Source organism: Ceratina calcarata, unplaced genomic scaffold (assembly GCF_001652005.2).
Source record: "Ceratina calcarata isolate Rehan_Ccalc_2016 unplaced genomic scaffold, ASM165200v1 scaffold39.2, whole genome shotgun sequence".
NCBI classification, from domain to species: Eukaryota; Metazoa; Arthropoda; class Insecta; order Hymenoptera; family Apidae; genus Ceratina; species Ceratina calcarata.
Window position 1 is genome coordinate 2,694,808 of NW_017162322.1, and position 60,948 is coordinate 2,755,755.

The 60,948-nt window shown below is 46.7% G+C and overlaps 3 protein-coding genes and 1 non-coding gene across 5 annotated transcripts; 1 reads left to right on the forward strand and 3 right to left on the reverse strand.

The window, feature by feature from the left end:
• Window positions 1-34,346: 34,346 nt before the first annotated feature.
• Window positions 34,347-34,418, reverse strand: TRNAP-CGG (transfer RNA proline (anticodon CGG)). Its single transcript has one exon. It is a non-coding gene; the product is annotated as a tRNA-Pro (tRNA).
• Window positions 34,419-37,311: 2,893 nt separating this feature from the next.
• Window positions 37,312-49,423, forward strand: LOC108626060 (knirps-related protein). The gene is made up of 3 exons (XM_018026467.2): window positions 37,312-38,044; window positions 42,351-42,428; window positions 45,442-49,423. Exons 2-3 carry the CDS (start codon window positions 42,351-42,353, stop codon window positions 46,627-46,629), a joined length of 1,266 nt encoding a protein of 421 aa, XP_017881956.1. The 5' UTR covers window positions 37,312-38,044; the 3' UTR covers window positions 46,630-49,423.
• A 1,517-nt stretch (window positions 49,424-50,940) lies between these two features.
• On the reverse strand, window positions 50,941-59,103 carry LOC108626028 (uncharacterized). Of its 2 annotated transcripts, none has more exons than XM_026814470.1 (9): window positions 58,889-59,103; window positions 54,627-54,747; window positions 54,344-54,509; window positions 52,539-52,732; window positions 52,089-52,258; window positions 51,793-51,975; window positions 51,636-51,714; window positions 51,392-51,570; window positions 50,941-51,317 (listed from the first exon to the last, which is right to left on the reverse strand). In XM_026814470.1, exons 1-9 carry the CDS (start codon window positions 59,083-59,085, stop codon window positions 51,107-51,109), a joined length of 1,500 nt encoding a protein of 499 aa, XP_026670271.1. In that variant the 5' UTR covers window positions 59,086-59,103; the 3' UTR covers window positions 50,941-51,106. The 2 variants fall into 2 exon arrangements, with proteins under 2 accessions (XP_026670271.1, XP_026670270.1); XM_026814469.1 differs by having other exon boundaries at window positions 52,041-52,258.
• LOC113464484 (Small ribonucleoprotein particle protein SmE) lies at window positions 52,891-53,725 on the reverse strand. The gene has a single exon (XM_026814471.1). The coding sequence runs from the start codon at window positions 53,628-53,630 to the stop codon at window positions 53,346-53,348; it is 285 nt and encodes a 94-aa protein (XP_026670272.1). The 5' UTR covers window positions 53,631-53,725; the 3' UTR covers window positions 52,891-53,345.
• Window positions 59,104-60,948: the final 1,845 nt, after the last annotated feature.

Here is a 60,948-nt window from a genome sequence, read left to right on the forward strand (position 1 = left end):
GGTAGGCGTGCCAGGTCAGAAAAAACGTCGGCAATCAATTTACCCAATAAGAAGATAGAAGAGAGAATTACAATGGAAAGAAAGAAAGTGCGATGCCCACAGCGGTTCTAGGTCTTGGGACTCGAGAACGAATTTTGCTTGCACGTCAGGTAAAGGAGGAGCCCACTGCTGCTTATTACTCGAACCACCCCCGGGAAAAAGCTGTTCTCGCGAGACCCGTGGCACCACCCCCACAAGACGAATTAGCAAATCTAACGTAATAATTAAATTATCGCTGCCGCCTCGACCGGTTCAGGTAGTTAAAGACACGCTGTTCACTGTCTGCCCGTACGGTGCTAATGAACCGTCCCGCGTAAATGGCAGCAGGGATACATTTGAAATTCTATTATGTCCAGCTAGCTGTTTGCGAAAACACGGATCTCGTTGATGACCGAGGAACGGAACAAAAAACCGTTTCAGAATCCGTTCGCATACTCTTCGAGTCACGATATTTAAAACGATATTCGTTTCTCCGGCTTGTAACTATAACGAACGTCCGGCACATGAACGCGGTACAAATCTCTGATCTGATTTACATCGTTGCATATTTATTGGCTGTGCATAAACGATTCTGAATATACATAAGCCTCCTCGAGGGAAGCGACGGCGAATTTCATTGACTTCGAACTCGGATCGTGAGCAATTATACGAGATACAGAGAACGTAATGCGACACATCTCTCTATTTACATTTCATTTTCGTCACGGATCGCGCGTTCAATTTCTACGATCGATTAATCACACACACACACGCGTTCTTTTCTCATGTGTACGAGCGTCTACTGCGTGGACCAATCACGCGAAGATGAAAACAGGGAAAAAAGTAGCGACTGAGACGTAACAGCTTTAAGAGAGCAGGAGCGTACCGTGGGAGGAAGCCATTTAGAAATCCAATCCACCTGTTAATCCAGTCGCCACGACTGGCTTGAGAACGTCTTTAATTGAGTGCCACCTATGTCCCTCTCCCGATCTGTGTCCTAGGAGAGGCTTAAATTCGATGAATCGAACGGCGCACAATCCGTTGACAGGGATTAATCAACTTTCGTCGGCTAACCGAGAACGCCTGACGTCTTCATTGCAACATTGATGAAAAAAAGGGGAAAGAACGTCTAGCGAGGGGAAGGATAATAACCAGAGAAGATTGGAACGAGCAGGAGAGAGAGAGAGAGGGGCAAGAGTCCTGAGGCGAGAGGATCCTAAGAACGGCGCGAGAAAGTGCAACACGACGATCACGAACGTATTACCGCCTTATTTTCATTTCTGCGACCGGCGCGACGCGGCGATCGTGTGTCTTCGCGTAAAAGTTCAAGATGCTACGACGTTACGAAATCGTATCCGCGTCGCATCGTGCGTGGCGGAGGTGCCAGGGTCGACGCGCGCCGATATCGAGCCATCGGCTCTCGGTGCTCGCTCCAACGAAGATCGATACATTCGTTAATTAACGAATATTTTTATCGTCCCCTACTGTTCCACGCGCGTACCTACCACGTACGAACGTATGCGTGCGCGCTTTTTTTTTAACCCCGTGCAGCACGGCCGCGCAATTAAATCTCCGCGCGGGAGAGTGACGCATGAACGCGAGGTCGTCGTTCGAACTAATTAGCACATTCCGCGCGGATGATGTTACGAAACGTGAGATAGACGCTCTATAATAGGAGCGGTGATACCCACACGTTGAAATAATCGATAGGTACTCCAGGATTTATTACGCTGCCGCCGCAATCGCCGTGCCGGTTTTCGCGCTCGATTCATTTATAATACGACGCGCGAGAGACAATTTCGTTGCCCCGAAAAAAATGAATATATTCGATTTAATTAACCTCGTGGGATCGTCTCTCTCGAGTTGAACGAGAGATTCTTCTACAGATACTTACTTCAATAAGAGATTATATTACTAATCTTGCGTAACAGAAAATCCTTTCCCGAAGGATTTCAACCAATCTCCTTACGCGGTCTCGTAACTGTTCCAAAACGGCTTATACGAGCACGAATCGCCGTATCAACTTCGACACCTGAACCCGAGTTATTGAGCACGTGTGAATTAAACCGCACACGATCGGCGAGCGAGATGGAACCGATCTAATCCCAATTCACTTTTATGTTTCCGGCCTACGCTCGGGTCTGGCGAACGAGAAAGAGAGAAATCGACGCCGCGGCTGATTGTGAGAGGCCTGGTCGAGGAGCAGCTGACGCGAATTACGGGAACTCGTGGTCTCTACAAAGCTTATTGCCTCGCCGGGTTAAACACGTAGCGTTAGGTTAGGCCAGGTCATTCTTCCGAGTACGTTTAATCATCTCTGACCCGGACGATATCGGATAGATCGATCCTCGTGGGTTACACGATATGTGGAATTTAGAAACGTTCGAGTCAACTGGTCGTCTAATAATTCGGTCGCCGATCACGGTTCGCTTGCTGGGTATTGTCTCATCGTAATGACGACTGGGCTGCCCGTTCATTGACCGCATTATGTTTCCGGAAAATCGCGTGCGATACCATCGCGGCGACGAACGATTTCAGTGAAAGCTTCATTCCAATTTCAGAGAGGAAATGTGTCAAAGGCACAATTTCAAGTGTATTGCATTCGTGTGATAAGATCGAATTCAGAAACACTCAGCTCTTGAGACACAAAAATTTTCCTTCCATTTTCTTTTTGATGAACATTAGTATACCGAACAGGTAATCACGTGGACGGGTAATTTTCACGCGAATCTGAACGGAAACGCGGGAAACCGGTATCAAAAGCCGCGTAGCAGCGTTTCTTTTGCCACATCCCTCTTTTTTTCATGTAAGCACGCTCGTTTCGTATTCCCGTGCGAGCATCGACCACTACGCTATCGTACATTCTAAGAGACTGACTCATCCGAGAGACCAGTGCCTCTTCTTCATCGACACAGGACGCTTCGCGTCTGGTCACGTCCCGTGGCATGGAGAACTGCATTACGCACCCTTCGTACACGCTTCTCTATGCGGTCGCCTCTCTTAAAGCAGGTGTCTCGGATGTATTATCTTTGGCGTGCAATGAGACCTGCGAACGCGGAACACGTCCACCCTCGCATCACAATGAGGGTGCTGATAATCAACGGAAGAGTCAAGATCCTGGGTCATGATGGAAGGTTCCATTCTTTTATCCAGTCCTGGGTCGTTCGCAAACTTTCAAATTGAATATAAAAAATAAGTCAAGTGACTTTCTAGTAATATATATTAACCGAATCTCCTTAACGAAAATCGAGGGGACTGCGTAGCAGTAATACGTTTCGAATGCATGTTCACGGAATTTATTGACCACCAGCCAACTGTTTCGATTGCTCTTTTTCGGATTCGACGGCGGAAACCCGGGAGTGGGTATGTAAGCACGGTAATGTCGTCGAAATACGTGTAAACGCGTGCAACGGCGCGTTGCACACGTAACCGCTCGAGCGCGTACAATTCATGCGAGAGCGCACGAGAGGAGCCCGTCGATGCGTATCCAGCTATCCACGTGCCAGGCGTTGCGTGCGACACGCCCAGTGCGTGGCTCGTACCGCACGCACATACGTGCCGCCGCAAACCGAGATTTACTTGACTTATGCCATTGGCCGCGAACCACACCGCTCGTTCCACGCGCCCGGATCAGATATGTAGACATCTAATCATACCTCACAGTGTGATCCTGTTTTTATGTCTTTTGATGATTACTAGAAACGTTTGCGCGTTTATGAGAATTTTAAATAATTTGAAGGAACACAATATGCAGTAATATGTAAAGAAATAGAAAATACCTAAAGTGAAATGCAATTTATAGTATTGAGAGAAGAAAACGAATATATTATATGCATTTCGTTTGTTAATTTTGCTAGATGAAGAAAGTTTGCAAAAGTACTAACAGTCTTCTTTAAAAATCGAAAATTCAATCAACGCTTGGGTGCAATATTCGTGACCAAGCAAAAGCATCGAAAAGAAAGGACCTTTTCCCCCGTGCATATTAATTATCCTAATCCATTATCCTCTCATGATTACCTCGGGCTACCTCATCTTTTAAACGTATCTACCCGTTATCTCTTTCCGAAAAATTAGCTACGTACGATGTAGGACAAACAGATGCACCAATCCTTTGTCTCTTATTACAAGAAAGCTCATCTATTACTCAGCTTTCAACCAAAGAGTTATCACACTCTTGTTCAGTGAATCTGTCACCCTCGTCCCTGACTGAAGCCCTGAGGACATTATGAAATCGCACTTTTTGAAGAAGAAGAATATGGCTCTACTCAGGGTACAAATATGTATAATGACTCGCATTAATATTCAAACATAATTCAAAATAGAATATCTTTTCTTCGATATTAAAAGGTGAATAATTCAAACTAGCAAGAAGAATCTGCAAAGATATTTTATGTGCAAATGAACGTAAGTCAAGCAGGTGCGGCTAGGAAACGAAGTATCGTCTGGATGCAAAGCAAGGTGCGCAGGGCGCCGCTCTGCTTCGTGCTTGCCGATTCCTTTCAGTCGCGAATGGATAGGTGAGTCAACTGAACGGGCAAACGGACGCGTGACGAGAGAAAGAAGAAAAGAAAAGAGGAGTGGTGGGGTTTCGTTGGTTCGAGTTTCCGAGAGCTGGCCCTCCTCGTCGTCGTCCTGGTACGGGAGGCTTGCCGGATACGCGCTCTCTGCATCTGTAACGAGGGATGCGCGCCACCGACGCTACCGAGACACGTCGCATCGGCGCGGTGGACAGTGTCGCTGCGCACGATGCATAAAAGCGCAACGCTATCGGGGCGGACCAGCGCAACCGTGGCCACTTCTCTCCACTATACGCGCTCCCGGTACTTATCCGCCCGGAGCATTGAAATGCAATCCCTCGCGCGGATGATTTATACCACGCCAATGCCCGCCCGCGGGGCAGGATGTCGCACGTCCCTTCTTTATGTCTCTATCGTTCGCCTTCGAAAATATCCCGCAGCGCCGAGCCGCGTTACGCTTGACACGTACGTACCAGCACGATCGGCGCCACTGTTCGACTTGCGAATCGAATCCGAACGATCCATGCGTGGTTTCGATGATCTCGGTTCAAGATGCAAAAAGGAGGAACATGATTCAAAGGATGAGAGTGGTGAAACTGGTTCGTATACTTGGCCAAAGGAGAGACGTTGAGATTATTATCAAAGGAACAATAAAATATGCCCGATTTCCTTTTTATGAATAAACACTAGTAGCATCCGTCGTTGCGGTTTTGTCCGCATTGATTATCGTACAGAGAACAGTTCGCGGAGCAATTTATTTGATAAGTTCAGCATATCGTCATCGTCCGGGTACCGTTCAGAAATTCGGCTTGCAAACCTTGCGAACGACGATAAACAACGCCACTGCGACGCACGTGGACCGAATATTGACGCCACGTTAATATTGCGATATAAATAGCGAACCGCGAGAACCGTCTTAAAGGAATCTCGTGTCTCGAGGAGAAAGTCTCTGTTAACGCGTCGTAACGAACGATTCCTTTGTCTCCGATTAAGACCGGTACGTCGTAATTATGTGGGAAGCCGGGGTGGTGAATGCTAATGATATTAAATCGAGCGAGGGAACCCGCGAGAATAGAGGCGTCGTCGAGGCTTGCTCGAGGTTCGCGTCGTTACGCTATGCATGTACTCGGTTATCGCCGAGTATCGAACACGATAATAGAACGGCGTGTTTACGGCGTCGCTGCCATAGATAACTCGGGACCGGTACGTTCGCTCTACATCGAAACGCATTTGAAACGGCCGAGCGTGTAATAACCGGGGGACCGAAAAATTAGCATCTGCCGAGCCGGGAGACAATGCCTGATTTGAATAACAATGTTCGCTACCGTGTGGGCTTCTAACTCTTAACTATGGGTTTCTTAGACGCGCGATGCGAGTCTGCATATCGCGAGCTCTCGCATGCTCGCACATGACAATGCGTCTGCCTCCACGATTTCCTCCCGCGGTCGCGTTGCTCCCGCGACTCTAAACTGGTCGGGAAAAATTCGAAATCTTTTTCATTTCATTCGCAGGGACCGTGCCCCGACACTTTTCTCAAGTTTCCTGGTACTGCTTCTGCCGTTTATGCCACGTAACATGCTTGCGAAATTCAATCGACGTATGTATATCCGTTAGAATTCATCAAGCTTACATTTGATGCATTCTTTTGATGATAATTAAAAACACAATTCCTCTGTTTCATATGTGTGCTTTTAGATTACCCGGGACAGGGTCAATTCGAATCGGAGCAACTTCCGCCAGCGGCAATTAATACAGTCGTTTATTGTAAAAATGATCACGGACATACCTGAGTGCCAAAGGAGCGGTAAGCGATGCCGTGTTAAGCGTAACATAAGTATGAGGGCCGGTGCGAGCGGTCGATACGAGGTCCTCATATCGATGCGCAGATGTCTGACCCTGAAGTGTCTTCACCCTCGCCACGGCCGCGGACGGGGTTCGGCTTCGGTGTGCGTGGGTCGCACACGATCTCGTTGTTACGTTACATTGGTCATCACCTCTTCTCTTCACTTTGTGTGCCCCTGCGTGGACAGTGAGACGAATATAGTTTGTGCGTGACCAGGGCGGCAAGTGTCATCTTGCTGATGCACGATCGAATCGCGCACGAATACGGACACGCGGATGTACATATGTACGCGACTACGCACACGCGGATAAGACGTGGGCGAACGCGCGACACGCACGCGAAATTCCATCGTGAATTCTACCGTATGATAACCGATTTGGCGTACGTGACGACGCGACGATTACGAGTCGACGCTGGCAATCGAAGTGATTAGGCCACGAAACGAAATTTCTAATTTGGGAGGCGAATCGGGGCGATACGAAGAAATACTCGGTTTTGATTAGACGTTTCCTCGCGAAGGTTCAACGTACATTAGATTTCATTGAGAAATATTCTCTGTACACTTATTTTTGTCCACGGTTGGATATAACTAGAAAGATCTACAATATGGATGGACAAACGATAACAGTATGTTATTCTCACGGAAAACTTGGCATCCCCTTAACAAGATCACACGATTCAGCGGCGTAACACGCCGAGGTAACGTAAAATTTCAGTTTTACGCCGTCGTAAATAGCTTCTCGTGCACGGTAGCTCGTTACAATTTATGACGAAGCCCCCGGGACAGTTATCGTCGACGTGGAACGAAGTCACGTCGAATAAACGCGTGGGCGGGACGCGGTCGACCATTGTTCGAAGGTGTCAGCTTCATATTCTCATATATACAAATAACGAAGGACTACAGTGTTTCCGATTCTCGATCGTATTTAACGTAATAGTAAAACGGGACGAAGTAAAGCACGGGACCCGGTGTTTGCCGAGGGTAAAATTTTAGCGAAAAGGACCAATAAAACGGTATTAGCGACGGTATGTCGACCACTTAAGACGGATTACGCCGAACGAGAAACAGCTAGGCATTTGCCCGTGTCGGCGGCTGTGATGGTTAAAACGCATCCTAAGCAAACTGCCCACGACAATGGGTCGATGATCACCTTCTGGCCGCACGTATAAACGCAGCATTTATCTGGAAACAGGTGCCCCACAGTGTACGGGTGCCATAAAATTAAAATCTCTGGACAGGTAGCAAGGAACGGGCAGATCGAGCGCTTTGGGGCAGTTCCGTGTTTGCCGTGCGAGCGAACCGTTCGGAGGTTACGTTTTAACGTTTTATTACGATCGGCGTAGCAGGAAATGAAAGGAGGGATCGAAGAAAAAGGGTAAACATTTTTTGTTCCCCAGATTTCACCCGGTCACGTTCGAATAACTGAGAATCTTCCGTACCCTCCTCCGATTCTTTCGCAGGCCGGTCTCTTTCCCCGTCTGTCCGCGGTACATCGTGCTCTACGATGTTCGACTTAACGTTATCGTTAATCGGCGAACACGGCGAATTTACATTGCGGATTCGGCGCTGGCATTTGATTCCTCCTCGCGTAACTAAGGCCTCCGTGCGCGGTTAAATTTCTTGTCACTCTCGATCGGATAAGTTTCTGTTAACCTCCCTCCCTCCCCCCTGGTTTCGCGATACATCTTACCCACGAAGGTCACGTCGTGTTTCGCGAACCTGCCGGATCGAACTCGCTCACGGGAGCGTATCAGCTTACTTATAGTCGTAGATCGTGCCCGCCAGGCCTTGTTGCGGGCATTTATTTTCTTCTTATTGGCTATGTACTGTCGATTTCTGGACTACCTAATCGTAAATCACCGGGGTCCCGACGGCGCTCAAGTTGTGTATACCTGCATTCTTCGGCTGTACACGGCCTGTAACACGGCGATCGGAGCGTCTAACAGCGGCCCGTGTGCACGCCGCGAACCGGCCCCGATTCGATAAGGACGATTAACGCGACCACGATATCAATAAATATGGCCCGAGACCGATCGGACGAGATGCATACTGTTAAATCACACGCTATCGCGGTTCCATGGCTAATTTTCTCTTACCTCCGTCTTCATCCCGGGGGCTACCGCCGATAGCTCACGTCCACTTTCCCGCAGAAACGCGTTCGAAACCCTAAAGCTATCGGGCTCGTTTCCCCCGAAACGAAAAACGATCTTGTCGCACGATTAGAAAGTGTGGGACAGGTCCTCAACGATAAGATTAGGTACGTGTATTTATATTTAACGCAATTTTATTACTGCACTTAAGAAATTAGGGTAGTTGTTGCCTAAATCAAGTCTATCTTTCTTCGGCTATTGCAATCGATCAAATAATGACAAATGCTTGAAAAGTATGATGAAATGAAAAACATCTTCACCTCTAGTGTATAATTTTTTTGGAAAGTACTGAATTTCCACATAGAATGATATAATGACCAAAATTCCTTTTTAATGCAGAAGTCTTGAAGCTGTTTCAGTTTTCTCTCTTGACTGATATAGTAGGTAACTAATTCGGTTGAATCTTATTACCACGCGAACCCAGACCTTGCAACGGGCCACGGTCCGATTACCCACGGATAGCTAGAATATATCGTAGAAGATGATCACCGCGATAAACTCGTTCTTGTGAACAAAGCCAACCTTAATTACCTCTCCTGTTTTTCAATAAGAATTTCGATATGAAACTACTATAAGCTGTTGGAGATCGTAAATCGTCGATCAATCTTCTGAAACGTAACTAAAGAAGGATGATCTCGCGGCGCGCAATAAATTTCAAGAAGGCACGAACGAACGCGGTCGAAAATCGTGCGCACGAGGCCGCGTCTGAAAGGCCGCGCGCGCGCCCGTTCCCCAAGAATGGTGCGGGTTTTCGCTCCGGCGATCAACAAGAGAGCGGTGGCAGGTCGATCTCGATGGTTGGAAAACGGTTTCAAGGTCCGCGGCGAAGCTTTCCGCGCGCGAAGTAACGAGGGCGCGAAGCGCGTCTCCGCGCGGATACGCTCGTGCCGCTCAGCTGGGTCAAAACCCTTGCACAACGCCACGACCACGTCCTCGATGATGGAAACGCTATAGACCGGTATAAAGTCATCGCGGCTCGGATCAGAGGTGAAAAACGAGTCATGATCGGCGACAGCGGAATATTAAAAAATATCACTATCACTACTATAAATAATTGACAGGCACGTTAGAAAGAGCTCGTGAAAGCAACGAGAAGCGGTGATACGACACGTTAGCACCGGTCGAAAGGAAAAGTGTAGGAGAACTCGCGAGAGTGAGGAGTGACAGAGCAATGGAAAAGCGATGTGAGCGAAGAAAGTGTAAAGGAAGAAGAGAAAAAAGAACGTTCGCGAGATTCGCCTCGTTGGCCGCGTTGCCAGGACCCACGCCCGCATTGTGTTTCGCGTCCAACTCGTCGTTTCTCGACGGTTTCATTGTGCCTCTTCCTCCCTTGTTCCCTTCGCGAGTAACCGTGGCGAGCGGACACCGGATTAGGTGGGCAGACGCGGTATGAGTCACGGTGCTCGCGCTAGAGCAAGTGAGATTTTCTTGCATACGCGAGCAGCAGAGTCGACGCCCTAACCCACATAAATCCGTGGCATTAGCCATCCAGGAAAGGCCTTTTCCTCGCGCGCGAGAGTGCCGGCTGAATCGAGGGGGAGGCCGGTCGCCCCTTTGTTCGCCCGCGACGCCCGCTGGAATCTCGCAGTTGACGTAATCGAAATTCTTTTATTAAGTCATTCACCGGCGATGATGCACGGCCGAGGGGGCGTACTATTATAGTTGTAATCGAAGGCGTTACATTCGATATCGAGCGGAGATACCGAAGCGAGAGAATTGCCGCGAGCGAGCGAACGCGCCGTGACCACCGATCGACTGTATTTATGGAAATGATCGAGGAGCCATTAACGAGACAGCCACAATGAGAACGGAGACCTCTAATCCGTTACGGTGCCGCGGCTTGCATTCAATATGCGCCGGCATCGCTCGAGAGACACGTACTTAGAGTCGCGAATTCTTTTCCATTTGAAGGCGAAAGAGCACTTCATGGGAAACGAACCCCTGCTCCTGATGGAAGAGAACTCGGTGAGTGGGTGTGCATACCGAGTATCCGTACTTCTCGACGTTCAGGACAATGCTCCTCTTCTGCCTACAGGGTACGACGGTTCATTCATTACGAAATCTGTCGTACCCATTCGTGAAAATAGTTCAGAATACACACTGGTTGGGGAAAAAAATTTTTCTTGTTTACGCGGTAAGTGAAGTCACAGTCGATCGTCTCTGGCAACGTTAATCGTACAGCTATCCAAAACGATTTCGCGATAGCCTCTTTGAGAAGTTTTGATTGGAAGAGCAGCTTGAAGTGAAACGTTTTTTGATAAGTTGCTGAAAGTTCGGAGACTCTTTTCAACGCGGCATCATTAAGATCGACGGAAGGGAGCATCGAGGGTAAACGGTGAGATCATAAGATGATCGGAGCGAGTTGAAAGCGAGCAGGTCGGAGAAGGAATCGCGTGGAACAATGGGCACCACTGTCAAAGAGTTCGCTCGGTGCGGCGCGACTCGAAGGAGATCCGATAAGATAGGTGCAGCCCCTCTATCTTTCTCTCCCCGTCTCGCTCTCGCGGCCACCATTCATCGGCGCTCGTGGGTACCTCTTTACCCTTTTCACCGTGCGCCGTATTAGAGCCATTGTGTTATCTGTCATGGCCGAGATATCCGAAGGGCCAACACCGGCGACGGCTTTCGGTGCCCGGCAAAGGAACTATGGTCGTGTCAGAGGCGTGAAAAGCCCTCGCGTGGGTGGCACGAGCACGGCCACGTATATCCGCCTCGTGCCTTTCACGACCCTCCGAAAACCGCGATAATGAGTTTCACGATACGAGTTCTCAACTTATAAAAAAAATAAGTAAATTCGACCTACTCTCGTTTCGGAAAAAGAACCGCGCTGCACAAGATATTGCGAGACACCTCTCGCGCGCGTCGTTTGTATCTCAGATCCGACCCGTCAGATTAACAATTTCCACCGACAGATATCGTATCGCAGCTTTGTCATTCATAACAACTGCGAAAAAAAGCATCGTTTAATTGACGGAACGCGTAGCTCGCTCTCTGATCAATTACGTATTCAACGCGTTACAAAAGATCTCTCTAAATAGTTGACTCCGTCTCGATACAGACGTAACGAGTGCGCGGCGACAGAATAGAGCTCGATGCCAGCCTATCGCGCCTACTGTCAATCCGTCAGCAACACCGCGTGCTGTAATTTTCACGCCGACAAAGATCTCGAGCACGACGCTCGGGACCGCGGTGTTCTTGGAACAAAAGGCGATCGACCGGTGGAAACTCGTATCGAATAGTTCCTCCCCACCCATATCATGGTCGCCGCCCCATCGGGAGAATTGATTCGGAACGAAGCCGATGCACAATGCGAACGAGCGAGTTCGTGTCGAGACCGACGACACGACGCAAGGGAGGTGCGTCTACCTACCTACGTAGAACACCTATCCATCCGTCCGTCCGTCCGTCCATCTGTCTGCCTACCTAACCACCTACCCACCATCTAGTATCCGTCTATCGCGCCGTGTTACTTTCGCACACCGAATTGTAAGAGACCGCGTAACACTTGCGATCGAAAAGCTAAGCGGGTTTCTGCCAGCCAGTTTCTTCTACCCTGCCACGGCGGCGTCTGTTCGCCTGTCGGGCAACAATAGCAGCGCGCGCGCTCTGACGTTTTCTCATGACGATTAATCCGCGGACAATGCGCGATTACGCCACGACAATTAGCGACAACGCTTTTGCCAGCGAGAAACGAACGAGTAAATCGAGCCCCGCGGTTCCCAGCCGACGAACGCGATCGGAACAAAAAAAGAAAATACGAGTTCTTATTCATCCTGATGAATGCTCGCTTGGGCGATGATTTCAAAATTAAAATTGGATGATCCAACGTTGAATAGCGAAAGTGAATCTTACGTTCACTTCGACTAAACAATGTGGTTGATTAGAATTTGCACAATCTTGTAACACGCAAATCCGTTGGATACTTACAGTGACGTTCATTAATACTTCGACACGCCTTAAAATAGAATAACTTTTATGAACCGTACTTTCATCTTTCGAGCACTTATATGAGTCGTTTAGTTCGACATTAAAAAAGTTATTCCGTTTTGAATCGTGCCCGGATCTTAATGGGTGTCACTATACGTAGTCAGCTTAACGAATAAGCAAATAGGAGCACGCGCTCACGCACGGCACAAATTTCGCTCCCTCGTTTACCTCTCGCGTGTTACCCGAGCGAGCACGCGCGTGCCTACCTATCGCGGCTTGCGTATGTGGAGCATGGGATCGGCATTGTCTATTGTTGACTGGTTTATTGCCGACGGGTCATGGTCGCGGGCTGACACTTCGCCAATCCGAATCCGCGGCTGACTCCTCGCGGCCCGTTTATCAAGATAGAAAGGATTACGCGTTCGTCTCGCGTTCCGCAACTCCGCGGGCTCTCTCGTGGGGGACGTCGGTGTTTCGTATCTCGGTTAAATGCACTCATCCTGGCCGCGCCGCTAGAGAGGATCGCCGCTGATCCTCCGCTTTCCTCTCTCCGGCCGATGCGCGATGATTTATGCAATCCACTTTTCGGTCTGTCACGCAAATGTCGAGTACCGAAGCGGCACGAGCGTTTTCGTTTCCTTCGTGGCCGTGCCTTTGATTCTCACGCGAAACACGGAGGCTACGATTCCCTTTGATCTCGCGCTCGCGTTACTCCGGACTATTGCGCTTCTTATCGAACGAGACGAGAGCGAAAAGAAATGAAACGAGCGGTTCGAAACAAGAGGGTACAAAGAGAACAGTCTTCGCGCGACTCGCGTCTTTGTAGGTGGACGCACATGATACATAGGATGAAAAGGGGGATAAGAGAGCGAGTGCTCACTCCGGGACAGCGTAATAAAAGAAAGAGTTGAAATGGAAGGGCAAGGGTGCCCCGGTCGGTGTTCGTTCGAGGGCGAAGGCGTCGGAACGGTCGCCCGCAGTGCCGCTGACTATTTATCATAAGATCGATCGGTATCTCGGAACGATACCGGTCCGATCGGCGCCGTATCGATTCTTCTAAGGGCTTCAATTAACGTTATTAAAGCACCATTAATCTCCGAGTCGACACGACGGCATGCTCGGCATCCCGTGTCCCGGTCCTGGATCCCCTTTCTTTTTATCGTTCTGCCCCGTTCGTTTACCGCTCGAACCACCGGGGAAACGAATAATTCCAGTCCACCGTGTCCGTTCATCCTCGATCATTGCTGGCACGCGCGAAACATGCCGACTTATAAACCGCCTGTCCGTCCAGAGAAAATACGACGTGTCCAGGATCGTTTGAAAAACTTAATCGAACCATTTGGAAGTAGAATTCCTGACCACTCTCGATGATCAGACGTACGACTTTTTGATCGGACAATCCCGATGTTTATACCGTGGAGAGAACATTAAACCGAGTCATCCATCCCAACAGAAAACAAGAAATGTCACTGATGTCGGAATCAATAAATCTGAATTTTTCAAATTGCAAGTTAATAGCACCTACTCAATGCTTCCTCTTTCGACTGTCAACCACGTACTAAAATCGATCTAACGAGCTCTACGCTATTAAGCTTTAAAACAAATAAAAAGAAGAGAAACGTCCCGACGTCCGTGATGCCGTTGATTAAGAGTAGATTTTCTCAAGTCATGAAAAATTTATTCATCGACTTTAGCGAGTATCGCGTTTCTTTAAATTTAAGGATGTGCCCGGCGATAAATATTTTCAACGCGCGCCGAGCATTAAAATCGGTTGGCGGCACTGGCCGAAGGCGACTATTATTCAATTGAAAAGTACATCATTCGTCGGTAAATTTTCCAAATCGGTTTCGCTTTCTCCCGTCGCGGAGGAGCGTGAAACTCGCGGGTCCCGTTTGAGACACCGCATCGCGAAACGATACGTAAATCAACGTGCGAAAGGTTTACGAGAGGTCGCCGAGGCGAGCAACGCCGGTTTACTCTTGTTAGCCGAGAAATTAGAGGCACAGAGACCCGCGGGTCAGCCGATTTCAACACGATTATTGTCGAGACACCTGTCGCGTTTTTCGTAGCACGTAACAAAAACCAGAGGACAGCTTATTATCCTGTCTCGAGACTTCGGATCTCTGTGCAAAATAAAACATTTATCATATCAGTTCAAAAGACGTGTTTCAGGTAAACATTCTTAAAATCAAGAATCTACTTATTTCTAACAGTAGCTAATGATTTTGAAGGAGCGATCAGAGTCTCCTGTTAGATGAGATAAAATGACAGTCGAACGTGGGTGGATAACGAATGCAGAATTTTCCCCCAAACGTAATCTCCGTCGCCCCTCGGACCAGGTAGATCTATCAACGAACGAAATATTGTTTCAACGTCGTCAGCTCGACTCACTGATGTGATATGTAAAGTCCCGACATAAGCGTATATGCTCGCGCCGATCTACGCTAATGAAGTAGACCAGACAGTGAGGCAAGAAGCGGACCCCGGCGTTGTACTACCGGGGCGTGGCCGCATACATGAATACGAAAAACGGCGGTCTCCAAACGAGACCACGAACTTCGCTCCACGAGGTCCGTCAAAGACATCAGCCAAAAGAAAAGTTCTAGTCGCTAAGGTGGTTGGTCAAAAGAAAACGCCCGTCGTCGTTTGCGACCATTCGATTTTAAGCCTAAGACGTGTAATGGATAGACAGGGAAACTGACAAATGGATCGGGAATCGTTTTGAGTAGTGACACGCTCTCGCCTTGCCTCGACGAGAGGAAAAAAATCGTACATTAAAAGAAGGTAGTTCTCATGAGTTCAAGAGTATCAATGAATCTCTCTCATAGATACCGGAACGATGCAATCTCTTATCAGCTCGGTCGTCTTTCCGGCAACGTTTCCGTTTGTGAACGCTTGCACGCTTAGAGAACGGGAGTGCACGCTAATTCGTCATTCAGTGTCTATCTTTCGCGACCCCCTTTTCCTGCCGCGTTACGAAAATCCGCATTATCCGTATTGTTAGCGGCGCATCGTCGTCACGACAGGTCGCACGAGTCGCGTACTACCTACTCTCGTGTTCATCGTGCCGCGAAGTTTCCGTTTTCCATCGGCGCGGTGCACGTAAAAGAAAACCGCTGGGCTTGTGCAGCGAAGGATGCATCTGGCGCGAGGTCCCGACTCGTCCTTGTCGATTCCGTCGCCGGAAACGCAGCCTCTTTTTACCGAGCGCCCTCTCCCCTCCCCGCGTCAACTTCCGATAGATCGGGCGACGAAGACGATCCGCCGTTGTCGGTCCAGGTAAGTAAGAGGAACGCGCGCGTACGTACAATGCCGTGACTGTAACCGTATCTAGGACTCGGGTGACTCGGAACAGCCCTCTCATCGAATATTCAACGCGTCGTTCCTCCCCGCCCCCCCCCCGATTCCGCGCGATTTACGATTTTGCTCCGAGACGTTACATGTGTCGGAGTCACGACTGAATTGGGTCGGCACACGACTTTATGGTAACGCAAATAACTTATTATTAATCCGGCCGACGAAGGAGGGGAAATTTTACTTCACTTGCCTCGAACAGTTCATATTATTTTCTCGTAAGAAATCGAAAAGAATTTTCAAGAGAATTAATTTTTTTGACATAACTTATATGCATGTCAATTTTAACTCAAGTGAAGAGCTCTGTGACACAGAATACCAAACAGAAATCTGATCAAAGTATTACGATAACTGGAAAAGAAGTTCCTCGATGAGGATCTAAGCATCAATAGAAGACTATCGTTCAACAATACTGCCAAGGGAAGAACCCAGAAACCGGGAGTTTCGAAATTCATAAGTAAGAATCACGCAGGTTGTTGATTAATTGCATAGCTCGCGGCGCCGTCGTCAAGGATTTGAATAGAAGTTTACGGAGAACGGCGCAATTCCGGTGGAGCGGGTGGAGGAGACCGAAAGGATGTCCAAACGGAATCAGGATCGGCATGGGCAGAGAACCGTGCACCCAGGCAGCCTCGTCGACATCCTGCCTTCTGCGAGGATTGCGACACTGTTCCGTTCGTGGCTCGTAGCACGGAGCAACACAAACTGTGGCTCCGGCAGCGGAAGATCTTGCGCAACCGGGCCGCCCATTGTCTCAGGATCCTCCGCGTCTCGGCTTCGACGTCGCGTCGTCTTCGTCGTTGTACTTACCTGCCTAGCCAGGCAGCGTAACAACATCGTGGATACGAAATCGGGCCAATGGCTCGGCGATGGTATCGTCGGACAGATCGATATCTATTCGCCGAGGGACGGGATCGGAGCATACCATAAAATAGTAGCTACTTCCATTCAAATCCTTCTTCTTACTCGAAGAATATTGGTAATCATACTTTTCCAGATTATTTAAAAGTTCTTTACAAACAGCTGAAAGGTTTGCGTTGAGAGGCTGTAGAATATTTCGTTCAAAAAGACTACAGATAAAAATAATTAAAAGATATGTAGTCTGTTGCACGACAGGAATGGTAGCAATGTTGGTATTAGCCTGTTGAATAGAACGTGAAACGCTCGTATACTGCGTTTCGTACGAAAATCACGCGATTGCAAAGGAGCGAGCAAGTGGTAATCCTCGCGAAGGCGATTGCCACACTCTTTCCTCGGCGCGCAATTTTACATCCGCACGTGGTGGATACGGATATGTGGGACGTACTTAGGTAAAGGCAGGAAAGCCTTAGCCTGTGCAGTACGCCTCGGAAATCTATGAATCATCGGCGCTGATACACATGAGGCGATACACGTCGAGCATCGGACACATCTCCGAGCGCGTCGGGGCTAATTCTAGGCTCGAAACTCGTTTTCCGCTCGCCGCTGTGCCGCGCCAGTTCCCCGCGTGGGAGGATTACGTAAAAGGCCGGCTCAAGGAAACACGCGATGCAGGTAAATAGGTGCAAACTTAACCGGCCACGAACCGTCGAATTCCCCGTAACGAACTCGGCCTGAGCGAAGAGCATTTGCTTCGGAGAAGATCGCGTGAGCGAAATATAATGACACGGTGCAACGTTAGACGAAACTAACAAATTTATGAGAATATTTACATTGGCGGCGTAATTTAAGAACCCGTTCATTCTTTTCCTCTAATACCTACAATGTAATTTCTCGTTTCCCTTCTTTATGTTCCTCGACAGACTAAAGCTAGTATTACGTGTAGCTCATTTAAGAGCGAACGATCAGACAAATACAGTTTGATAGCTGTTTCCCTTGCCTTTCTAAGACCAATAATCACCGGCATTCCTCTGCGATCTACGCGAGATATAACGTATCATACGATCCCCATTCCGCGCTTTTTTTGTTACACTTTCACCGTTGAGCCAATCGTTGATTAGCCTGTGCATTTCGGCGCGACTCGTTCCACGTTCCACGGCGCTCTTTTTTCCGCCTTTCTCGAGTCACTCCGCAGCGTCTCGAGAGACGCATCGAACGGCTAATTGCCCGCAATCTGTCCGCAGTTCTCGAGATCGTTACGCCGCGAAAACGGGAACACTAATTGGACCAATTTGTGACATTTCCTAACGACGTCTATGGCGGTGGTCTCCCATGGAAGTCGAATCACCCCGCGCGTTATCTGTACGTAATTGAGATTATGTCCTATGTGACGAATCAGTCACGAAACGTTCAACATCCTGTGATATATACCGTCACACGGAGAACAATTTCTTGACATATAATAAAATGCAAGTAATACAAGGTAAAATAAAAAAGTGGTCAGAATTTTTTTTAAAACAGACTTTAGAATATTTCGTCTAATCATCATCAATAATCTAATAAAGGAACTCGGATAAAAATTTAATTTTTGCATGCGTGCATGCCAAGTGAGTGTGGAATTGTTTTGAGTCTTATAGTTTCTAGATCTACCGGCATTCTAGCCCCTAAATCCCCTCGATAATTCTCTCGCTGCGTGGAACCGATCGCGTGCACGCGGAGGCAGATTCGCCGTGAATAGCGTGTAATTCGCGAATCGGGCATAAAGTGTCGCACACTTTAAAATCAATTACTCAACCCGGGACCTCGCGGTAAACGCGCTCACGCGCACGCCTTAACGATCGTCCCGCACATTTTCGCAGACCACCGTACGTGTTCCCGCGGCTGAGATCGCGTAAAGTATCAATCTAGCGTGTAAGAAGGGGCCAGGGGGCCGAGGGAGGCGGAGGACTTGACCCCTCGCTCGCGCGCACGCACATTTATATTAGAACCCTCTCCGTGGTCCAAAGACGATTCTATTTATGCGTGCAACCGACGGACCCGGGGTTAATGTGATGATATTACTCACGGGATATGCTTGCCTACCTAAGTCGATTAGCGTTGGAAAGCTCCGGGACGAGTTTTGCGGTCGAAACCGAGCATAAAGCGAGAAGGGCGGCCGTGAAACCGAAAGGGACAAAGCGGACGACGAAACTAGTTTCTCCAGACTGTTTTCTTCTCCTTCTCCCTCTGTCGTACGCACAGCGTGCGTCTGAACCTTTTTAAGCGGTCATCTACCAGTGCCAGGATTCCGTCCCACTTGTCCTCGTTGCTCGTGATCCTCGCGACACGATCGCACATAATTCTACAGATTACATTGATTTTTCCACTTTCTATCGATTAAGTGTTTTTAAAGTTTCACGTAGGAGATGGGAGACAATTTGTACGACGATACGACATATGGTAGCTGATAGATGGTCCTCCGACTCGGACTTGGATTGATGAACAACCCGATTTTCTACCACGATAAATTGCAAAGTAATTACGATATTTCGCGCCACGTTCGTCTCGTATAATCGAATGGTATCATTAATACGCGTCGAAGAGCCGCGTTAACACTTCTGGAGATTCGTCGCGTTCGAGCCATCGGAGATTATGCAAAACGGATTTTGTATAAGATACTCTGAATTGGATTTGGGGTGAACCACTGCGTGCAGTAGGACGGATTCATATTCTAATCATGGAAAAAAATCATGCAACGTTGAAATATTGTTATTTCAAACGTCTCGGAAGACAGTATAATGTACCTCTGCTTGTTTGCATGAGTTTTTCCGCCTAGAACGCTTACTCTTTCCATTGTACGTTGACTATGAATATTGTTAGTGCTACTTCTCAGGCAAAACAAGATACATAAGAAGCACTGTAATAACAACATCAAATATAAAACGTGGAGATCTTTAAATGTTAAGATTTAGCCGCAAAGGAACCGAAAGAAGGTCCTGTGTTTTATTCTTGCGGGTTCTGTTCGAATAGTCACACCTGTCGGGACTACACGGTGCACCCAGGGCCCGGCGATAAAATATATCTCCCAACAGCGCGATTATGCTGACGAGCCCTAAATATTTCTCCTTCGTGCCTTCCTTTCGATCTGCTGGAATGCGCCGCGTCCTTTTCACGAACCGAGATCCATCTCAAACCTCCTCCCTCTCCTGCTTCCCTGACCGCTCTATTCCTCGCGTTCTCTTTCTTACCTCAGCCGTGTCTCGCTTCATCAACGGACCTATCCTGTGAATACATCTTCGCGCTAACGAATTTCGAGGCGAGGCCGACCGAGGAACCCTTCTAATCCTGACTAACGTTCGCGTCGAGTCAGCGAGGATACCGGGATACGTCCGAAAGAGGGTTTAAGGCTGCAGGTCTCTAGAGACGATCCCCGAAAAAGGAGAAGGGTTGGCCCGGGGTGCCTGACAACGTCTTTATCGGCTCCCATCTCCGGCCATTGCCACGGTGCCGGTTAATAGCATCCATAAAGTTTCATCGTGCAACTACTATGTCGTTTAAATGTGTATCGAGCCGCGGCGCATATACCGCGCGCACCGAATCGCGTGCGCGCCCGCTACGATTTATTTTATCGTTCGCCCCCTTTATGCCTGTCCACCATTTGCATACCCCGCCGGTGTCTGACGTACGCGCTGCACGAAATTCGTTTTATTGCCGGTTCGTGTACTGGCGTTAATAACCGCGTCTCGCCCTTTCGTTCACCGATTCGGCCGCACCACTCTTCGTGCATTAACAAGCACGAGACGGTGGGACTTCTCGTAAACGTCGAGAATTTCACCCGGAGTCGGTCATCATCACGCTTTATTAATCGTATTCGTGCACTTGGGCCATTTTTTCATCCACGTCGTATCATACTTCATTAAACCAAACGGTTATTCTTCTGGTACACTTTTTATGCAACTTGGAAATTTGTACTTTACTACTGGCTTCGCATGTTTCTCACAAAGTAAAAAGAGCAGCCACTTCTACAAGCCTCGAACTTTAATCGACGAGCGTTTTGCCAACAAAAAAATCTGAACTAAATCGTCACTAAGCGTAATTTATAATTTGAACAAATTTAACATGGATGAGGTGGTTAATTATTTATTAAATGAAGCTTTGAAGTATCAATTTCTTGACTTGCAGCAAAATTAATAGGCGACGAAACCCTCTTCGTTAGCAGGATACAGTTTGCCAATGGTAAAGATTGTAACTACTGTTTACTGACAATAGAGTGGCAGCGAATACTCTTTATACTTTTACAGCGAAACAGGATAACTGAATGGAAATCCATAGGCTGCCCTCGACTCCTTTTGCTCGTTCTGTTTTCGGCGTTCCACTTTGCATCACCATGCTTCTTCATGGGTGCAACAATTGTCCTGTCGCAACTTATTCGCACGGTAGCAGCGAGCGACTCCTTTGTTAAGGACACTCGGTGCATTTTGTGGCGACACAATGGCTCATTCCGGCGACCGGATTTCGGACCTCTTCGCCTTGCCGTCTGAATGGGCCATTGGAGCAGAGGACGACGACGACGACGACGCGACGGGACCCTAGCCGTGGTCAACGAGCTACATTAAGGTAATAACGTGCATGGGTGTCAACGTATTAGCCGCGATTTCCGTTACATTGTCGGGAGCCATCCTTTCTCTCCCTTCGCTGCGAACGATCTCGAGCCGCTGTCCACGGTCTTAATTCACCGCGCGAAAAAGCTCGCGTCGATGCAACGCGGCGAGGTAAGGAAAAAGAAAAAAAAATAGAAAATCATTTCCGGCACCATTGTCGTACCCACACGAGTCGGACGCTATCGTTCGCTTCCCAAGGAGAATTTCCTTCCACATCGAATGAGACATTTCGCAATCGCATTGCCGTGGCGGTTGTCGTCGCTTTTACGATACTCCACGTTGAGGAATATTTATTTTGATTCCTTAATGCGTCTCCCGCGACGACGTAAAAGTCTAGAATCTAGCCTGGGACAATAAACTGGGAGGTTTGCAATGTCGTTGTCCGTGTCCATTGTTTCAACCGGATTGCAGCGAGTTGTAGCTATAACGCGCGTGTTCAATACCGTGCACGCTTACGTAGCCACCCACTTTGACAAATTGTGTGGAAGCTCCATCATTCTCTTATTTTAAAGTGTTTTACACTACGGAAACGAAAAATGTGCTTATTCACTTAACGAGCTCCGTCTCGCAGGCAACGCCGAGCTCGTAACAAATAAATTGTTATCCATCGTTCATCTAACGCCACATAAATTACCATAATATACAATTCAAGTTACCGATTATTATTATCCTCGATCCTGGCGTGCCGTATAATTGCCTCCCCCCTTCCACGTTACGTATCCTTCGAAACAATGAACGACATAAGCGAGCCTGGTACGTACCTACATACGTAACGAATGTAGACCACGACCATCAACAAGCGACTTACGACCGTCGTTCTAATGACCATCCTAAGCGATGATTTCGCGTTCTCTATGGACGCAAAAAAAAAAATATGGAAAAACAGGAGAAGTAGGTGACCGTCACGGCCGAAAGTATCGTGCGAACCGACGATCTGAAAAGTCACGGATCTACTCGACTTCCTACGAAGAACGCCCACGCCGATTAAAGAACGCTATAACCGGCGGACGCTACGTAATGATAATTGCATTACGAAACCTTGATACCTATCGTCTGCCCTGCACAAGTATCGTCCGACTATACTCGGTCGATGGTCGGCCAGCAACGAGCCAAGTTTTCCCAGCGCGCAGAGCTAAATCCTGAACGTACGGTTAACGTTCCGCATGTCTGACATAAATTGCAGAAATGCGATGAGAAACTATTGGATTAGCGAGAAATTATGGATTTGTGTTTGCAAGTAAACTTGGTAAAAAAACTGTTGTTAGTTCCTAATGAAAACTAAAATTCACTCTCCTTAGAATTGAAATTATCGAAAGGGAGACGATGCAAATGTGCATTGGTAGCCTCGGATGATAAATATATATACATAATATAAAATATAGATGTGTTAAATTAGTTTATAGAATAATATGAAATATGATGTATGTAAGCATGGTGGCTAATGACGTTGTCGTTGATGCGAGTTTTATAAATAAATAATTCGAAAAAAGAAGGCAGGTGATAAATGTTATGCTATGTCGTCCATATACCATAGAGCGGAGGATGTTTTAATAATTTAGAGAGTAATCATCGACATCGGCGTTGCAATAACGATTACGTAACCACATCGCGTCGCGTCGTTCGACTCTCCGTATTTATTGGCGAAGTTAGAGTGGTGATTATGGACAGAGAACTTGTTAAAGATATAGAAGAACGATATTTTGCGGATAGTTTAGTCCTGCGAGGGCCGAGCGTTTATTGAGTCTGTTATTTCTCTCTCTCTCTCTCTCCCTCCCTCTCTTTTCTCTGCTCGATCGCAAATAGCCTCGTTAGATAGTAAATCGCCGGGGTTTGCGTTAAAAGTTCGAGAAATGGCAAATGCACGTATATGCCTGGTATATAGCTCGTGGGGTACCTAACGAGTTTAGTGCTCGTAGGCAATAATCTCCCATAGCAAATGACGTGCTGAAATGTTGTCGCGAGAGATGATGCCGCAGATTGTAAATTTATTATCTTATTTAAGGCATCTTCTTCGATCTCAAGAACGATACAGTGTACGATGCGATATTATTTAAGAGAGGAACAATAGCCGATTACCTTTACAGTTCACTTCCTGTACAAGGAAATATTTAAGTTTAGATGTATCGAACCGAGTTCAGAAAGTAATAACAACGCGGTGCGGTCTAGTATCTTCTGACGGTGGTAGAAGATATTAAAAGCTCGTAACACGATTTAATAAACGATACGCGACCGGTTGCAGGCCGGGGTAACGATCGTTTCTGCCAAACGCGGCCGAAAAAACCGAAACGTTGGAAGGGAATATGGAATAAGAGGAGGTCCGGACGCGAAGAGGAATCGTAGAGTTCGTGAGAGAGGATCACGAATGAGAAGAGAGCAGAGACGGAACGAGAGGAAAAAGAAGAGGAGGAAGAAGGTGGAGCATGAAGAAGGACGAGAAGCGCGGTCGCAGTAGCAATCGACAGACCCGTCATTAAAAATCAGTTAACCTCGCAATTACCGTTCGAGTCCGAGCCTATTAAATGCGCGTAATCGGGAGGGACTTTTTTGGAATAATCGTTTGCCAGCGAGGCAACGCGGCGAAACGAGCTCGCAGGGAATCGCAATCAGATCTGCGACTATTAAGGGGAAAAGGCGCGCTTTGTTTCGCGAGGCGAATGGGAATAATGGGACGATGCTACGGATTCTTTACGCGCAGGACACACCGTGTGAAGAAATAGCGATACCCTGTCTCGAATGGGAAACGCTCCTAGCCGAGCCAAAGACTCTACAAGGAGATCGTGTGGAATAACGTAACTTGTGTGAACATTTGGAATATTTAAGAGCGTCAAACGAAGAAATTACATCCTTTCTTTCGATCTGTTTTTATACGTATTTTGTAACACCTTCGTCTACAACTTCGAATTTAGTCGATCGTTTCTCGTTCGTGACGTCTGTCCAGTATAGTGTTAATTTGTTCGAAATAGAACACCGTGTGCATGGTACGCAGGAACCGTAGGAAGAGTTATAGCGCGAATGATCGGGATCGATTTTTCGATCCGGCAATTGGAAGCTCGAACGGAGGACCGTTACACGTGGAAGCTCCCATTTACCATCGCTTAAGTGGCCACTTACGAGTCTATAACCCTTTCTTTGCCTACGTTATTGCTTCGTTAAAGCATCATTTTCGTTCTCTCCTGATTTCCAGCGTTGCGACTGGTACTGCGCCTCGATACTCGCCAGGGGCCCATTGCCCCGGAGTTATTCCCGACGCAGTCCGAGTCCGTAGTTAACTCGCCTACCATATAAGACTTCCGGAAGAGCCGTTTGCTCTCGATATGTTGCTCCGTGGTTCGAACTGCCGGACAAGAGTGGTTCGAACAGAGAGAGAGCGAGAGAGAGTCGATCCGGTGGTGTAGTTACGGATAAGTTTGTCGGCGCTTAAGTGGCGCCGAATACGGTCTCCTGTAAGTACAACCTGCTCGTGGCCGGTGGCTCGTTGGTGTGCATGCGTGAGCACCGTGTAAGCGCCATTCGACGATTGTGGAGCGGCGAACCCGTGACCAAGCGGTGAACCAGAGATTCCCTTTAATCGGACTCTTCCAATCGGGCTGATAATTTGCTCGTATAATCGATACACCGAAATTCGGAAACCCGCGCGTACAGGAGCGGAACATCGTCTCAGCTTCGATCGAAGAGCACAGGATGGTACGACGATTTCGAGGATTCTCTTTCGAAATCGGGGAATAGGAGGCTCGTGCCTCTCGAACTGGTATCCTCCCGATGGAATCTCGGGCGAGGAAATAAGAATTCGAGGACGCGGTCGAAACAAATAGTTACAAAACTGGCCGGGGACGGAAGACAAAAGTATTCGCGTCGAGAGACGAACAACCGTACGGTGCGTGGCGCGGCGGTCCGGTCGTTTTAAACTCGCTGCCATTATCTCGAGAAAAAGGGACAGCCCGGGAGAGAACCGGTCGTACAGAATCCCGGGTTCGCGATAATATTTGCGACACTCCTCGAGCAGCAGGGGTAAGGGGTGGTAGCCGAAAGAGTCAGTAAAGGATGGGCCAAAAGGGAGGCCTAAGAAGCGAGTGATTTGGCCGGTGGGTCCTGGCTGATTAATGTGACCCACTACGCACGCCCGCTATATGGGCCGAGCTGGCTCATTTGCATTTTTGCATCGGCCACGGACCACCGTGTTCTCCGTCTCGCGGACTTCTTTCGGAACGAACAAGCTCATGTCCGAAGTGTTCCATTCAACCGCTACCATTCCGAACCGCGCCTAGGACTCCCTGGGAACGAGCCTATCTCCGGCCAGGAACGATTATCCGCGTTGGAAAAAAGGGTATTCTAATAAATGGTACGACTGTCCCACCGATGGACGTAGATCCGCTACGCCGTCCCCGTGTCGCAGCCACTTTAAATCACTTTACGACTCTCGCGTTGTTCGAACGACGTTTCGGAAGGTGTCGTCGATCGTTCGCGCGTGCAACCGCTATAGCAATCGCGCGTGGGCGTTTATTGGCGACCTGCTTAACATAGTCGACGGTTAGCGGATTCAATGATCGTGTAATTGCCGGCAGGAAACAGGACGGTTGCTTGTTTCGCGTTTTACTCGAAACCTGTCTCGCGTTCCTCGCGAACATCGAGTAAACGTTTGGAAACGATGTCCTCCGAACAGAATCTTTTATCGTTAAAGACATACGTCTCTCTAGAAATAGAGCTTTCAAAGAGCAAATGCTTCATACGCGCGTCATTCCGGAAATATATAGTGGGCGATAAAAGTGCGATGAGAATCAGAGAAACGTGAAATCTTCTCGGCCGAATCGCGTGCGCCCACGCGAGGGGGCACGCGCTCCTCTGTGCAGGTGCGTGGCCACGGGTTCGCGAGGGTTAATGCGCCAGGTAATAATTAAAACGCCATTTCGTGGAGAGGAGAAAGGCGAGACGAAGAGGAGGCGCGTTTATAAAACCGACTGCCGCGCCTATCTAGGTATAACGGTTCAGCGGAATGGACCTTTTCGTGGTCGACGATATTATATCACACGACGTAGATAGGTGCCTGTTCCCTCTGTAGTCTATGAGGATCACGGCGATACGTAATAAAATATGCGCATGGGTTTTAATAAGCCGTTCCCCTCGGATGTAATTTATGAATTCTCGCGCCGCGTCGCACTCTCTACGTCCTGGCGCGGTTTCACAATCGTTGGAACACGCTTTTTCAAAGAAACATCGGAGAAGATACGATGACCGTTCGTTGTCGAAACGAGGTATTCCTTATTTTTCTCGGACGATTATCCAATCATATTTTATATCGCGAGAATCGCTAATGGTATTTAGACGTCGGTATCCTTTTACGATCAATGTTACCCGAATTCATCGGCTCGGTACACATCGTTTCGCGTGTAAGTGCCGGTTGCACGTTGGTCACGAGGAATAAGAGAGAAAGAGAGAACGGACATTGTAACGAATTATCGCACGCTGCAGCGGCATATCGTAATTAAAAGTTACGCAACGGGTAATTGAGAAACCTGACGCCTTTACAAACTGCTACTTCGTCGACACGGTGTATCGTATCGAAGAAGCTTAATAATAATATGTTTTCGCGATGATCGAACGACGCGTAATCCCGACTTAATTCGTCCTACCCGAGATCTACGGATAATCTTTCTAAACTTGACGTAACCGCGAGCTGCCATAATTCTCCGACCATCGAACGCGCGAATTTATTAAACGCTACGTATCCCATTACAGAATTATACTATTCTCTTACTAGAATAGATACGGGCTTAGACACACAAAAGTGCGATTAGCTGTTTTTTCAGGAACTATAGTTCTCGATATGAAAGCAAGACTTCTGTATGTGCTTCAACTACTGGGCAAAAATGATACAATTCCAGTCTCGTTGTACCATTTTTGATCAGCATCTAATTTCGAAACTATTTGTGATACAGTTAATATTCTTGTAAAATCCTTAGCAGTACAAATTATGTGAAATGAATACGTAAAAAACTAGAATCATGCTCTTAGAAAATAATGGGGCAGTAAAAAGAAATAGACAATGATACCAAAATACCACTATTCTGGACGTATATTCATTCTACTGAAACCAGAATACTTAATATATGAGAATAAGTAAGACACTGGCCACAAATGGTAGACCTACCCTATTTCTTACCGCGGCTGTTTCCGATTACTCGAACCGTCTATCCGCGAGACGTTTCAATGCATCGATCAGGCTGGAAAATGTTCACGGTAGACGGGACCGGTACGATCCATCTCAATTGGAATTACGCAGCCGCCGGTACCGAGCGAGTGAAATATAATGTCGGCCGTAATGAAAATGTAGCCGGGAACAAAAAGAGCGGCGCGACGTTAAACGACCGGGATAATCTCGCGGTCGTGGGTGATAAAGATGCCTCGATTCCACGGTCTAATTACCGGTGATTATTCGCGGGCCTAACGGCAACGCGTTTCGCGTACACGCGAGAACGAACGGAGACGGAGGTACCGGGCCGCGTGCACGCACGATGAAGAAATAAGCATTCGACTGTTAAACCGTCCCGGGCAATTATTAATCGCGTCTCGGACTAATGACGAGCGCGCCGTAAATACGAAAGGGCTCTACGGAGGGAAAGGGCGAGGGAGGGAGAGAGAGAGAGAGAGAACGCGTATGCTAATGAAGCGGCGAGAGTAGCCGGAGCTCCTTTTATTTTTCGCGCCGGATAATGTAACTTTGGTTGCGGCGCTCGAGTGATTAGCATCGGCTCTGACTCGCTTCGGTCTGTGTACGATGAGGCTATTCCTCAAGGAAACCACGGGATAGGTGCAGAGGGGAATATTCCTCAATGTCGCGGTAGCCAATGAAGACCTCACCGGGGGTAGCTGCGAGGAGCCTTGACCGTGTGGCTCGATATATATCTCTATCTCGCTCCGTGCCCGGGCAGACTCGATGAGCGGTCAAAGTGCGAAATCCAGCTAATACGATCAGCAGCGAGAAGCAGGAGATGACGGTTCATCTCTCGAGCGTAACCACGGAGTTTATTACTCGCGGAAGGATTTTTCGGAATGGATCGACCGCGGATGTTAAACGTTGTAATAATTCATCACAGTGGTAGCACAGTTAGCTTCCACGCATACATTATCTGCATCGCAATCTATTAAAGATCGTAACTAATGGCGAACGATGAATCCCGTCCGCGGATTGACAATCGTGGAATCTATTAACTCGGCCGAATTCGGAACGATCGTACGCGTAGATAGTTAATTAATCACGGTTAATTGGGTATCGTTTGCCGGATGGTTTACGGTCCGCAGATCCTCTACGGGCGCGCGGGACGTGCGTGAAATTGATTTAAGATCGACGCGGCTGTAAACAGTTATTTAAACGGAAAGAATATACCGGGACTCCGCGGAGGTGCGAACGAGCACCTCGTTACGCTCGCAGGGTCCCGATACCGAGGCCTGCTACAGTGTAGGGAAAGTATATGGTTATTGCCCGCGGACAGCTGAAAACGTCTCCCGGCAAAAATGCCGCAGCTAATCACGACCGATCTAATCGCCGAGCCTTTCGGCGGCGAGGCAGTAAAATCGGGCATCGAGCTCGCTGCTCGCTCGTTACAACCGTTGCAGAAGTACCAGTAAAGCGTACGAAGTAATTCCGGTGTACGGATACCGACATGCTCACGTCAGAGTCGAACGGTCGCCGTTTCACAAACGATGAAATACGCCGGGGCCGCGATTACAGAGAGGAATACGCGCGCGTGAAAAAAAAAATTCATCGAAAGAGAGAAGCGTAATTACGAATAAAAGTTTCAATTAGCTCTCGGGGCTAAACGTGGTCATCGCGGCACTGAATGATTCATAGGCCATATAAACGGTGTATATTCGCGGTGTACGCGGGGCGCGAAGTCGTGGTAACATCGTCGAAGGATGACGATGCTGGCGCACTACCTTTCACTTTGTTTTCCCGGTATGCCTCGGCTAAATATTAACCTCGACGATGCTTTTCCCGACTGTCGCGTCCGATGACCATTACCGAACGTTATACGGTTCGCCGCGGCGCAGCTGAAAATTCAGGCGGTAACCGCTTTCCAACTGGAATATATATAGCCTCTCCCGTAAGCTCTTTAACCCCGTCGCGCATTACATTGTACGGCACGAGCAATCGCCAACGACGACGGCAAATTAAACGAGGAGATGCCGCTGTTAAAACGTCGCATCGTTGACGCGGAATCTTGTCGCATCTTCATTCTTTTTTTTTCTCCATTCTCCCTCTTACCACGTTTCAGCGACGTCGCGTCGTTACGGAATTATTTTTATCGCGTTTAGAAGGAGTGCCACCTGGTTCGCGGCGTCCAGTGTAAAAACGATTCTTCCCGTCGTAAGTTACGAGGTGCAAGCGCGAGCGGCCAAGTTACAGCTGCCGAAGCTGTTATTAACGTTATTCAATCATCGCTCGAGTTTCAGACGGCGAGGGTTCTACGACCTCGTTACCCCGACCTCGTTCGCCGCGACCACCCGTGTGCTGAAAAATCTCTCGCCACGACAGAGCGTTAACGCGCGCGCGAGTCGAAGAAACGGACGTTTGCGTATACGGGGACTCGCCCGATCGTCGGGGACCAAGTAAAAATTTCCGTCGACCATGAGCCCCGGTTAACTGTGACCGTACGATACTGTTAAACGCCTCTGAAAGGCATTGCTAACAGGTAAAAAAACCAGATATCGCGGTGAATCGATTTTGCCCTGTCATCGCATGACCACCTACCTAGCTCCAACTATCCTTAATGCTGCAGCTCACAGAATCGTTTCATAGATTCTCTCATTTTCTCAAACTAAACATTCAAATGAATTTCGTCTTCATTCTGTGTCGTCCAGCGGGATGACGTGCATTCAACCGACGCGACTGCAAACGGTACGACGAAGCTTCGTAGAAGCGACGCGACGGGACGAGTGACGTTAACGAGCGACGCGGCCCGTAATGGGATTACTTTGCGTAAATCACAAAACTGGCTGGGTCGTCTTCTACACGTATTACGTGCGCGCGACTTCCCCGCTTGCCCTGTTTGAGATACGTTCGACGTTTAACCCCGAGGTCCCCGCCACGGTGGAAACCCCCCGATCGATGCGATGTATCGGATCCTCGGCGAACCGTGGAGAGATGCTCGCGCGCTCACGGATATTGCCTGGAACTCCGGGAATTCTGTCGTTTGCGGTGGCGATGCAATGGAGTACGCGGTGTGCCGAACACTCTCGTCTCAGTCTTCTCTAATCGGGACTTTACGAGCACCCTGTATTCCGGCATGCGTGCCTCGTGCACGACCTCCGCTGACCTACCGCGACCTCTCCCACATTACCTCGTCCACGCACCTCGGCCAGTGAAGATGCCGCGATGGAGAAACTCCATCCCGGAGCACATCCTCTGTACCGGAAATACCCTCGCCTCGAAATTGGCTTCCGCTCATTCCTGTCCTTTACTTACGCTCGTACGACTCATCAAAAATTCTTATTCCTCTCGCATATAGTAAACTTCCCAATCTCTGTTCACCTCACAAATTCTACTCACTCATGATTACTGATAAGATGATAGAAAAAAAACCCAGTGTGTAGAAATTGTTACGTGAACTTTGTACTTGTCGATAATGCTTTAGCTCTCTCGTTCTTCGATCTACCTTCGATGACTGTGTATGGCAGTATACGCGTAGCGAGACTTCTCTTTGGGATTCCCCCCGCTGAACTATCTTTAATTAAACTCCTGACACGATATAACTCCGAGGAATCCGGCGGGGGATCCACTAGACGCGGGAAGGATCCGGGGTGAAAGTAACGAAACGCACAAACAAGCGTCATTATTCGCTATACCGAACCGAGGGAAACACTCTACGCGTGTGTTCTGTGTTTAAGGCACGGAAGATTTCCGTTCGAGCGTACAAATTACTTCAGAATTCTGTTCAGGTCGACCGTGCTTCCTGTTTGCCTACTTTTGCCAGCCGAAAAAGATGTTATCCACAGAAAAAATCCGAAACTAGATTGCCACGTTTGCCGTGATGATTAGCGCGATGGGCACTCTAAACGACGAGACAAACGGTCTCTTCCTGAAAGCAGCAAAAATTCCTGGCTCGCGGGAGGGAAGAATAAGCGCGCGAGGGAAGACGGTTGGATCCCCGATTCCCATGGAGATTCCATTCGGCCCGGTGCGGTATCGTTACTCGGTCTCGTCTCAACGAAAGCGACCGGTGTTTGACTCGAAAATATTCCACCGCGGCTGTTTAATTGGCCGATAAAGTTAAGCCGCGAAACACGGCCGCGGATGCGCGTCGGCTAACGTGGCCGAAGCGAAGGATTTTCGCGTCTGTAAAAATCCGTTGAACGTCAACGCGCCGATATATTATCGTTGTATAATCGGCTCGACCGGAGCTCCGGAGCCTTCAGAGCGCATAAATGACATCGACCTCCCGGCTGACCCGGGTAATTGAAAGAGGTGGCCGCGAAGAACGGGCCGAGCAAACCACGAGCGGGCTCTCGTACGTAGGTGCAGGTGCGCATCCGCGCGCGAGCATATGTAATAATGAGCGTGCGGTCGTGCGTGAATTTTTTCCCGCCGAATCGGAGAGAGATTTAACTGTTCGTTACGCGAGCCGCTCGGGTAATAAATAACGAGGCATCTTTCGTCGGCGGAAAAACGTGAGCTTCTAATTGGAATGGTAGTAAAAAAAGGGGGAAGAAAAATGACGATACTTGAGCAGGTTGGGTAAAGGTAGTATTAGAACGTTATTAAGGACGGTTCCGAGGGCATTAAATATTCAATAAAGAGCACCGATCAACGTTATTTTAATTAACGCGTTACGCTAGTGATTACCTTCATAACCCTGCGGCGAACTATCACCGACACTGTGTCCTCCTCCTTCGATCCTAATTTTTTGTCGCCACGATCATATCGAGCGACATTACGAATAAATTTAGTCCTGGCAAATCAATGGCTAATCGACGATCGTTAGTGAGTTTTCTTCACCCTAAGGCCAGGCCGCGCGGTATTCGCGTACAATGGGACAATACGGACGGTGGACGGCGCGTTGAAAGTGTAGGCCACACGTAGAGAAAAATAAATTAACGACTTGGCCCTAATTGCACGTTCAGAATTTTACGGCTGACCCTGTCGTACATGTGATGTAGACAACATTACGAACGTGTATATACACGCCGCGGTGGGCTGGGGACGGAGGAGTGGGGTGACCGGTAATTACTTTGAGCGTGTTCCCGTGGACGATAAAAAATCGGAATGAAATGGTTTATTAATTACGTATTACTTAATCACCCGGGCCTGAAAAAAGACTTAACGGATAGAAGCTGCATCCTGGTTTCTTTCGTTTCGGACACGATGAAAGAATCTGCGACTCGTCTCGCGGGACGTTGTGGCCCGTACATTTTTGGCCAAACGTTCACTTTTAGAAACAAGGATGACCCCCTTCGCATCAGCTCGTTTCACGCGTCCGAATCGTTGTGTAACAAGCCCCGTGGACTTTTTTCTGACCGCTTTTTATCGCTCGCGCGTCTGCCTGATGTCAGGTGTCGAAACTTCTGCCTCGAATTAACTACGATTGTACTTGGTCACGCGGATTCGCGGACGCCGTCGCCGATGCACAATAGCCGGGAGCTATTTCGTTATGTAAAGTGGCGACGAAAAAGAGAGAGAAAAAAGGAGATGAGACGGCGACGCGTTATTCAAATTGTTTACACAGCAAATACGAATGGACGTAACATAACCGTTGTGAAACAAACCTAAGTATGCCGAAGCGATTCGGTCGTGTCTCGCTGCTCTCTTATCTCACCGCGGGATACGTTTATCGCGAAAAAATAGACTTTTATCCCGTCGTTAATGCTAAGGTTTTCCATAAAACGTCGATCCAACGATTTTATCGTCATCGGTGGCCGAATCGACGTTCATAACGAGATGGCCTTCGTAAAAATCCTTCAAACTTTAGAACCGAGAGCAAAGGCTCGGCAATAAAACGAGTTTCGGGGACACGCGTCTTCTTATTATATGTTTATTTCCCTCACTACACGGCGAGAGGATTGTCGCAACGGGCCAGCGCGGAACGTTGTAGACGTTCGATGGACAGAATAACAGAATTCAATGCTTTTAGAACTCACGTCATCGCATTAACGAATTCGCGATCGATCAGCCACGATTTAAGGTGGTCCTTCATGGACTTCGAAGTCAATTGAACGCGTATAAGAAAAGGTTACGAAAATGTTCGCCTATAAAAGGGATTCACAGACTCAAGAATTGCACCGAAGTTCGATTTTAATTAAATCATCAAAATGTCTACTTCGACTAGGTAAGAAGAATCTCTTTTGAGTCTGATTCGACTATCGACCCTGTTGGGAATCTTTGGTTTAGAAGAACCAGTAATTGTTTTACTCTTTGTTATTTTTTGATAATCAAGACGCATTCTCCGTGAAGAAGTTATAATATGCAATACATTAATTGATAAAAATTCTCTGATTAAGAAATCAGTATTGATGTTAAATCGGATTGTATATTAATAATATGATTGCTCGAAAGTTGTGTGACTTATTGATATTGCCACGTTTATTAGAAATGACAGACTGCGCGGGGTTTAATATTCACGGAGGAAATTGAGTTCGAAACAGGTTTCATTATCAAATCGCATTGACGGTGGAAGAAAAAAAAGGCGAGTCGTAGTTGAAGTACGGTGACTTGCGAGTTTGATTAGATAAAGTTGATGCATCTGCTCATTTACGGGAGTACTTTTGCAATGATCATTGGCAACACTCCGACTGCATTAATTTGTGAAGAAATTAAATGGAAAACCATGGGAAAGCATTGTCCAGATTAATATACGCTCGAATCAGACGGGTACAAAAGTGAAAATCACAGACGGAGTAGTCTTCTTAAAAACTTGGTCTAAGTAAATGTTTTATCTCAATCTTATCGTTTCATATTGTCTCAATGTGAACAAAATGTTGAACGAACTTCAATATAGTATAATTATCACTGTATCAGATTTTATAATTGCAAAAGTAGAGTGTTTCCGCGGGCTCGTCCGGGATTTGAACCCGGGACCTCTCGCACCCGAAGCGAGAATCATACCCCTAGACCAACGAGCCGGTTGCGAGCTTCGTTCTTAATCAAATAAAAATTGTCCATCAATATTTATAACAATCTCTATTGCAATATACAAGGTGTCCCAGAAAAAGTGTTAGTGCCGAAAAGAGGTGATTCTGGAGGTGTGTCTGAACAACAATTTCTTTTAGTAAAATACAAAGTGAGCCATGGTTTTTGAATTATTAACGAAAAACACTGACCTATGAGAATACGCGTAGGGCCCGCGCCCAGCCACGGGTTGGTTGGCTCGAAACGTGATGCTCGGCCGTGGCATAGCGCGGGCCATACGCGCGCTCTTATTGGTCAGTGTTTTTCGTTCATAATTCAAAAACAGTGCCTCACTATGCATTTTGGCAAAGGAAGTTGTTGTTCAGAAACAGTTACAGAATCACCTCTCTTCGGCTCTAACACTTTTTCTGGAGCACCCTGTATAATATAATAATTTACGACACGATTATGGATCCTATTTCTGCAGTCTCATACATATAAAACAAACGATTAGATCGTCAGATAAATTTCTTTCCAATAACGAAGAATCATCGTATAATAATTTGTCGATGAGAGAATTTCTAAACGCGGAATTGACATTCTGTGGCGGCAAAGAATAATCGCTACGCATTCCGTCGACTCGTTTCCCTAATTGATCGTCCGTGGACGTAGCTCGCGTAGGATCTCGCGTTTTTGCCGGGGCGCCGAGAATTCTCCGCTACCCTGGGAATGAACACAATCGTACGTCGAAGTCCAGCGTAGCGGATAAAGGAAAAAGTGTTAATTAGCTCGTTTGAATGGGGACCGGGGAGACGAATTTCTCGGAGTTGGTGCACGTGGCGGCACCTATGATACAAACGTTGCATTCGTGATTAGCGTTGCGTGTCTCGTCCTCGCGATCGCTTCGTCAGTAAGATAATCCCCCGTTTCAATCTCTCGCAACTATGTTGCGGAAAGGTCAAAAAGTGCATAATTACCCGTCACCGTTGATACGTCATTACGTGACGTAGTAACTCGTGGAGGTTAAAATTTCACATGTTTTTTTTTACAAACAAATTTTTATATTCAACTTTTTATACAAAACAACGCGTAAAATTTTGAGCTTAATCTGTCGTTGTCATTGTTTTATAAAAAAGAAAATATCATTGATCGTTGATATCTATTATTATTGATGCCAAATGCTGAGAGATTAATTAATCGCAGCTAAGCGGCTTAAAAAACGCAATGACGATAGATCGAATTTTCACGAAACTAAAATCTTCGTTCGTGGCAACAACCGTTTCCTGTTCAAGGTGAAAACAGCTGTTGAGACAAAGATGTCTTAGCATAAAAGAGAAACTACCGAAATTCCCCGAGGACGCGGAAAAACGCTAAAAAAAATGAAAAAAGGACGGTCAGCTGTAGTGATTTTTAAATCATTCTTCGGTCGGATTGTAGGCCATTTTTTTAAGCACTACGGGTCACTTTTTACCGACCAGGCGACAGTTCGCGACCATAAAGATTAGTGGAAAGCCTGTCGTAAAAATAGACGCCGAGAAACGCAGTTTTCCGAATATATTTTACAACGGTTTCTAGAATTTCTTTGCTACCCTTCTGTGTACATATTCCATTTTAATTGGAACCTTAAACTACCTAGGAGACCGATTTAACCGATTCCTTGACCATCATCATTATTTCAGGATATTTTCCTCTTTCCGCACACAAAACAATACCAACCATTCCTCAATATTTGGCCCACGGCTAGTGGTAAGTCTTTGTCGAGTTTAGTCGTTATCTTGGAAACCCTCAATTTTACTGGGAACGTAGGTAGGACTTTAGGATGGACTAGCCTGAACGACCTTGGACAAAAGGGGAACGTGCACGCTTTACCCTTGCAATACCGATTGCATTTCTATCATAAAAAGCAGTTTTACGAGTGTTTTGCAAACTGCTCGAACTCAGTTCGCTGCCATTACCATTGTTACATTGTTGACAAGAAAAATTGTAACTATGAATAAAAAACACGTGATCGTTCTCAATTGTTATATTGATAAGAAGCGCTCGTCTAATCGCTTCGCTGCCCAAAGACTGACCTACGGTAATTAATGAAAGAAGATACAACTTTTCGAAATCATAGTCTCGAGTACTAAAATGCACATTACGTTAATCATATACAACATATGTAATGACCAAAATGACCTTTCGATAAAATGACTTTTCAATTTAATGGCTTAAAACACTTTGCGCCCATAAACATTTAATTAATGAAAATTCATACAATTATTTCACAAGAATGGTTAAGAACAATTGTCCTTAAAATCGCTAGCCGATTTCAGCTAAGGGAATATCTTGCCATAAAATTGTTATTATAAATGTATTAGTTTCTGGGTAACCGGAGTCCAAAAGAAAATTTTTACATTTATATAGCCTCGTAAAAAATTCCTAAAGAGCAATTGAAACATCACGAGACTAAATGATTGACCTTAAGTGTATTTTTTGTGAAATGGACGAATCATTGTACGTCTGCGTAAGTACATAAGAATGGAAGAAACGAGATGCAAGTAAAGCAGAGTCCCAACGAGAACAATACTGCCCCACCAAGAGCTTCTGGTGTGGTCGAGGCTAAGCCGGTGAAAGAGGAGGGAGTGGAAAAAGTGCTCGGGACCGCAAGATCGTTATCGATCTCGTCAGCTTCACCGCGCGCTTACATATCTCGAGTCCAGCAGATCTCACCTCGAGAGGGTAGGAGGTGTCCAGGTAAAGGAGGAGGTAGGGAGGCGAAGAGAGGGATAGAACAGTAAGGCCCCTCCCTTGTGCTCCCACCTCGCGGGCTCGGTGGATCCCTCCGGTCGTCCGGTAAGAACTCCCCACCCAAGGAGACCGAGAGAGGACCCGTAGCCCACCTGTGCCCCGGATGGATCCTGCATGCTTCTCCGCTGATCCGGCGCACAGTGTGCCCATAAGGCCCATTCGAAGTATACTTACGAGAGCGCGCGAGCTCTCGAGACTAGCGGGCGAGCGAGCGAACCGACCGATCGGCACGGCCGAAGTGGGACCGCAGAAAATAATTGGAGGTGGGGGCTGATTCAACAATCGACGTGGACACCCTCGCCTTCCAAAGTCATTCACCTAACGGTCATCGCCGCGTCAAGAATCTTCTTCATCTTCTTAACTCTTTTTCCTGTTGTTCGCTCGACACCTCCACCGTTATACGATCGAACCGAGGAATAATTACGCGGCGTGTCCTTTAGACGCTCGAGTAGAAACAGACACTCGGGCGAGTGCGATCGGACAGAACAGTGATCTTGTTTTCGTTACGAGGATTCTCGAAGAAAATTCAAGTGACACCTCGGAGTGGACTAATTACCGATCAAGAATCGTGGACCGTTAACATCAATCTCTATTTACGCCTGATGTTGTTCACAAGAGGACTCAGTGAGTTTGTCAGTGCACCAGGTATCGACTGAATTTTCGGCTTCGATCAACACGGGATTCCCGACACGTGACGTTTCGACGATTCCCTCCGAGTGATTGACAGTGTCGGATCTGTTCGCAACTATCATGGTGATAAAGTGTTGGTTGCTGTGACACAAGGAGCGGAGCATTCATCGATCACCCTTTGATGAACTTCGCGCAGCATTAATCGTCCCGACGTTCTAAGGTATGTTGATTCGCGAAATACGAACAATCGAATATTCGAAACGTTCCCAAATTAGGCAGTTGGTAGTTTACAAGTCGCAACTGTCACCGAGTGTCAATAAAAAAACGAATCCCACACATAACACGTTTATTTACCTCGAACTAGTTTCTGTATTGTTCCGCGAAGTCGTCCGTTCTCGCGTTTAAGTGGAAACTGATCAACCAGCATTATGACATCTACGAGTCGAGGAGAAGAACCGAAGGACGATCGCGTTTCGCAATTTGGAACGCGTGCCGCCGACGACGACCGATTTCTTTGTCTCTGATCGTGACACAAAACGAAAATCGTCACGGTTCGACAAGATTTCGACGATACCGACGTACGTCCGACACGAGAATTCACCGGCGCGCGGCGATAAGGTCGCCGCGGCACTCCGAAGGCCTTCGGGCGTCGTGATTAGGCTAATTATTTGATTCACTAGATGTTCCGCAACGCGAGATCGTATCTGCTTCGATTTTAACGATATCGGAGCAGAATATTCCCACTGTGAATCACGGCGGGTAATGAAACAGGGGTTTCAACGAGAGGCATAATTTCTAGATGTGTCATTTGTAAATATCCTGCTAACGAGCCCGTATTATATGGCCAGGCGAAATCGTGCTAGAGATTTAGAGCTAGATACAGTGGTTGGAAAGAGAACGAGGACTGCACGTTACGTGCATTGCGTCGCATTACGTTCCTGTCCGAGCATATATTTGACGGTCGGGCACAATAGCATACGGTACACGGAGCGCATTGCGCGATAGTTAGATAGGAATCAGAACGAACTGGCTATCGAACAGCGATAGAATAATAGCATCGGAAACAAACGGTCCACGGTTGCATCGCGCGAAGGCCGGTCGTTGCGGCGCACGCGTTCCGGAACGCCGCCGCGCTGTTTCGTTTCGAAACACCGGAAGCAGCTCTCCGCAAACTGGATCGCGCCGCGCCGCGAAGATGAGATCGGAAGACACGGAAGAGGCTCGTAATCGTAAAAAAACTTACGAAACTCGCTGCGCCCATCCTTTCGCGGATACCCTCTATATTTACGTAGGCTCGACCTCTTCAAGCGACATTCCAAAATGTTTGGGATAAGCAAGAATCTTTGGTAAAAAAACGTAAAATATAGCGGCTTTTTAGTACGATTTGTCCCTGATAATTACGGCTGGGAGTTGCAAGCAGTAAAAAACTGACCTGTCCGAGGTCGAACCGCTTTTGGTCAGCTCCAGCTTTTCTTTAGTTCTCGAGTAAAGACGAGCCCGAGAAGCAGTCTTCCGCTAATAAAAAGTGAAGTAACGGTCACTAGTCCAGAGGTAAAAAAAACCGTAATTTTTTTCGTAATCCCTAGCTTGAAAGTCGACAAACATAAGGAGAGTAAAAGAGGGTAACCGACTCGGGCGTCTCGGGGGAGGGGGAGTACAGGTCGTAAAGCATCCACGCTAAAAAGTCTGGAAAACGGAACTAAACCGAGTTCCGCAGTCTCTCGCTCGTGGATAGAGGAAAATTCTATTGTCGTGCCGGAGTCAGGAGACGTGCCGCGACGAAAGTAACGAGACGTCGGTCATTTAAAATAGTTCCGCTAAAACAAATCGCGCGGCAGACTTTCACGCGGCATGTAAATGAAGAAAGAATCCACGAAACCTCGCCTCCGACCGGACGGTGTCACCGTTTAATTAATGCTGGACGCGGATGGTGACTGGTCGCTTTTAGCAAAATCCACCGTCCGTCGCTTCGGCGCGTGCATGTGTCGGAGGAAGGTACCGAGCGGAAGAGCAGCGCGGTAGGTGTTTTTATCGAGAAGGTCAACTCTAGAAAGGAGGACAATCACCGGCGCGGCAGCGCAGGAACTTCGATTGATCCCTTTGAATCGTACGAACGCGCCACGGTGCCAGTCGAACCTTCCCGTTCCACGTCTTTACGTAGAATCGAGACGATGATCGAGCGAACTGGCGGGGGAGACGATTGCGCTGAAAGTTACGAGCCGCGCGAACACTCGTTACGATTCTCACGGCTAGGCTACGATCGAGTAGCGCAACAACAATTGCTTCGATCTCGCCTCCTGGCGATCGACGATGATCTTGACGACGATCATTACCGTCCGCGAAGGTGAGATCGTATGAAAACATACCGAAGAGGAGCGTCTCTCGACGGCCTCTACTCATTCGAATTCCTCTCGATAGGCTTCTCATTATAACAGAACTTTCTCTCTTTTGTGATTCACTCGTTCCTGCGAACGACGAAGGACGCTTCCCGTTATCAATCTCTGAGCCGTCCTCGCGTTTACTCGAAAATAATTATCCCTCGAACGAGCATTGTACGACCATTAACGACTCGCGGTGGCGCGGCGGTAATTTCGCTAAGTAACTTCTAAACAGAATCCTATATCGGCGCAAACGTTAGACCGGGCTTAATTAATCAGCAGTTTTATTGTGCCGACGGAGAGGCCGTAATTAAAAGTCATTTGTTAGAAGAACGTCGTACCATCTATCATTCTTTTCGCCGTCGCGTATATTCTATTAAGACCACGAGTCACGGGTATCGCCGTGTAAAACTGTATATCCGTTGCGACACGCGGGAGCGTAACAATACGATTTAAACGTTGCAACTCGCATTCGACGTGAAACGCTCGAGTATGCAGGGAACCTCCCCGAATGGCTCGCCGGATGCACACCTGCAATCAGTCCGGGTTGCGATACCTTGGCCGCGTGCACTGTCAAGTGTCTAACCCGGGACTTCGCGAGCCGATCGATTCTCGAGAGGCCGGCATCTATCGGTAATTAATAGCGCAGAACAATCCCTGTGCCGAGCCCAATATAGGCAACGAGCGACGCATCCCGTCTTGAAATATCAACCAGACCTGGAGGCTATATTTAACGAGAATACACCGTCATTTAAATTCAATTAACCGCTCATATCTTTCTCTCTCGAGCTCCGTCCGTTACTCCGTCGCAGCGTTCGATTTCGCGAGGACAATCGTCGAGGTCCAACAAGCAAACCGCGACGATTGCCTCACGCGGATACGCCAGTTTTTCCGCACGATTCGAAAATGCTCTGTAGCAATACTGTTAGCACAATCTTGTGAACAGATCAGGTGTCTCTCTCTATTTTTAACTCGCTCTCCGTTTTCGAAGTAGAAAACGATCGTTTCACCTGAACGTGTTTCGTCGGCCGGCCAATTCGCCCGATAACAGATGTATTAAATACCGTGACATACGCGTGAACTCAAGAAAGTCGCGGAAGGAGAAAACCGCGGGTTTGTGGCCAAACAGAACAGAATCGGACGCGGAATTAAAACGGACGCGTAGGCACGTCGAGGCATCGTGCGAGCCCGGGAATGAGTAGTGTCAACGACTGTGGGGTGTAGGTCAGGAAAGAGAGACTCCGTTGATCAAACAATCGATGTCTCTTCCATTAGCTGAGATTTACTTTCCCATTTAGCGACAGTCTGTCATGTATGAAAGTCGCCGCAGGTGACACGGCGCGAGTTGCCCTCGGGCTACGTATGTGGGTCACTACTATTCGTCCTATATTCCCTTCTCCAACCTTCATTGTAATTCACTATGCAGACGCGGTCGTAAAAAAAAAAGACGAGCGAAGAAAAAGAGAATCGCGACGCGGAGTCACTTTTTACGAAAACTCGATCACGACACGGTAGACGAATTTCCAACGCGGTATTACCTGAGATATCGTTATGCAAAAGTCTTACGATTTTACGAGCGCGGAACGGAGAGACAGCGGAGCGGGTGAATAAGGAAGCGGCGAGGTGTGAAAACGAGACCGCGTGGCCGCAATCCGTTTTCTGGACGAGCGGCCAAAGAAGGCGAAAAGAATCGGCCGGACAGAAATGAAGAATCGCTGAACGGGGAGAGAGTGAGACGGATGGATGAAACAAGTGCACCGGAGGGTTTTCCGCTCGTTGAACGTAACACGCACCGCTTTGCCACGATCCAGCGATTCGCGCGTACCGCGCTAACCGGCGAGTTGCGTAACCAGACTTCTTCTCTTTCTCAATCGGTGCGATCAGTCGTGGACGCGCGATAAGGTTCGCATTGTGATTTCGTCGAACGTTTGAAATATACGCGAGCGAGTTACTCGGCTGGCGACATCGATTTTGTTTCCCCCCCGAAGCAACGGACGGTTTCGTCATTTACCGTAACGGAAGCCCGTAATCGTAAGAGTTGCAACGAGTCCTGGCCAGGCGCGTTGCACTCGCCGAGTCGATAGATGTATTCCTTCGAATCTTTTTCTCGGGACGAATTCAAACACGGTCGTTATCTTTCTATTGCAGATGAATCAACAGTGCAAGGTGTGCGGAGAGCCTGCAGCAGGCTTCCATTTTGGCGCGTTCACCTGCGAAGGCTGCAAGGTGAGTCTACACTGAATCATTTTCAAGATACGAACAGGTTTCCTGGGAATTCGATGGTCAGATAATCGTCAAAATTGATAGACTTATGTTATTTGCGTCGATAATTGAAAGGCCTCGTAATTCGGAGACGATAAATTTCAATGTCCGATGGTTTCTCTCGGTTGCCTCGAACGCACAGGTCATGAGGAAATTATAAAATGCCAACTGGGTGCAAAGAACGCAAAAGTTTTCCATCTGGTTTTTTTTTCTGTTTCTGCACACCGTTAGTCCTTTCCGTAGTTTCGCAAAGCTGAGAAACGCTGATCGCTTTCACGAGCCGCTTCGTGGCCGAGGTTAAACGTTTGACTAGGCATGCGTGTCAACCGGGTCCCCCCGAAAGCGACGCAGACCATGTTTGGCGAACCGATGACCGATCGCCTGTGTAAGGAGAGCCGAATTTCTATCGTCAAAGGGCGAACTTTCGAGGTTCGATCGGATCGATTTCTCCTGCTTAAAATGAATCACACGATGATTCGCGCGGAGATTTAATCGCCTACCTTAGAATGACGATTAGTCAAACTGGTCTACCATTAGACCTTCGAACTTAAAAGCGAATCAGTTAAGCGTATTGAGCTCATTAGTATTTAAGCTCAAGAGTATTGAAAATTGCTTGAAATTTTATACAATATTAATAGAGGTACCAAAGTAAAACCCTCGTTCGATTGATCATCTCGTTTCGTCAGCCAAAGTCCGCATAACGTAGTTTGACATTGAAGTTGGCACGAGAAAAATGTTAAGTAATCAAAGAAATTGATCGAATAGTGATAAATTCCTGAAATCTGTGATGAGACGTAAGTAGACGACGATGAAGCGCATACATTTCTTTTGCACGACACGCGGTCGTTGTTGCAAACTAATTGTAAGTAGGTACTCTGAGTCGAGCGTAAAAGCGAACGATGCCAGTCGGGGGAACAGCGGAGGTGGGACAGAGGGGAGAGCTGACATGCTACGATGGGCCTGAAAACGAAAATAACGAAACGAAACAATGTCGTGGTGACGTAATCGTGAACTAGGGCGGAAACAATTGTGGCAGACAAGTGCGAAGCGCCGGAAGCACACCGCCTCGGAGCTCGGAGCCGCACCGCGATCCAGGCGAATTGACGAAACGCGCGTGCACGTGCTCGCGTGGCCACGATCTCTGCCGACATGCGCTTACAATTAGATCTGTCCCACGATCGAGACAGTTCACGGTGAAAACTCGAAGATCATGACATAGTTTCGGATTGTACTTTACGTCGAGTAACGTTCGAATCTGAACTTTGAAACCAAATCTTTTTTTATGTAAAATTATATTTTGAGGAATGCGATCAGTAGAGAAATATAATGGGTAATGAATTTAAGCATTTTTGGAGATAAGGTCGAGCAAGTGCATTTTCTTACGCCTCAATAAATCCATAAAAATCCACGATCTATTCATCACTAATTGTATTACTATGACGACGACCAAACAACGATTTGCGGTTTTGTCGAGCCGCAAAAGAAATAAAAAAAGCCGGACGATCAGTGAAAACAGTACAATGGTTCATTATCGCCATCCATTGAGAACGAATTTCAACCTCGTTTATAACAGTCCCTCGGTTCTTTTCTTCTTTTTTCCTCAGCGTGAGTCAGGGATACGCCATTTGTTGTACTGCCACGAAAGTTGAGCCGTGGCGTAATTAGCCGGTCTATTTATTGGACGGTTTTCGAAACGGAAACGGTAACACACAATCCATGCGGCGGAAGGTTTCCGAGGATGAAAAGGTGCTATAGTCGGTACTTGCGGGTCTCAAACGAGAGCCCCCGTTTGCATAACACGTGGCACGGTAATAACGGTAGCATTTTCTCGATTGTGTCATCGCTCCTGAAGCGTCGTACGTATTCCCTCTGCGTCGCGAGCGTACCTTAGACAACGAGAATGACAACGACGACGACGACGACGACGACGTCATGTCATGTAGTCGAAGACCCAGTCGCGTACATAAATACTTTCATGTATGTACAACTGATAGATTGTAAAAGACAAGTGGAACGCCGTAGGTCTCGGCGATGCGCGCATTGGGACCACTGGGCCGCAGGAAGAGCTCGTTTTCAGAACAAACGAACCAGAAACGATTAATAATATAGCGTGTATACGGACAGAAAAAGCGAAAGTAGTCGCGTATACATGCCGGTGTCTTTTTAAACGCTGATCATTAACCGCGAAGGGCGAAATTTCCTATCGGGTTGCACAGGAAACCGTAGGTGTCTCGGCTCAGATTTAAGTGCATCGATGTGTGGTCGATGTCTGTTACAAAGAACGGAGTCACAAATTGCGGGCATTTCGCAAGACATTCTCCAATGCCTTGTACGTTATCCTTTATTCTTATTACTTTATTAACGAGCACAAGAATATGCGAAGGGAAATAGAAGCGTGACAGACTTAAAATGATACAAATATAAACTGAAAAGGAAAAAAGAGAAAATGAAGATAATTCCGTGATGCTGGTACGTGCGAAATAGTTTTTTTAGAACGAATAGTTTGATTAGAACGGAAGAGATTTTAGCAATCGAGAAATGATTCACTGAGATTCACCGCGCGCGCAACGGAAAAAAGGGGGACCGTTCCGTGACTACAACACGAAAGCCACCGGTGTTGGAATCGAGGAATTGCACCATTTGGGCAATTAGCACGAGCACAGTAGGCCGCACGCGCCTACACCGGCTGGCTCCCTGCCGTACAACATGAATGAGACAACGAGAGCGCGCTATTACCGCCTAACAACTTTGCCGTACTCATTATGAGACGGTGTACAATGCCGTTGCGGCAGAATCTCCCAGCGAATCTTTGACCTCTGAATTTGCATTTAAAGAGCATTCTAGATTCTGCCGTCCCTTTGTAATACTCAGCCGAAGCTTGATTCCTTTTGTCGGCGTAATTAACGCGAATAAAATTATCGTACTGTGTCATTATCTCATTAGCAATAACAAAATGTTTCCCTTTCTTTTGTTTCAGTCGTTCTTCGGGAGGTCGTATAACAACTTGAGCAGTATTTCCGAATGTAAAAACGGTGGAGAGTGCGTGATCAATAAAAAGAATCGCACAGCTTGCAAAGCCTGTCGGCTGAGGAAATGTTTACTCGTCGGGATGTCGAAATCGGGCTCGCGGTACGGGCGCAGGTCCAACTGGTTCAAGATTCATTGTCTGTTGCAAGAGCAGCAGCAACAGCAGCAACAGCAGCAGCAACACTACCAGCAGAATCTACCGAACCAGTCATTGACGCAACAACGGAAACCTATGAGCCCGCCTATCGGTATCCACCCGGGGCAACGAAAAGAGGATGTGATGTTGCTCGGTTTGGACGATTACAAAAATTCTACTTCCCCTAGCATCAGCTCGCCAGAGTCGCACAACAGCGATAGTTCCGTGGAAATTTCAGAGAGAAGGGCAGCCTTCTCGGGGCACCCGGGCTTTCGACCAATGCATTCGCATCTGCAACCCTCCGTGGCCGAGTTGTCGGCGTTGAGCAAGGAGATGATGAGTCTACCGCTCGGTTTCCACCTCGGTGGCATGTCTCTGATCCCGCCCGCGTTTCTACCACCGCCGAGCCTGACCATGTTCTCGCCTTACCACTTGTACGCGACGTCTCACGGGAGTTCCCACCCTTTGGTGCCCAACCACTCTTCGAATCTGCTTCGACACTCGCCTATGATCGAAGAGACGAGTAGTACAATGAGTGCGACGACGACTACCACCACCACCACGATCACCGTCGACGGGAACGATTGTGGAAATAATAACAACAACAACAACAACAACAACAACAACAACGATAAATACGCGCACAATAATAACGTGCAGACGTCGAGACAAAGCTCTTCGCCGACTGCAAAAACGGGAGAAACGTTTAACAAAAGATTCTATCTGGACGCGGTGTTGAAGAGCCAACGGACACATGGAGAAGATTCTCCAGTAGGATCGGTTAAAACGCGATCTGAAAATGATTCGCCGCCCTCCAGTCCGGTACCAGGGGCGTGCTGTCCACCGCCTCAGGACAATCCCATGGATCTGTCCATGAAATCGATCGTTACTTCTGCGAGCGACGAAACAGAAGACGAGATAGATATGGAGAGCGTAAGCGATAGAGACAGTCCTCCTCTAAAGAGGAAGTCAGCGCCTATAGATTTAACGACGAAAGCTTAGGCAGGAAACAATCGGTTAGCATTTTCAACTATGTTGGTCTTACGATCCTTCGCGGTTCTATGAAGTGAATCGTCGGCTCGTTTGTTTGCGTAGAACGGAATTAATTGGTTCCGAGCGTGGAAAGTGGCTAGACGAACGTTGCCAAGTACGGCGCGTGGGAAAGGGACGCGTGATATCGTAATCAATCGCGCTCCCTTTTCAATCAGAAAAGCAGTGGGTGTTCGAGCAAGATTCCCAGAATCCGGGTAATACCTTCAATCACGTCCTCCTTCGTTCGACGTGAATTACCGCGTCGAGACAAATCATTCGCGCCGAATAGTTAAATGCGATTCGCACGCGACAACAATCGCGCGTAAATACCCGCATCGGTTGGAAGGAATGAAGGATTAACGTCTCAATTCCGAGTAATCGCGGGAAGAATCGCGGAGTCACCGATCGACGGCTTGGTTGCGCAAAAGCCAATCGACTTTAACGAGTCCTCCGGTTTAATTAACGAGCACGCGCACTCCTGTGGTAATCACGGTAATGCTGGATCCACACTGTCAGATCCGAACCGGCTACGTACGCCGGTCAGGCGTCCGAAGGCCATAAAAACAGTGCCATAAATTTTATTACAAATTCTAAGCAAAAGTTTATAGAATCAGCAGGTCCCTCCTCGTAGGCGACGTCGAATCGATGCCGAAACAGAGAACTCTCTGTTCTTTAAGTTCATGCAGAAATCCAACGAAAACCTAAATACCGATTCGCGTTCGTCAATTATTTCTACTTTCTCTGAGAATTCTTTCATACAATTCTCTGAGACAAACGCATAATAAAATATAATCAAGGACCAATGATGTAAGGAACAATGATGTAAACTGTATGTATAGCGTGATAAGTATAAAAATCATTGATCGTTTGTCCTTATTATCATTTTTTATTAGCGATGTTAGGCTTATCTGAAATAATTGACTAACGATCTACAAGATTTTTACGCGAGAGAATCGCAAGCTAGGAATCCCTTGGATCTTGGACGGAAGGATACTTGAAATCCTCGAAACAGATTGAATCTACGAAACAAGGAGTCTTTCTAGAGATTCGGCATCGATTTGAAGTCGCTTTCGATGTAGACTGAGACCTCCTACTTTTACACTTTTGCCTGTATTCTATTCTAAAGATTCCAGCACTGATCTCGCTGCCTACTGACGTCTCAGCGACGTACGGCACCGGTACGGATAGTGCGGATACACTTTAAGACGGGAAGAGAGAGGAACAGGGCCGGGAAACCGGCGCGGCGATGACGCGTTCGTAGAAGAGCGGGAGAGCAGCGCCGGTGCAACCGCTGGTGTATCGGTTGATAAACACGTCAAACTGCGGGGTGCACGTGTTCCGAACGTGCGTTACAAACTGGCATACACGTGTAGAACGTTGCCAACCGCTTTATCTTACATGCGTTCGACGCCTGCCAATGTAAACGCCTCCGTCGCTGCTCTGCCGCCTCTTCTTTGCTTTTGTCCCGTACCTACCACTCGCGACGAAGGAATCCTCTGATATGAAAATCAGGCGTTCACCAATGTGTACACGGTTAATCGGGTGAACGCCACCCGGGATAGAACAAACACTTTTCCAGCCTCTGGGGTTGCGCTTGTCAAACACCGAATTGCTGTTAGGACACGCGAGACCCGTGCTTTGTTTCGCTTCTGATATCTCGAAGGTACTTAAATTTTAAATCCGTGACGGATCGTTATTCGACGAAAGTGATAATTTTTAGACAACGAACAATTGACATATTTCCAAGATTCGGCCAAAATAGTCATGATATGTACACGAGTCTGTATGTAAATATGGCGTGTTAAGTAGGTTTCTCGCAGCGATGTTCAGTCGTACAACGAACAGATATTCTTTAAGATTTTCTACACTTATGCTTCGTTACATACTCGTTATCTATGATTCTGAGCGTAGTCAGTAAACGGCCAGTATTTCGTGTAATGTATAATATTGTTGATATCGCGATACCCATTTCGAAGAAGTGCAATCATAGGTGTACTGTATTTAATTGATAACCGTGCATGGTGTAAATCCAATTGCGTAGCGAAGTGTTTCAGTTAGTAAATAAGGCAGGGACGAAAGTGTAAATACGTACATGCATAGTTAGGCAAGATTTGCCTATACGGGACCCGGACCAGTAAGCACTTACTTGTATTAGAGAGAGTGGGTAATAGCGTCTAACGAATTGCAACGTTCAGAATGATTTAAAAATTATGATCGGGCGTTACAAATAGAAATCACGTTTTACGTGAATCGGAATTTGTCAAACGCTTCGATAAGTGCATAATTACTTTAAATGCTGTACTTAATAAGTTTAAACAACCATATAAATTATTGCAGAACGAAAAAGTTAATTACAAATAGAATTATCGTCACTTTACTTCAAGCTATTGTTGCAAAACTATTATATACTACTTCACAAGTAAAATACAGATCATTGATTACCAGGGCCCTTATGTTTGTATGTATAAATTTCTTTTAAAAACTCACCGTTTTACTGATGCCGACATCCAAATTGTTGAAGTCGTTGACGTCATCAGGAATCCTTACCGCGATAGAACGTTGTTTACCAGTGAATACCACTTTTGAGCGATATCCCGAGAATCTACAATAATTATTAAATTATTAGAATTAGCGATTCGTTAGAGTCACAGCATCATTCACTGCCACATTAAACTAGCGAGCGCATTAAACTAGAACAAATTACTGTACAGAACTTTTATACAAAGAACATTGCAAACAATAATGTTAGTAAAAGAGTTGATAACCTGTTAAAAATATACGATTCCTTTTTTGAAACTTACCCTACGCTGCTTCCCAAACTGTTACGCATCAGACGATAGCGTTGACACATTCTTACAAGTTCTATCATGGACCTAATAAGAAACGAAAGTATTACATGGCGTTACAACTATTCAATGAATCTACGAATTGTCAACAAAAGCATGCACACGAAGTACATATTTATGCAAATTTGATGCAAGGAATAACCAAAATTAAAAATCGAATGCCAATTGCTTGGTGCAACGTATATTTTTATGGCTTTGCTGTGTTTGGTATCGAACAGGAACGGGTGCCCGTATGATTCGCGGTGTCAGAATTAAGATTTTCGCAATATCTCGTCGCGAAGCGCAAATATTACGTGAACCGAGCAAAGTAGAGTCAGTATTCTATGTTATTATGCAACTAACCTGTAGAGACAAGGTGTATCTGCAACAAATTAGCGGCTGACCAGGAAAAATTCGAAGCACAGCATCCCGCGTTTTATAACCAAACCGGAAAGGGAGAGGCGTAGAACGAAATATGAAATGGAAAATGGACCACTTACAACGTTAATCAATTCAACAATTAAGCAAGATTCTTTTATTTACTTATGCCCTTCATAAATAATTGCAGAATTTCTATAATCGGTTACTCGTATTTTATAATTTATATATTTTTCAAGTTGGATTAAGAAATTTTAATAAGTAGATCATTGATTAACGTAGTCCAGACCTGTTCGGCCCTTTTGAGCTGTCGTACGCGTCTTACGGTCTCAGTTAGTTTTGTTTATAAAAAGTGCTTGTTAATAGTTATCTTTTGCATGTATCGTGTAAGATAGAAAGCAGTTTCGTTTTACGATTGTGTTTTCGTGTGACGTATTCCGGAGACGAGAATCCCGAAGAAAAGTTTGAGGCAGTTGCCAGCGGCACCGTTCTACAGGAAATATGGAGGGAAAAGGTAGGATTTAAACACTCCGTTTAATTAAGAGAAAGTACCAAATAATGCTTCGTGCAAAGAATAACGTTACACGGAGTTAATTGACGTGGCGGCAGAACGAAATCTAAATTTTAACTAAGTACGAGTAGAATCGGTACGACCTTACTTATCGAGCATGTACATCCGTGTCATCGGCATCTTTGAGAGCCGGATGCGTACACAGGCTTGTAGTTCGCATTTTCTGTAGATTTTCACATTTCACGTTTACTTTCGAACGCGTCGCTGTAATACAGATTAGATTTCGAAGCCGTTTGTTCACATGGCAATTTAACGTGCGGTTTAACGAGTTCCTTGAGGATCGGGCTGCGTACCATAGAATATCAAACACTCATTATGCAGGCCACGGGTCCGTCGCGTTTGGCATACTTTAATTTTGTCGAGAGCCAAAGTCTTTAATTGCAAGCCACTATCGATTTACTTCAGTTAATTACTAATTAATAGTGGGGAAAATAGTAGATGAAAGTTCGCATGCAAACTTGGTACTGATATATAAAAGTACAAAAAAATTCTTGATTGATTCTTTATTCTGAATTGTATATGCCTTATAATTTTTCATACTCTTTTTCACGTTTAATTATAAATTTCCATTTGATGTTATGTTCACAATATTATATGAAAATTACTATACTTAAGGAAAATATGCAATTATATATATATACAAGCTTGTGAAATGATGAAGTCTTATACATTGTTAAGGGGAGGACTTGACGTGATTTAGTACTGGGAGACTTGGTGTAAACACTTCGTAATCTACTATAGAGAAATGATAATCTCCCATAAGCACGGTGTTAGAAGCTCGTTCCCCATCATAGCTATGAGGAAGATTGCTATAACTGTCCATATTCACGTTGCAATTGCTAGAAATCAGTAGATCAGCTCCTGCTCCAAAAATAGGTCCAATACTACAACAGTATCAAACAATTAATTACATCTTCACGTTTTTATATCTCTTGGCCATTGACATAATTCCACTCACTCTGGATGATAGCAGATCGCGAAAGGTTTCTTCACAATATCAAATTTTGTTGGAGGAACATCTTGGTTGTTCGTTAAAGTAAACAGAAATGCTTTTTCCGAAAAGATATAATGTCCTTTGGCATTCGTTTTACCCCACGGTGCGTCGCTAAAGCCTCCACAAATTTCTCCCCGAGTTCCCTGTAAAATGATGAAAAACCATTGATTTAGAAACTTGGTTCTGTATAGTTAAGTGACGTACTTACCAGTGCGATTACGTATGTCGGACAAACTCCGTCGCAGTGTCGATGAAACGATGTCGCAGAGTAACCGTGACTAGAAGCTCTGAAACACGTTATGTTAATTGAATATTAATAAATGAAAATGTAATACGCGCTGGATATTGTTCGTCGTTCAACATACCGATATACCAAACGCCAACTTTGCTTCGGTGATCCGTACCACTGATTTAAAAGACGTTGATAGCCCATTTTGTCCCGCGACAAAATTTGCGATCCAGGGAAAAGAAACGGGCTCACCCGCGGCTGCATCCTCTTGTCTTGACAAATTTCCGCGTACTTGTTCGGTAGAGCCGCGTACCTATACCTAAAGCAGAGCAAAACAAAATTCGAACGGCTTCGAGGGCAGGGAGGCATCCGGGCAAACCATACCTTATCGGTTTTGAGCCACTTGATCGATCGGGATTGAAAAATTCGTACCTCTCCAAGGATAGCTCCATTGGCACAGCACCGGTCGGCTCGACTTCCTCCGCGAACACCTGGCTGTCGATTAGCAGCAACCGGACATGATTTATCACCCCGGATAAATGTTGGCAAACCCTCACGCGCTCCTCCTCTGTCCAGTGTTGAGTAGGCTGCGTCACCCCTGCCTAGGAGCGTGGTCCGTACGGTTAAGCGTTCCCCTTAACTCGTAATTCTAAATTCCGATCCAAGAACCTAAGGACCCAAGGACCCGGTAATAATCGTATGCGACATAAGGTCTGCGACCTTGCACGACATACGCACGATCAGAGCGTTAAGGTTGTACGAGCCTTGTCAATTTTTATTTACGGACTCATACAATCTTAAGCATTCTTGGAATTCTCTTTTTCAAACGGATTCGAAGTCACTCGGAAACGGAATAGAATTTTCAAGAGAAAACAACTGAACCTGATATTTAGCCCAGTTTAACACTGCCCTCCAGACATCCTCTTCCTCTAATCCAAGATAGTCCGAAGATATAAGCTTCACCAGTGCATCTTTTGGTAGGTTGCAAAAAGCAGTTGTCTTCACTGTGTCTACTGCGTTCTCCCCAATAAAAGCGAAACATCTTTCGATGAATGATGAACAAGCTCCTTTGCCACCTAACACGAAACAATGTTTAATAATACGTATTTCGCTTCAAGACTGAAATTCATCTTCTTAAGTGACTCTGCTTAATTCTAAACGTTTTGTATTCTTATCACAAAATATTTTTAGCAATATTTCAACTGGGGCCTACAAATGAGTGCAAAACACGAGCTTTGATTAAAAAATATTCAATGTTTATTTACTTCGTATCAATTACATTAATGGTTCCATCGTGTAACATTTACATCTAAACTTCTCTGTAGTACAAAACTGGCTTGTTTTTATTCAATATACATCACATAGTCTCCAATTAATTAAATACAGACTTCTACATTTAGATGTTTCATGTGTACACTTTTCCATTACAAGAACGAGTAGTGTTTTGTAATTAAGAACAATGCCATCAATGCACATAGCACTTTGAATGGGACATCTATTAGTTTGTCTTTGATTTGTTTAAATTGAATACTTCACATGGAAATGGTTTGGATTGTATTTAATTCCCTTCTTCTTTAATGCTGTTTACATCGCATCTGTCGGCATGTTTTCCCATCCAGACACGTGATCGTAGAAGATAAACAATGCGCTTTCGTTTGTTCTAAAACATCCTCCGAGGTTATGGTCGTTTTAGTTTGCTCCTGGATTCGTGTTTTGTATTAATGTTATATTGTCGCCCTTCAGCATGATTCGTCCAAGCGGTTTCCTGTTTTTCGTCTTCATATGATATTCCTCTGCGTCGTCCAACACCAAATTCATGTATTCGTCGAATCCGACGATGTGACCCTCGATTCTTAGGTTTATGTTCTCGAACAACCAAACTTGCACACGTGAACGGTTTTGTAAGTATCGAAATATAAGGTTGATGGGCTGTACCATCACCTTTTGAACTTTCTGCGGCCCTTTGTACGACATTTTTATGACAGTTTTCAAAAATTAGTAAGCAGCGGTTAATAAAACGCGTGCTTTGTAATAGCCAGACGCCGGGAAATGTAACGTCCACTGGTAGCGTCGCGTGCACACAGTTGTGCCAATTGTTCCCTCCTGTTCTCCTCTAGCATTTTCTTCAATTTCGATTTACTTGGATTTTTTAAATTTTTTACACAATCAGAATTTGTAGAAAGTAGAAAATGGCTATTTAAAATGTTTAAGGAATCGCCTGATATATTTTTCGTGCTTATATAAACTTTTGCTAGGGATAGTCATGATTTCCTAAAAACTCCCTATGATGTGCTGCCTCTGCGCCAAGCGTTTCAAACACTCATGTAACCACAGTCGATAACAGATTGTACAGTAAGATAAATACAAGATGTAAATTATTTGAAAATTTCATTATCTGACAATCAATGCCATTATGTATAATTCCCCAATAAAGTATTCTACATAAAAGGAGATTTATAAGAGGAAACGCGTGTCCTTTAATCATGTGTGGATTACTGATTTAAAATTCTTAATTACATACATTTAAAAGTTGAAACGTCGGGGTAGATAGTTATTATTTTGAAGAGCACGCGCGTTTGCTGAATATTTTAAGCATTCCCTTTTCTTCTTATCTCAAACTCGGCAGGCCCGAGAATCGTGATTGTTTGATATGAAAACTTTTAATAGCAAGTCGTTAAATAACTTACCGAGAACTCGCTCTTGGGCATCGAGAGCAGCAGTCAAAAGAGCACACGCGTTCCCGGGACTAAGAGTGGCGGAGACGTGTTCTTCGCAACTTCTCCAAAGTTCTTCGAGCCCGAGTTCCTGCGCGAGTCCGAGCATCTCGAAGATACCGCTGTCCTGTAGCATGATCTATGGAAAAGTTATATGGACTGAAACTCGGCCACGCTTAAAGGGTCACCGCAGAACTTCCGAGAATTTCGTTCTCTCCCTGAAACTCCGTTCGAATCTATCTGAGATGCTATTTACCTTGCCCGTGTAAATATAATGAATGAACTGTCGAAACGTCTCCGGATGCGCGTGAGGCATACGCACTGGCGACGGGTTCCCCGGTGTCCCGATCCTCTTCGCTCCCGAGAAGTTCTTGCACCTGTGAAATCGAAGCAACCGTATCGATTCCGAACGATAATTGCCACGGTACATGGGCTAGACGGATGACAGCGAGCGAAGAGCACTGGTTTTGAATAGTGCCGAGAGTAAATACGCTCTGGGTGCGTGAAACCTTCTAACGAACACCCACCCACTTCGCCTTTCGTCACCTCCGCTCCTACTTCTGGCAGTGTTTCTTGCTACAAAAGGGCTTAATTGACTTCGTCAGGAAGCTTCGTTGCCACAAGAGTATTCGTAACATACGCAGCCCAGCTTCAGTTCCCTGCTCCTCTAAAAATTAATGGCAACCATCGAAAAGTCACCTCTCAACCCTTTTTCCCTACGGCGAAGCTACGTTCCGGAGCTCGGAAGAACAAATCTTTTCTGACACTTCGAGGTAAAAGCGGGAATCCCCCATGACCCATTGGAAGAACATTCGATCTCGGTTTTTCTATCACCCGCAATCCCTCACATCGCACGCGCTGCGAGCAGACGTACAGATGGAGGGTTTTTAATATCGACGAGTTTTAAAAACGAACAGTACTTCCTTTTTTTATTTAAGAACCGACGATTCACATCTTCTACTATAAACTGTATTGTACTTAAAGTTACGTCTCTTCCTCAAATGAATAAATTTATATTTAACATGAATGAGAAAAAAGATTAAAACATTAAAAGATGAGAGGAGGTACAAGACACTGAAATACAAGCGAATCTTTAAGCCTTTTAAAACTACTAAAGACCACAAAAACGACCACAATTTCTAATACTTCTAAGCTGTGGAATGTAAAGAAAATGGTTTCGCGTGCCAGAAACGAAGAGGTCGCAATAAATACGTACGAGTTCTTACAATGGGGTAAAGCGTGGTGCCAGCGTACGTCAGTATCGAATCAAAAGAAAATCCGTCAAAGGGCCCGAGCGCAAATGGAAAAGGCGTGCACGCCGGTTCTTTGATATTATAACCGACGCGTTAACAAACGCTCGGCTTCGTCGACAGGAGAGCGCGAAAGTTGGAAAAATCGTGAGGGGGGAGGGCAGATCCCACGGAACATGCCGAGCGTCGACAGAGGAAAACTGGTGCTCAAAAAAATTAAAAACAGTGGTGTGCAGAAGCCAGAGGTAGATGTACGCCGTGGATGCAGCCCTGCGTCGATTTTTAACAGACCAAAAACTTCTAGCTTTATATTTTCGCCCCGCGGCTCGGAACTGATGCGGGTATAATATCAAAGCGACGGCCAAAGCATTTACTTCCGTAAATTAGAGGGAAATATTCGAATATCGAGGAGACTTCAATAATTTACTTCGCGCGTACTACACAGTGAAATGCTTCCACATACAAGTTCCCGTCAAACTGTTACGAGATTACCTATGTACGTGAAATTCGTGTCAGAGGGAATTCGAAAATGCTCGCAAAGCTTTTCATTCGGTGCTTTTTAGTCGATCCGAAAACGTGGTCAGTAATTCCGACTAACGGGAGTATCAACGTACGAAACTGTGCGAAACCTGGCGAGGATGAAAAAATATTAGGAGGGGAAATAAAGGTAGCAACGCGGGGCTGTGTTCGCTCGGTGGCGATGCGGTAGTACGTGGAACGATGCGAAAGAAGAGAAGAAAGCGGCAGAAGGCGAAGTAGGGGTGAAAAATGAGGACGAAGTCGCTCCAGGAGAGAAGCTTTTCCCTAATCACAGACGAACGCCGCAGTGGAATCAAAGAAAACCGAATATCAGCGAGTGACGCCGAGAAAAGAATAGGGCACCGTTCGTTCGCGCGCGCGTCTGGTATGACGACGAGGTGTCACGAGGGGGGCGGGGATGGTGGTAGCGTAGGTTCACGAGCCTCGACGTGGAAAGAGAGGACACCGGGGGTAGGGGACCTAGCGGGAAACGAGGGTCGTGACTGCTTGGTTTCACGGCGGCAAGGGTTGAATGTCGCCGCGGGCTCTGCTACTAACGATCAAGCGTGCGATTATATAGCGGCTCCGCCGATCTCCGTGCAAAAACCGCCTCCGCTTCCGGTGCACGGGAGTCAAATTCGCGTCACACCTCCTCGTTTCCCGTTCCCGATGAAACGGCAGGCCTCCTATCCGTTCTTCTTTCCCGGTCCATTATCGTATCGTGGCGCTACTTCTCGGATCCAAATGTATAGCATTGTCGCTCCAATGCATAATTACTGGAGAAAGTGTGCCGATAACGAATGGCCCTTTTCCAACTGAAAATCCATCTGCTCATCGATGAGCATTTTCTTCGAAATCGAGGCTTCCCGCGAGCTAAAATTACGGGTGAATTCGCTGATTGAAATTTAGGGCTCGTTGATTACGCGTCCACTGGTAATTGCTTGCAGATTTCCTGGAAAACAGAGATTTCCTTCTGAATCAGTTCGACGCACGCTGTCGCTCTACGATCGGTACCTCTCTGCGTAAATTAGCGTTAGTAAATCAAATTCCGCGTCGAAGATAAGGGGAACGTGCTATTTGACGTATTAATAGCGGTCAGTTCCACGCGCGGTTCAATAGAAACGATGGGGATTACGTTAAAGTACCATTGAGCGGCACCGGAGCTTGAGCTTGTTTTTCAATTTCTTTTCTCCCGGTTGTCAAGCATCGTTCTCATCTGCGTCGCATTTCGAAATGACAAGGACTACAAGAGAGGATGGGGGTTTCGAGCGGGTGGAGGGATGAGGGTCACGACTCTTTGTCAGGATTTTCACCGGACTGGAGAGCACCGCGTAGTTTTGAGTGCGGTCGCGTATTGTCCATTCGTTTCTCCTACGGACGCCTGTCACGAGCATGCGTAACTTAATTTTCCGAGACCAGTGTCAACGAAGCGAGTTACCCAACGAAAGAGAGAGGAGAACGACGCTGACAAAGAAAAAGCAAGGAAGGAGGATCGATGACAAAAGATCCGACGTTGCCTTCCACGCCCTGATATCAAAAGGGTTCACAGAGAACATCATAATTGACTTTACAATTAGCATCGAGCCTATCTAATGGAATGCCGTTGCCTCGAAGTTAAGATCCCTCCGCCTAATATCAAACCGAACCCTTCGTACAACAATTAGGATTCCGTAGGGTCGGAAATGCACGTCTGCCACTGGTGAATCGTTCGCGAGAGAGGGCATTTCTCCTCTTATTATCCAGCTAATTAGAACGTTCGATCGGCTCGTTTCGCCGTAACAATCAGAGCCCCTTAATTAAAATTCATCGCCACCTCGAACTTCGCTGCTCGTACCGCGTTCGTCCCAAAGGAACTTCGATGACTTGGCGGTTTTCCTAGAACCAAGAATTTTTCATAAAATTTCGTTCGATCGAACATTGTTTCGAGTACCCTCCCAGTCGGATACTCTTTCCCCTCCTTCCGACGAAGAAACAAAAAGAGGACGCGTATGCAGCACAGGAACAGGTGAATTGTAACATATAAAGTCTCTGTGACTTTTAGAATCTAACGAAGTTATTTCCATTTGTGGTTTCGGTGAAAAGTTAGATCCATTCTTTCCCTGTAGCCAGAGGGGAAAGTTTTGTAACGCAGTTACTGAGAGAAGCAAGTTTAATTGGACGAGAAACCGAGGAGTCACGGTGTCTCGCAAGAGTTTCGAGAACCGAAAATATTTTCGAGCGCTTCGTTATGCTACGTATGTCTTCGCATTTATATTGCGAAATGCATGAAAGCCATCGTATTGCGTCGCGATGTTAATTCTCCGTTTTTTGGGAGACGACAGGATCCATTGTTTTTTTTTTTTCGCGATATGTACGTGTTTTCGTATTCGTTCCCCGCGTGATTTCTCGCGTCTGTTTGCGGATCATTCCCAGTCTCCAAGGAAATCCAAGGTAGATCGATCGACGAGATGCGAGTTGCTTTAATAAAAATTACGATTAACAATTAATTCGGTCCCAGGATGCGTCGCGCCGTTCGCGAGCTTAATAAAATTTCTGCCTCCCGTTTGCACCGTTCATCCGGAGTTTCCCGGGTCCCCGGAGACGGTGAAAGATATCGGGAGGAAAAGAAAATAATATAAATTGTCTCATTGTGGATCTCACGTGGTGAAATGTTTTTCCCGTCGCAACACGGATATCGACATGTACCATAGGCGAGATTAATTCAGAGCGTGTCTCGAAGCGCATTCGACGTTGAGACAAAAATACTGACCTCGCTTGGAGGATAATTCTATGAGCGTACACCGGCGTCTCGTCGCGTCCCAGCAGAAAGACGATGTCAGCTGTATCTTTGTCCTCGGACAGTCGTGCCAGGTCTTCCAAAAGTCTCGGTACACCAGCTAAACCTGCCTCGCCAGATACTCCCGCTGCTCCCGGTGCCGTCCCCACGGCCACGGCTCTGGTTCCCATGACGGTTAAATCGGAAATCAGCAGCTGTGTATGAAAGGAGCCAAAAGTTAATTAGTAAGTCCAAATTCTCGTTCAATTTCATGGTTCTCAGTCTAGAGGTTGATACGAGATAATCCGGGATCTACGTCTAAATGTTTTACAACTATATCTAAGGACGGGCGAAGTTTTTTAATCATAACTTTCGAAGGGTGTATATATTTTGTAAGAAGTTTTAAGTTCCAATCCTCTGTGTATGAATTTCCAATTATTCTTGCGAAGTTCCTTCGATACTCTATATCTTGCATAATTAACAAAGGCTATTTTAATCCACGTCTTCCGGAAAAGTTACTTTTGCTCAAGTGCCGCTGTGACTTTTACTAGTTAACCTTTCTTCGCGTCCTCAAGACAAGCAGGTTAATTAAGGCGGCAACGGCGAACGACGTTGTACAGGCATTTAAACCGATCACGCAAGACTCGACGGTCTTGACGAAAGACTCGACTAATTTGCGATAATCCGAAATTAATGGGGCCGGCAGCAGGAATAAATCCAGCTGACTGATGACAGGGAGAGGAAGCGTGAATGGCGGGTGGGCGGCCGCGTGTGTCATCGTCTCGAACACTTTCCGGTCGCATTCGGTTGACGAGCTCGTCACCGGCCCGGTGCGAGGTGGAAAAAAAAAAGCAAAACCGATTAACGCACAATCGGCGCTAATTGCACGATTAATATTTGATTTGCACCGCGTCGCGACGCTGTGCCGTCCCTCCTCCACCTCTCGCCTCGCTCTCCCTTTCTCTCTGTTCGTATCGTATAGCCACGGCCGGTCGATCGACGCCGAGGATTTTGTGTCACGGCGGATGCCTGATTCCCTTTTAATTAGTTTCGGTTTTGTAGTTTTCGAGCGTGTCACCCGCGTCGATCGCGTATTCCCGGACGCTCCCGCTCTCCCTGGATCTCCTCGCGTTCTCATCCCGCATTCCGATGCCGGGTGTGCAATTCGATTAAAAAGCCATCCGACGATGGTTTTGTTTACCCCGGTAGAAGGCATAAAAAGTCTATCCATGATCAGCCGACGCAAACCTCGAAATGCACGAACTATCGATTCCATGAATTAGCGGAAACGATTGATATGTAGTGTTACGTCAGAACGATGGAAATGTCTTCACAGACATACGAAAGTTGAGCAATTACGTTTTTAAAATATATTCAGAGGAGAACTGCAATTCGTACGGTGTTTAATCACTCGCGAATCACCACTGCGGCTTTTACGGTTATCATCGAATTTAACTGCTCGATATACATCGAATTTACTTCGTGTCCTATAATCGTCCTGTGTATAAATAAACACGGTATCAAGCAAAACTGTAACGAACATTTACTATCAAACATTACTATCAATATTAACCAGATTTCATACATCATTCAAAGGAGCATCGTTATCTTAAGCGTTTAACACTGACCAAGAGCGTACCGTTTAAAAAGCGAATGAAACTTACCTGACAAACGCACTTTTCTTGTCTCACCTTCGCGTGTCGATCGACGCGAGCGTGTACGAACGAGCCTAGCGTCCGATTGATGAGTCTAAGCCCTCTGCTGCGAGCAGAAGCGTTGTTTGCGTGGCACACGTGGATGATTATTATGCTCGCACGTGAAACACTGCATTTTCAACCGATTCACCGCGTCTCTACGCTCTCACGGGGCGAAACATTGTTCTCCTCAAAAAAGAAACTCCTTTCCACTTGCCTCCCTCCGTGCGACTCTTACTCTTCCTCAGCGCCGTTGTTCTCGAACGCGATCCCGCGGGTATCGCGGCTGTGTCGAAAAACCGCGGCGAAAGCGGAGGAAAATGTAGCGTGGCTCTGTTTCGACCGGAAGTTTCGAGGTTC

Coding starts and splice junctions, on each gene's coding strand:
- LOC108626060 (XM_018026467.2), top strand. CDS start 42,351: ATGAATCAACAGTGCAAGGTGTGCGGAGAGCCTGCAGCAGGCTTCCAT. Junction 42,429..45,441: donor TCACCTGCGAAGGCTGCAAG/GTGAGTCTACAC, acceptor CTTTTGTTTCAG/TCGTTCTTCGGGAGGTCGTA.
- LOC113464484 (XM_026814471.1), bottom strand. CDS start 53,630: ATGTCGTACAAAGGGCCGCAGAAAGTTCAAAAGGTGATGGTACAGCCC.
- LOC108626028 (XM_026814469.1), bottom strand. CDS start 59,085: ATGGGAACCAGAGCCGTGGCCGTGGGGACGGCACCGGGAGCAGCGGGA. Junction 51,976..52,040: donor AGTGGCTCAAAACCGATAAG/GTATGGTTTGCC, acceptor GCTCTGCTTTAG/GTATAGGTACGCGGCTCTAC. Junction 51,571..51,635: donor CGACATACGTAATCGCACTG/GTAAGTACGTCA, acceptor ATCATTTTACAG/GGAACTCGGGGAGAAATTTG.